At 43.0% G+C, this 63,984-nt stretch overlaps 5 protein-coding genes and 2 pseudogenes across 11 annotated transcripts; 3 read left to right on the top strand and 4 right to left on the bottom strand.

The window, feature by feature from the left end:
• Positions 1–7,552: 7,552 nt before the first annotated feature.
• On the bottom strand, positions 7,553–9,023 carry LOC133926407 (RING-H2 finger protein ATL3-like). The gene has a single exon (XM_062372340.1). It carries the CDS (start codon positions 8,715–8,717, stop codon positions 7,767–7,769), a length of 951 nt encoding a protein of 316 aa, XP_062228324.1. The 5' UTR covers positions 8,718–9,023; the 3' UTR covers positions 7,553–7,766.
• A 6,906-nt stretch (positions 9,024–15,929) lies between these two features.
• Positions 15,930–21,741, bottom strand: LOC133927555 (26S proteasome regulatory subunit 7A-like; annotated as a pseudogene).
• A 354-nt stretch (positions 21,742–22,095) lies between these two features.
• LOC133926406 (pre-mRNA-splicing factor ATP-dependent RNA helicase DEAH10-like) lies at positions 22,096–29,674 on the bottom strand. Of its 3 annotated transcripts, XM_062372337.1 has the most exons (13): positions 29,428–29,674; positions 29,182–29,313; positions 29,040–29,089; positions 28,870–28,950; positions 28,095–28,311; positions 26,911–27,298; positions 26,457–26,660; positions 25,099–25,259; positions 24,556–24,741; positions 24,021–24,252; positions 23,157–23,359; positions 22,668–22,802; positions 22,096–22,467 (listed from the first exon to the last, which is right to left on the bottom strand). In XM_062372337.1, the coding sequence occupies exons 2-13, from the start codon at positions 29,232–29,234 to the stop codon at positions 22,284–22,286; spliced, it is 2,094 nt and encodes a 697-aa protein (XP_062228321.1). In that variant the 5' UTR covers positions 29,235–29,313; positions 29,428–29,674; the 3' UTR covers positions 22,096–22,283. The 3 variants fall into 3 exon arrangements, with proteins under 3 accessions (XP_062228321.1, XP_062228320.1, XP_062228323.1); XM_062372336.1 differs by having other exon boundaries at positions 29,182–29,674; XM_062372339.1 differs by lacking the exons at positions 29,182–29,313; positions 29,428–29,674 and having other exon boundaries at positions 28,095–28,273; positions 29,040–29,090.
• Positions 29,675–35,589: 5,915 nt separating this feature from the next.
• On the top strand, positions 35,590–38,736 carry LOC133926405 (uncharacterized). The gene is made up of 2 exons (XM_062372335.1): positions 35,590–36,366; positions 38,519–38,736. Exons 1-2 carry the CDS (start codon positions 35,640–35,642, stop codon positions 38,731–38,733), a joined length of 942 nt encoding a protein of 313 aa, XP_062228319.1. The 5' UTR covers positions 35,590–35,639; the 3' UTR covers positions 38,734–38,736.
• A 3,234-nt stretch (positions 38,737–41,970) lies between these two features.
• Positions 41,971–50,411, bottom strand: LOC133926403 (uncharacterized). Of its 5 annotated transcripts, none has more exons than XM_062372331.1 (10): positions 50,202–50,411; positions 49,846–50,059; positions 47,490–48,796; positions 47,036–47,396; positions 46,495–46,579; positions 45,803–45,859; positions 45,022–45,081; positions 44,719–44,937; positions 43,290–44,621; positions 41,971–42,957 (listed from the first exon to the last, which is right to left on the bottom strand). In XM_062372331.1, exons 3-10 carry the CDS (start codon positions 48,745–48,747, stop codon positions 42,634–42,636), a joined length of 3,696 nt encoding a protein of 1,231 aa, XP_062228315.1. In that variant the 5' UTR covers positions 48,748–48,796; positions 49,846–50,059; positions 50,202–50,411; the 3' UTR covers positions 41,971–42,633. The 5 variants fall into 5 exon arrangements, with proteins under 5 accessions (XP_062228315.1, XP_062228318.1, XP_062228314.1 ...); XM_062372334.1 differs by lacking the exon at positions 49,846–50,059 and having other exon boundaries at positions 47,490–48,476; positions 48,540–48,796; XM_062372330.1 differs by lacking the exon at positions 49,846–50,059.
• A 4,116-nt stretch (positions 50,412–54,527) lies between these two features.
• On the top strand, positions 54,528–56,390 carry LOC133926401 (large ribosomal subunit protein eL33w). Its single transcript, XM_062372329.1, has 4 exons — positions 54,528–54,691; positions 54,793–55,021; positions 55,149–55,191; positions 56,228–56,390. Exons 1-3 carry the CDS (start codon positions 54,624–54,626, stop codon positions 55,188–55,190), a joined length of 339 nt encoding a protein of 112 aa, XP_062228313.1. The 5' UTR covers positions 54,528–54,623; the 3' UTR covers position 55,191; positions 56,228–56,390.
• A 3,505-nt stretch (positions 56,391–59,895) lies between these two features.
• On the top strand, positions 59,896–62,396 carry LOC133927554 (U-box domain-containing protein 35-like; annotated as a pseudogene).
• Positions 62,397–63,984: the final 1,588 nt, after the last annotated feature.

Raw genomic sequence — 63,984 nt, 5'->3', positions numbered from 1 at the left:
CTCACCCAGCACACCAGGAACCGTGACCCCACACCCCACGGCCCACGAGGCCCGGGAAACGACGTGCCCAGCCCCTTGCGTCCCTCCCCGCAGGTCATCCTCTCCTGCCCGCTGCGGAGCAACAATTCGCGCGGGCGTCGCGTGGTCCGGCCGTCCGGGTTACTCGCGAAGCAAATTGTATAGAACTAAGGTACGTTTGTTTGGGTTTCTGTTTTTAGTTTTTGTTTTTAATTTTTTTAAAGTTATGTTTTTGTTTTTTTTTTAAACTATTTTTAGAAGTAGGTTGTTGACTTTTACAATAAATTTTTGGTTTTTCAACATATAACTTTTCAAAAAAACTATTCTCAGTGAGTTTTTCAACTTCTAGTTCATTTTTCTCAAAAATAGGTTATAATTTTTTAGAAGCCACTTCTCAGTAAACCCGTTTGTTCTAGCTTCTGGCTTCTGAGCTTTTGACAGAAGCAGAAGCCAGAAGCAGCTAGAAACAGACCCTAAATTTTATAAAAGATTTTTTTTCCGGGTTACATGTATCTTCTCTTTTTCTTTTCTTTAATTCAGCCGTTAAATCAGAAAATACACGATTAAATTAGAATCTCACGAAAATCTTTTATAGTACCATGCTATAAAACTTGTTTCCTGTACGAACAGCGTGCCATACAACTCCTCCCCACGCCCAACTCCAGACCGGAACGGCGCACAATCACCGGCGGCGCAGTCGTGCTGCTGCAGTGCACGGCTAGGCGCGCGACCGGGACCGGCCGGACGCCTCCGCCTCCCTCTCGCCTTCACAGCCTGCACAGGCTTCTCGTGTTTGCTAGACCAGTTAGCACGGTCCGCGCGACCATGCACAACAATCGCCCGATGCCCCGAGCCGATCCGTCGCGTTTTGTCAAACTGCCTCCCCTAACCTTTTCCGTCAGCTGCTGTATTTTTTCGGCTGATTTACACTGCACCGGGTCCATACGTTCGCAGCTCTGCTGACGTGACGCCATGACTCCATTTTTCCCTCAGATTCTTGCATCTCCATTCTTCGCCACATAAAAATAATCAGAACCAATGATACCAGAGCAGCTCCAGCGGCCTATCACTGGCATCGCTATCACTGTAGCATCACAAATCACACGCTCGCCTCGCCAAATGTAGCGGCCGCACTCGCCATCTAGGCTGCATGTGCGCTCCACTCCTGTGCATGTCGGAGAGAGGAGAGACCGGAAGACAGCAGGATGCAACATGCTTTAAAAATTCATTCCTTTTTTCCTCTTTTATAAATAAAAAATGAATTTTAAGCTCTAAAATCACACCGATTTTTATGCACATAGAATAAATAATAGAAAATTCATTTAACTGATTCTAACTAAAAATCTCTTACAAATTTTAAATGAAAATTCATCTAAACTAATGTTCTAATTTATAGCCGTTGCAAAGAAAAAATAGCCATTTGAAAAAACTAATTATTACTAATAAAATATAGATAAGTGAGATATGGAGGGTGATATTTAACTAGTCTGTTGAAATGTATAGAAATATAGTGATTTTCTCTCGAATTCTTGCATATCCATTCTTCGCCACATAAAAGTAATCATAACAAATGATACTAGAGAGCCTAATAATGGATCGGGTCTATCTCACTATTAAAAAAAAATTCGAGGCACGATATTTATTTTATCAAGTTACGATATTTTATAGCGATGACTCATAGATTGAGTTTCATTGAAACGTAGAGTTCACATAAAAAAACATAAGAATCATGATTTTATTTGTGTTCTCGATTGCAACTTAAATCTCTTTAGTTTTTTCTTCTATTTGAGTTTTGAAATACATTAAGTGAAAGAAATGAGGAGATCATTCGATTCAAAAGAATTTGATAAGTCATCTATTTACTCTATTTTAATCGTTATTCTCGGTCTAAAAAATGTATAGAAAGATCATAGTACCGCACCCATAAAAAATTAAGATAGTAACGGGAGTCCAGGAGAGACGGCGTCGCCTGCCCTCCACACCGACGAGCTTCTATCTCCGGCGACCCTCGATCCATAGAAATAATGCTCCAGTTAAAATCAAAATTGTTTCAACCATAGCGAAAAACATTTTACACATACATGGGGTTGTTCCAGCTTATTAGGGTTCCCGATCAACATCTCCGGTCATCTTACTTAATGACGGGAGGCACGGTGGCAGCGACCGTGAACTGGAGCGCAGAGCGCGGGGAGCACGAAGCAGCACGGGGGCGTATACCATTCCCATTCATCGGCGGTATCCTTGGGAAGGGAAAAAGGGCAACATGTAAAACAAGAGCTCTGTCGATGGAAAAACTCGCATAAAAAGAGCAAGGCCCAACACTCTCATGTTACGAAATAAGACGACCTTCGTTGTAGAGACTCTTTCGGTGCAGTAAAATTCAGACAGAGAGAGAGAGGAGGCCGGTGCAGTAAATTAATGTAACATGCATGTCTCCATGATCATGCATGGTAAAAAAAAAATGTCTTTTGTTTTTCTTATTGGCAAACGATATTGAGTCTGGTCATGAAATTTCACATGGATCTAAAGTTTACCTCACCTATGGCTGAGATTTTTCTTTTAGGATTTTTTAGAACATGTACAAAGGAACTGGCATCATTTTCAGAAACTATGGTATTTGCACCTGATATGCTCTTGCCAATAAACTAAGTACAGTATATAGCTACTCGATCCACCGGTGGCTGCACCGGTCAACATCTCAATCCCCCACTTCCCATCGGATGCACACATTTTGAAATTACATGGCATAACCGGTCTGGTAAGAAAGAACATTGAGACAGAAGAGAACATTGAGATTTCACATTGGCGTTAGAGTGTCTCTGGTCTCCTTTTGCATGCACATTCTTATCATCTGTGTTATCTTCTTCTTTTTAAAATTGATGGTTTATTTGGAGATAAGGGGGTAAATAAGAGAACTTCTTTTAAATTAGACTCTTTCCACCTTCACTAACAATGTGAGACTAGAAAACCACACAACGTTAGGTCTTTGAGATTTATTAGAAATTATTCAAAAATAATGGATCAAACATATAGATTCTAACACCAGCCAATTCTATAGATTTTTTATTTTACCCTTTTTAAACTTATATTTTAAAAACAGCACATGAGACACTAAATTTCTAAGAAGTGGTCTATTTTGTCACGTCAAAATACATGACTTGACTCACCACATGATCATACCAATACATATGGCGTGATCAAGATGATCACGCTAGCATCCCACCTCAACGCTTTACCATGTGACCATTTTTATCACGCCAAAGTACATGGCGTGATTTACACTTTGTTCATACCACATGTATTGTCACGACCACATGGTAAGTCACGACATGCACTTTGACATGATAAAAATAAGTAGTTACTAAAAATTTAGTGTCACGCGTGCTGTTTTTAAAAAATTAGTTTTGAAAGAGCTAAAATATAAAAAAAATCCCCAGTTCTAACACCGGCCAGCGAAAATCGTCGCGGCCCTCGTGGCCGGCCCAGAACACGCGGAGCTGTAGCGCCACAGCCCCTCCTCCCTCCACGAAGCCCATCGCCCTGTGCCTCCGGATCGTACCGGCCCATAATAGAAGTCCACGGATCCGCGAGGCTCGCGGCGCAGTTGCCAGCTGCTCCTCCAGGGCCCTGGCCGCGGACGATGCCGCGCCCGACCGCACGGTCGCGCACGGGCATCGCCGCAGTCAAGCTCGTGCCAGTGCGCCCCTCCGCCGCTCTCTCGCTGACGACCGCCTCGCAGTACGATGCCCTCTTTTTTTAACTTTCTGCACACCACGCTTCATGTGTTCGCTGACCAGTTACCACGGCCCAGGCAGTCCGGCGCAGTAATCGCCCGGAGCCACGGACTGGTCCACGCCATTCCGTCGCGTTTGTCAACCGCCAACCGAACCTTCTGGCCAGCAAGTGCTGCTTCTACGAGTATTTTAGCAAAGAGAATTCCGGCGCCTGATTCATTTACAACGCAGTAGGTGGCTTACGATCGAAGGCCAGGCTACCGGCTACACAAAACACGTCTCTGTGTCCCAGGTCGCCATGACTCGATCGCATCTGCATGTACGTTTTCGTGCAGGCAACTCGCAGCTGTTCCCTCAGATTCTTGGATCTTCGGCACATAAATAATCCAGCTAATCTATCATGCCAGAGAACCGAATAATGGATTGGGTAAACCCTGCGCCGAAGTGTTGTTAAACAAAGTCACCTCGCTGCTTCAAGCTTTTCCATTAACAAAGCTTAATTCATGCGCTCACAAATCCTCAACAGATTGCTCCAGACACGTTTCGCACCTGCCGCCCCAATAGAACTTCACATGTTGTCTGATAATCTAGCATCTCTTTTCCTAATAGACACCCTAGATATTCGGTGGATGAAGGACGCTAATGCACTAGGGTTCCAAACTAGGCCAGCTTATAAGATGAGCGCCCCCGTCTGAACAGGATGTGCGGCTTCAGGAACATAACTGGAAAAACTTTGCTCCGAAGAAAATCCAAATCTTCTTCTGGGTTATTCGACATGAGAATATTAGGACCAGAGTCTTCCTTTACTTGTTCGGTGCCATTCCGAGCCCCAGCTGCCCTTTCTGTCCCTCCATACCGAAAACTATTGATCGCCTCTTTTGTGGTCTGTAGTGGGACCGCCAGCATCTGGTGTCATATCCTTCTGGGGACTAGATAGCTGGATACAGTGGATACCTTCTGCTTGTTGGTGTTTGCAACCTTTGACCAACTACAGGTGCCCATACGCAACACCTTTATTATCCTACTATTGTGGATTGCCTGGAAGTGACGGAACCATATGATCTTCGACGGCAGGTGTCGGTGTATCAGGAACCGGGGGTCCCCGAATTCCGAGGTCAGGCCAGCCATCCGCCATATGGCGCCATCTCGCGGAGTCTCTCTCGCAAGGTGAGAAAGATCGAGTCCCGGGAAAGGGCGCTCGGTGCCACAGTCGGTGGCCCTCGAGTACCCCAGTTCCCCGATGATCCACGAAATCTAAGTACCGGGAAGAACGTGCTCGGGAAGATGTACGGCGACCCCCGAGCACCCTAGTCCCCCGACGATCAGGAGAGCTAAGTACTGGGAGAAACGTGCCCAGAGCCGCTAGCGGTGGCCCCTGCGCACCCAAGTATCCCGAGGACCCACTGAAGAAAGTTCTAGGAGAGAGTGCTCGGGGTTGCGTGCAGCAGCCCCCGAGCACTTGGTTCCCCGAGGATCCGTACAAGAGTGCCCGAGAGAGAGTGCTCGGGGAGGTGAACAGTACCCCCGAGCACTCGGTCCCTCGAGGACAAGAAGGGCGTTCTCGGGAGAGAGTGCTCGGGGAGGTGAACAGTGCCCCCGAGCACTCGGTACCCCAATGACCCAGAAGGGCCCCCGAGAGGCCCATCGATGAGGTGTCAGCCGGTCAAAGGCCCGAGGCCGCATTTAAAGAGCGTGTGTGGCCTGTCCCCTCCAACTGCTCCCGTCGCGCTCAGCGTCAGTTCCTGCCACGTTCTGGCAGAGAGGCGTGGGGTTATTAATTGCACGGGTCCCGTCCCGTGCATCCGACCCGTCTCAGGATAGCGTCGTAAGGGCCGAGGCGTTCCGTCTACCGCGCTGCTGTGGCAGGGGAACAAGACAGGGCGGGCACGCCGGGCCGCTCCGCGGCTGCCCGGTGGGCCCTCTCCACGGCGCCTGTTGCCAGGACATTTATTGTGACGGGTGACCGGGCGTGCGACACATTTTCCACCCCCGGTCACGTCACCTAGAGGAAATGATGCCATTTCCATTTATGGTGCCTCGGAACTCGTGCCCCTCCCTCCTGTTCGGGGAACATTGCTGCCGGCGGGTATTTAAAGCAGCCGGCGGCACAGAAGCACAGGGGTTGAGAGGCGACAGATAGGAAAAACACCCGGAAAACAGAGATCAGAGAACATCTGAGATATGAGAAGTGAGCAGTACGAGATAGACCGAAGGACTTAGAGCCCCAGGCTCTGAGATAGATCAACATTCTTGTAACCAGCAACATCCTTAAGGGACTTCCTCAGGGTATTTATAGTATCCATACAGGAGTAGGGTGTTACGCCTCCGTGCAGTCCGAACCTGTCTAAATTCTGGTGCATTTACTTTTTCTTTCGCTAGGTCACTTCACCACCACCGGCAATTGCATTCATCTCCATTTATTTCTACGACGAACATATTCAGGATCATCCCTCGGCCGAATCTCAAAAAAGAATCTCTCGGGATCTCTGCGACTAGAATTAATCCTCCGACAACAAGCTTATTAGATACTATACGACTTCTTGCCAACCACCTTCGATTTTAGGTTCCCTTCTCCCTCCTCGGTAATTACTAAACTAGCTATGAATTAGTACACAAACCTTATAGATATAATCAGCTGAGGCTTATTTTTCTTCTCTTGCTCTCTTCTCGTTTATGTACTTTTGGTATCTTAGAGACTGCCGATATATACCCGTGCACGCTTTTTCTGTTTTCGCAATGAGAATATTTCAGGTGGGCAAACCCCACCGTCGTTTCCCTTAAAAAAACAGTAGCGTCCATGCGGGCAAGCGAGACTGACCAACCGATTTGCATCCGAGAAGCTTCCCATTGGTGTTCGCCCGCGCGCGCGGTGGCGTCGCAGCCTGATCGTGCCAGGCCGCCACGGCTTCATCACGCGGGTGCAACGAAATTTACACGGATACGCCCACGAAGTCTTCGATACACCACATGTGGTACACTGTATGGCGACTCCTGCTCATTGCTAGGAACGAGAAGCGGCATGTCGAGCAGTAACGGTTTCAAGTCAAGTGCTGCGTAGTTTATCATGGAGACGATGAGGGTCAACGTACGCATCTGCCCGTCGTTTCGACGACACACGGCGAACGCGGCGCCGTGTTTGATCGGCAACCGAAGCGACGACGGAATGGGACGAGGAGAAGAATGGCTTCACGGAAAGTAACTTCGAGGCTCGTGAGGTTTCAGGTTTCTGAGCCCACTTTGTGAAGGTCGCCGATTAACAGGTGATAGATAGGGTGATGCTTAAAGCAAGTGAAGCTCTGAATCTGTGACGAGGTGTTACTTGGAGCCACTGGAAGTCTTAAACTGGTGATGCAGCTGCAGTGCCGATTCCGGACGACAAGATGGGGGTGTTGTGGCCTACAGGGACAAGTTTTCATCAGCACAAACCAACTCTTTGCCTAAAAAGCGCAGCCCTTGTCTCCCGCACACTTCATACTCTGGTCAGGCCACAGTTGAATTACTACTCCTGCTGTATTTGGTTAGGCACAAATGCATTTGGCCGTAGTACCTTCTTGCTCAAAAATCAAGGCACAAATGCATTTGGTTGTAGTACCTTCTTGCTCAGAAATTACCTTTTCAGTTCCTGCTGCAACTAGATTATTCTAACCCTGAGGATAATGAGTGGGTACAGCAGTGAGTAATCTATTTTACACCTTGTAAAGACGACTTGCTGAAAAGGAAGCGTTCAACTGAAACACATGCACCTCCCAAGAAAAGAAAATATCCTGACATGAAAACCCAAGAACTCAAGAGCAGTCTCGTGAACATATGAACAAATTCGTTTTCATTCATCCCCAACATCATGAACCAATCAACACCAATGTTTTACTATGTGTACACTTTACATCAGAATTTTTTCCTTCCAAAAATTCCATTTTTAAGTCAAAAAGAAAGGGAAAGAAAGAATGAACATATGTGTGCGCTCTGGTGATCGGCGAGGCGAGCCAAATGCGTCCCGGAGCTCGGAATTCTGAATCAGTTTGCCGACGGAGGCGTCTTTGGCGTATTGGATGGGCGGGCGGCCTCAGCTCCGGTGAACCCCTGCTCGATGTCACCGGTGCCACGCGGGCTGTAGGACGTGCCCACGATGGCCTGTTTGCCCCTGCTCAGCAGACGGCGCAGCGACTGCAGCCGGGTCGACATCGGCGACCTCATCTCGTCGTTGCTTCCGGGCATCCTGCTCGCCGTCAGCGGTGTCGTGGTAGAGGACGAAGTTATGGGCGAGTTAACGGCCACGGAACGCGTCGGGATGTCGATCACCAGGTTCTCCTTCCTGCGGACGGAGCCCGAGGAGCTCGTGGAGGCGTCGGCGATGGGTGGCGTCGGCATCGCAAGGCCGGCGTTGGTGACCTCGTCGTGGGTGCCCCAAAAGAGGACGTTGGTGGGGAACACGGGGAACTCCACCGCCACGGGCTCCTCCCGCGGCAGAGCGTCGAGCTCGCCGGCGCCAATGGGCGCGCGGCAGAGGGGGCACGTGTCGTGGGAGTGGAACCACATGTCGATGCACTCGACGTGGAACCCGTGGCCGCACTTGGGCAGCGTCCGCACCTTCTCGCCGTCGGCCACCTCGGACAGGCACACCGCGCACTCGAGCGCCTCCTTGCCGCCGCTGGGAGAACCGCCGCCGTAGACCGTGACGGGCAGCGCCCGCAGGACGGAGGCCGGGAGCCCGCGGTGCGGGATCGGGGACGCGTCGACGAAGAGGAGCCGCGAGGAGGGCGTGGACGGCGCGAGGAGCGGGTTGGAGACGAGGTAGCGCTTCGCGTAGAGGTAGAGCAGGGAGACGAACACCACAACCATGAAGAGGAAGATGACTGCCGCGAGCAGGACCCCGTTGCTGACGACCAGCTGCTGCTGCCCCCCGCCGCCGCCCGACAACACCTGCGCGCCCGCTGGCGGCAACGGCGACGAAGAAGACGACGACATGTCGACCCCCGGTTCCCGGAACACGTTTCTTGGCCGACGACGACGAGAGCTGAGAGGAGCACGAGATGAGACTGGGAGGAGTAGGCAGAGGCGAGCTGGAGGGAAGCGTTCGCGAACGCCCTCCGTATTTGAAGGTGAGCAGAGACACGAGGCGGCTAGGCGTGATGGCGGTAATGGGATCCTCTGCACCGAAGTCGTGCGTCTCGTCACTCGTCAGAGAACGAAGGTCTCGTGGTGGAGAGGCGCAGAGGATCCGGGGGTGGCGTGAGGCGAGGCGGACTTTGTCAACCAGTGGTTGGGTTTCGCAGAACGAGACAACGTCTGGTCGCCCAGCTTGACTCGCCCGCCGGCCGCCGGGCGCTTCTGCTCGGTTTTTTTACGTGCTCTGCTGCTGCGAGCTGCGGCGGCGGGCTCCGAGAAGCATCCAACTGGCGGGGTTGGGGAGTACGCCGCGGCAGCCTGCAGGAAACCGAAAACCTGCCACCAGCGTCTGCAACAAGATTTGGCGTTGAATTTCCATCCAGCGTGCAGAAATCGTGAACCGCGTTTGACTTTGACGTCCGCGGCCATGCGTCGCGCATGAGATCAACGGCGTGGTGATTCACTGTGCGATGTAGGATGTACCATCGGTTCGGTTGATCTGGAATTTGGTCCAGGGGATGGGGTGAAGTGGTGGCAAGAAGCCAGGCACAGGCAGCGTGGTCACCGGCACGTTGCAACCACATGCAAGAAAAAAATTATTGGGATAGAATTTGATATTTCTGTTTTATCGGTTAGGCTCGGTAAATTTTTTTATCGCTTGAATTTTTTATTTGTTTTAAATTCCCGCTTAGCGGCGCTTAGTACATCACTACTGTTTAGAAAAAACAACTCAATCTCTCTTAAAAAAATAACATTAATTGTCCCTAAACTATTTAACATAAAAGACTACATATAATAATATAAAAGGGAGTATTACATATTTGTCTACCGTCGATAGAATTCTGATAAATCCAAAAATCTTATTTATCGATGACCCCTAATAAATTTTTGCTACTGATAAATAAAATCCTGACCCATATCAATAGAGTGGCACACTCGTTTGATAAGTGAATCAAAGTTGGTCCCTAGCACTTCGTTGTAATGGCTTCGTGGACCTTGAGGACACCACACCAGGAGGACATATTTTGGACCGTGTGATCGTTGGGAATTTGGGATCACTTGTCTCTGGAATTGAAAGGGAAAGTATGTAATTTCAAACTAACCGTTCAAATTATGCTGGAGTGCTGGATAGTGAGAACTCTCTACGCACCTGGGACGGATCACGGAATGTAAATCTTAGGCACATTCTAGAATACAAAAAATTCCAACATTTTTTAAAGGAATTTTACGGGAACAATTCAATTACATTTGAATCAAGAAAAATCCCCCCACCATCAAACGGACATGGGCGAAATTTTATGGTCCATAATCATAGTCGCCCATTATAGCAAGTTACAGCCTATACATTCGACTACGGGTTAGTACAACCGTTTAACCTTAGACTGTAGTCTTTATTTAACAGTTGACCACTTTACAGCATCACAACAGTTACCATCATCCACTGTAAAACACACTGTTGGCGGATTGATGATTTGATCCCCGCTTCCGCACGGAAGTTTAGGACCCTTTTGTTGCCGTAGTCGCTGGTTTTTTCGTTAAGACAGACCGCGGCGTCAACCGTGACCAACGGAATGGGGAAACGGTCCCATGGTTTGCTTTCAAATGTTCGGTAGGAAGGAAACGCGTGCCGCGCCGTGCCGAGACCACTGAAAAGTTGAGACCGGAGCAGGGAAGTCTTCTGCACGGGATCAGCCGGTCGTCACCCCCGTCCCACCCCGCACGACCCACGGCCAATCACGGCTTGCACGCGTCGTGGTGGCGCTCGTACCGGGAAATTGCAGTGTCTCTCCACTGCCGATCGGGTTCGCTGTGTGCCAGAAGTCAGCTACTAAAGCCTGAAAATTAGTGCGGAGTTCGGCTGCTCGTGCGTGGATCAACTGGAACACGAAAATTCCACAGACACTTGCATATACATATCTTATTAGAATGATTTATTTACGTTAAAAACGTGTTGCAGGAATAGATTAAAAAAATCAAAAAGTAATGATAGAATCGATAAATTGATGAGAGAAAAGAGATATATAATATGTATGTAAAGACCTACATTAGTTACAGTTTCTAGATCAACTACCGTCATGTTCATTGTGGGAGAGAGGACATGAGTATGGGTACACGGGAATAAAAAAGTTGGAGCTCTAGATCGTCTCCGGTGAGCATGACAACTTGGCAAAAAAAAAAAAAATCCGTACGGCCAAGTTTTCTGCGTATTTGTGGACTGCATTTGCTGTGGATCTTGTCTGTACTATGGAGTACGTACTTTGCTTGCTTCATCCTGGGCCGTCAAACACAAAGATACGAGAAGCCTAAGAGTCAGAACGGCACGTAAGTTCACGTCCACACTGGCAATTTTACGCACCACATCTCGTCGAAACATATGTCCACGGAAAGCCATACGCACTGACACCGCAATAGTCGCAAGTCACGACATGCCTAGAAGTTTGAGAGACATGCCTAGAAGTTTGAGAGAGAGCTAACAGTAGCGGTACACCGTCCCATACTCCACAGTTACAAGATGAATCCACAAGAAACCGTGCGGAGAGCTGCAACTTTTGCAAAGCCATGCCCCTGATGGTCCTCCGAACGACCGGGCTGCCAGTATTCGCGGTTCCATCGTGCGCAGGAAAGACTTGAGTGAGTTCCATTCGCTTTATCGCGGTAAAGAAACGGAGATGGACAGGTTCTTGGGATCAGGATCTGTAGGGAGAGCGACGGACAGACGGACATAAAAGGCAGGGAATGCACCGAGACATGGGGTGATCCGGTGATGGGAGTGCGCGGGCAGACGGGCCGCAGGAGACGCGGAGCCGGGGGCAGTCACGGCACGGCCACTGCGAAATAATGCCGGGGCTTTTGCGCGGCATCTCGGGCAGGGCACTACACCACCGCTCTAGTGGTAGTCGGGGTGGCAGACCTCGTCAGCGAACGTCCGGTCCGCCGGATCCACCGGGGCGACGTGACGAGGGCGATCACAATTCACAAACGCTCCCGCGTGCATGCGGGAGCGCACCGGAGCCACGCGACGCGAACTGGTGGCGCGAGGTTTGCCGCGCTTCCGAGCGGACGGGTCCGTCACTCGCACTGTTCCCTGCCGGGTCGTCAGCCGGGGGACGGGGACGCTCGGCGGCTTTGGTCAAGACGGTGATGGGTTCGGGTAGCGATTCCGTGCGCACGTTCCGCCATTGTTGCTCGCGTCGGGGCGTTACCAGTGGGAACCCCAACACGGGTTTCCCAACACGGCCTCTGACAGAGTTACAAATATCGTCTAATAACTCTTTATTATGGTTACCGGATGATTCGGTTTACATCATTTTTATGAACCAAGTGATTACCGATCAAACTTAAATTTAAAATTTAAAAAAAACAAAAAATTAACAAAATTCGATCAGTTTCTATCAAATTCTACCAAATTAATATGCGGTAACCGTAATTACCGCCGTCGAGCGGTTTTCAAACACATTTGTAAACCTTACGTCTGACCTGTTTGAATTGGAAAACCGACACCTGTGATGGATGCGGAGCTCGTGGGGCAGGGCTGTGCTTGTCTGGCTCGATCGGTTGCTGATCAGCTCTATCGCTCAATCGAATTGTTTGAGGTTCGTGCAAACCTTGGAGAATTTACCTAGTGCCTAGTGGTGCGCTGCTTGATCTGAACGAAGATGCTGATCTCGAATATTGCTGGTTTCTAATTGAACATTGCTGAATAATCTTTGTTTTAGAAGACAGACCGGGTCGCCGAGGCACTTTTGCTTCGCCTACTTTTTTTTTTCGATTGACCACGTAGTCGTCTTAACTCTTAAGGCTCATATCAAATATAAGTCTATATAGTTTTTTTAAATGCATCAAATATAAACCCGTTACAACTTCAATGTATCTTTTACTTTATTTTATGTAGGTCCCTATTTAAATGCACCTTGACCAATGCAGTAAATTTATCACTCGCCTTTAACTCTAGCAATAATTAATAGACAATAGTACATTGTGGATATGTTTAGATGGAGCACACGATTGGATGACATGTCAATTCATGTTTTGATGATAGGACGATCTAATTTCTTTTTCGGTTGTATAGATAGAGCGATCTAATTTTTTATTTGATTGAACGGATATAATTTGAATATGTTAGCCAAAATTTTGTGGAACTTGATTGTCATATATTTAGCTATTTATCAAAATATAATTATGTGAGATCTTGTTTTATTGATTTAATTGCAATAAATATAATTGTACAATTAGATCGTAAATAAGATAACGGTTTGGGAGATATTATCATTAAAAGCATGCTAAAAAAAATATATTTACTCTAACTAATCAGAATATACCACATTAGCAAGGATAAAGCTCATACAAAACATAAATGGCTCCGTCCAACACTTTTGGCGGATGAGTTTATCCATAATTAAAAAAATATTATCTCTAGATGGTCATCCTACCCAGCATACCCTCCAACCAAACGTCTTAAAAACCTGAATAATCATTTTGCATCTAGACACAACCCTGTATCTCCCACTTAATTTTGTGCAGTCCAAATGGACTTATATTTATAATCATAGGGAGTAGTAGTGTAGTACTGAGCTCAATGCGCCAACCAACCTATATATAAAAAAAAGCTAAAGGTGTTCACCCAAAAAAACTAAGCTCCATTAGTTTTAATTCTGAAAAGCATTCATTTTGTTGTGTAACCCACTTTGGCGTGCCATCTCGAATCCTCCAGATCCCCTTCTTCTTGTATTCCCTGTAGAAATGTTGCCGTGCGTTACATGATTGTCGGATCGGACACAAGATCTTGCGCACAGAATTACAGAACAGTATCGAGATGGGCCAACCGCGGACGAAGCCTACGAAGACCGCACACCGCACTGCCGTTCGGGAGAAGGGCCCGAGCCTAGCCGCCAAAATCGGGCGGCAACGCAGTGTGGGGGCGGGCTAATGCGGATCGCGGGCGGCAGGCTTGCAGCCTGCAGTCGAGCTGCGTGAGGCCGGGACGGGAGTGGAGCGGTGGGTTTCCTGCGGTACGCAGAGATAGCAGCGTGATCCCGGTGCGTGCTTAGCAGGTAGCACAGGAACTTCACTTCCGACAAAGTTAAAATAGCTTTGGCTTATATGTGATAAGCCATTAATAATGTTATTAATTTATGTGTGATAAATGATTAATAATGTTATCAATTTGGTTTATTGAGTTTAGATTGTTTGAGTTTTATTTGAGCATTTTGATTATATACTAATTGGAGTTGTAGTTGAAGAAATATATTTGCTTGTTTTACATTGTGTATGTGACGGGTACAACTTGGTGATCGACAGCGGGTGATCTAGACTAAGTGGGTGCTTGATGCAGGATGATAAAGAAGGCCGGACAGAGTCAAAAGTGATCCTAGTTGTATACGTGGAGGTGAAGTAAAACATGAAACGGAGGATAAAGACGGTATGTTGATAAAGTCAAGCAAAATGAATACTAGTGCAAGTGACAAGTTGATCCGAGAGATCAAGAGTGGAAGAGACTTACTGGCGATCAGGATCACAAGACAGAGTACACGTGTCAACATCAGAGCGCTTGTTTAAGATGTAAATAAGTGACGAGTCACGTTTTGAGAATCGTACAGAGGATTTTATGGTTAAACTAAAAAACATAGGAGGATTAGAGAAGTATGTGACATCTTTATGAAGCTTGCATCGAGGCGAAGCTAAGTCGTGAAGGTGTTGCAGCCGTTCGATGGATGCAGAAGAAATGGAATAAATACCCTCGATGGTAGATATGAGTGTACTACAATAGAGAAGTATTTTAGTAACAAGCTATGAAACTTAGAGGTCAAGTTTCCTAGATATATAAATAAAGGAGTAAGACTATGAGAAAGTTGAAAACAGCCACTTGAGCCTTTTATACCATCCATTTAAGAGCCTAGTGCTAGAGTTTTAAAGGAGAGGAATGATGTGTTTGTGTGAGTTTTGAGAGAATTTTTTTATAATATGTCTAAAATAGAGCTGATAACTTTGAGTAATTAAGTTTGTGTTTTTGTATTTGCTCGAATTCTCCTCCTTCTAGTTTTCCTCTATTGGTTTCTTTGTTTTTTTAAGTTTTAGATCTCAGTTGTGATTTTTGTTTTCGTACTTGAGTTAAAAAATTTCACTTTGTTGAAGTTAATCTTCTAGTTGCTAGAGGTATAAAATTCACGTACGAAAGTACATAATTGGGTATTAAATTTCTTTGTCTCTAATTCATCAATTTGAAGGTTTTCTTCACTTGTTAATCATCTCTTTGAGTTTTTGGTGTTCTCCTAAAGATTCTATTTTTGTGTGGGGTTAGTCATAAATTGATTTGTTGTGGAACTTAGGGTTCAATTCTAATCATGAGACTCACATTTTGTTGAATTTTCAATTTTGGTTTTTGAATGAAACTTCCGAGTTGAGCAAGAATTTCTATTGTATTGCTCTTTGTGGTAATTTCTTTTTAAGTGTGTTAGATGAATAACGAGTAAGTCATCTATTTCGTAAGAAATTTATAAAATATCTATTCACATTCTCAAATCACCACTCTCGATCCTACAGCTTCGATAGTAACAGACCGCGTGTTAACGACCAACTAATTTGATAAAACAAATGGAAGTACAATAGGAGGAACAAGGGGGTCTAGATTGTTCTGGAAGGTTCTAGTTACAAGGAGGTAGTGGATATGGGGAGGAAGAAGAAAGGGTAGAGGGTAGATCGAGCCCGTCAAGACTCACCTCCAGCAAAGCTCGCCGCCGCTTGTTTCCGGTTCACCCCCGTTCTCGCTGTGAGACAGGTCCAGTACTCCAGCCCATTGCTTGGCCCAATCTGCAGCGTACCGAGCAGAGATCTTGACACCGCGGCCGGACGGTGCCACGCCGCGCAGCCGCACACTAGCTCCGTTGCTCAGTGACCTCGGGCGCCGCTCGACGCTGCCGTTGGGTTGGCCTGGTAAGCTCATCTGAGCGTGTATTCGACTGGCTAAGCAGATGCTACAGAGAGGCCATCGAGATGGCACGTTATACTGAACATTTTCTGACTGCCTACCTTTGGAAGGATACATCACAGTAACACTGTAACACGTCGCACATGTGAAAAGACAACATCATCCTATTTCCATTTTCCAACGTTCTGAAGACGATACAATTCAGAATAACATAAGATGCAGCAACCGTTCCAGGGAAGTACAAACAGCATCATGGACAAGCCCCAAGAGGAAAAGGAAAAAAGGAGAACAGAAGTCCAGACTATCTAGTTGTACACGGTACACCAGTACTCCGGCCCGCGTTGAACTTCTGGTACCCCTTGTTAACCGCGTCCAAGAAATCCTTATCTCGTCATCTGTTTGCAGATACATGATCAGTACAGATCAGTAAAAGCGGTTGTTCACAATTAACAGGCATGATGCATACAACAGCAACATCATGCGAACTCTCCAAAGCAAGAATGCGCTTACCAGTGGAGTTGGGCAGAGGCGAGCCAGCAGCTCGAACTGAATGTCCCGCTCGCAGATCATGGTGCACGTGTGGATTTTGAAGATCTGGCTGCAGCCCTCTAGATTTGGCAAGTCGAACTCGACTTTTCCTACCCAGTCTCCCGGACATAGCAGTGCAGAGTCCAACGTACCAGGCCTGCTGGTGGCTCTGAGGACCTTGATGTTTCCTCTAGCGTCAAACCCATCAAGCTGCATAGTGTGCTGAACTTCATTGTCGCCACCAACACCATCATCAAAGCGAGCACCACCGATAGCATCAACCTCATCAAAGAAGACGATGCATGCCTTCTTTGACCGGGCCATCTGGATAAGTTCACGGACCATGCAGGCACCTTCACCAACATACTTCTGAACTAGCTCACTTCATATCACACGGATGAAACAAGCATCTGTGCGATTGGCAACTGCTCTAGCAAGGAGTGTTTTCCCGATGCCTGGAGGACCGTAGCAAAGAACTCCCTTAGGAGATTGATCTGAGCTTCATAAACTTTTCCGGGTGAAGCATCGGAAGCTCGACAACCTCACGCATCTTCTCAATCTGATCCTTGCATCCGCCAACATCATTGTATGTCACATCTGGTTTTTCTTCAACCGTCATCATAGTGATGCTTGGATCAATTTTGGGTGGCAAAGGAATTTGAATCTGGTACTTGTTTCAATTAACTCTGTAATAATAATACACAGGATCAGAATCAGCACAGTTTAATTAATTGTATAACACTTCAATTGATTCAGGAACAACATTATACTACTGTGCAGTGATAATGTGTAAAGCACAAGAAGATGTTTTATGCAGCCAACTGCCAAGATCATGTGTACATAAATAATTTGAATTCTTGACTCAAATTTGCTAGATTCAAGAATGTCTGAGTACGTTGTGCAGCTGACCTGATCCTTGAAAACATAAATGCTCTAGCATCTGATATCTTCCTAAGAACTACTTCCTCCTCCTCAGTCAACAAAACCTCAAGAACTTAAACTAGCCTTATGAATGGAATATTGCAAGATTTTATACAGATTATTCCTATTTTACTATGATGCACATATATCCATATGCTTTCCAAGCTGTAGAACATAAACCATTTCATGGCCCTTGCTATGAGGGCTAGGAATAACTGGGGAAAAGGGAATAAATTGATGATTTGTCACTATGTCAATGAAACATGGGACCATCAGAGTCAACGATTGTGGGCCAGAGTGGCAAATAAGCAAAGCCACTTCTTGGCAAAAAAGGTCAATTGGCTCGGGAAAGGGTTCCAACTTTACATCATGCCAGATCCTAATCACTAAAGTTCGATTTTAAAAAAAATATCCAAAACAATTATCAATATTAACATGTATATGTTCATTGTATATATCACTGCTACTCACCTAACAGTTGGACCAATGCCATCATCAAAAAGCATAACCAAATGCAATAAAAATCTGGAATGCAACCAAAGAAGACACTAGAATACTAAAGAAAGAGCAAGGGACCTACCCGACTCGCATGCCTTCCTCAATATCAGTTGGAGAAATTTTGTCTCCCAATCCGACCACAAACTGCATACCAAAAGAAAACATCATAAACAATCAGAATTCAATCTCCACAAGATATGAAACTTAATACAGTAAGAGCATGTCATACCTTTGCGATTTGTTTTACATTTATGACATATTTGGCGTCATCAGCATTAGGACTTATGATTTTTGTGCATCTTGCAACCTTCATATCAAAACAAACTTATTATTAGAACAGCACCGAGAAAGCATAAGAGCAGTGCACAATGTAACTACTAATCGCCTTGCATTCCAGTGCCAAACAATAGAATGATTAGGTGAACATCAAGCAATTTACCTGCAATGGTTGCTCTTCCTGCATCATCTGCTTGTCTGATACAAGATCCCATTGGCTTGGTGGAACCAATCAAGTATCAGATTCCTTGATGCCTGGAATCAAGAAAACGTACATCTCAGATCAGTTTGATGCACCGAAGTGTAATTACAATAGCTCTTACAATTGACAATTGATAAAAATTGCTCCGATGATTTGCACGTTTAGAGAGTGAACTGAAATACAAGTAGCACACCTATCCCTACATCTATAACAAAAATATCTCAATGTCGACATACCACAAAGGTCATTGATCTTCTTTGCCATCTCCTTTATCTCCTTCTCGACCTTCTTGATGCTGGTCGAGTATGGCCCGAGCCACTGTTAAACAAGAAGACATCACAAAAATTAAACTCAGCAAGGTCCAGCCAAATCGAGGCATCGGAATTCAACAAGCAGCGCATCTCACATAGCAAACCAAACTTCTCGCAGCAAAAATAAGCAAAACAAAAGAAGTCGCCTGAGAGCTTAATCTCCCGCATCAATAACCCAAATTTCCCAGCGCGGAATCATAAAAGGCAAAAATCGGAAACCCTAGATCTACGCCCAGCACAAATCAAATCCGAACCCTAACCGTGAACCAGCTCAGATCGATAAGAACAATGCCAGAGAAAAGAGATCGATCCGGTCAGGGGGGCACTCACGTAGGTCTTGAGGAGGGCGATGTCGTCCTCGTCCAGCGGCCGCGGGTTTTTCTCGTCCATGATGTCGTCTTCGGGCTCCGGCGCCACGGTCGCCTTCTGTCCTTTCTCCGGCGACGGCGAGTGGTTGCGGCAGCGTCTGTGGCTGAGTACACGAGAGCTCGAACAAAATACAAAATTAGACAATATATATGACGTTTCTATCGAAATAGACAACATGTTATTATATTTATAATTTTAGCATTCGTATTTGGTATATTATTTATCGGAAATAGAATTTTGGTACACCAGTACCTCGAAAAATCGAGGATCTGATCATATTCGGCACACCGTGTACCGAATATGGTACTGTAGCTCATATTCGGCATATGGTGTGGTTACTAATATGGCACACGGTCATATTTGGTACACCGTATGGCGAATACGGGTTTTTCGACGTATGGTGTATTGAAAATTTATTTTTGATAAATGATGCGCCGAATGCGGATGCTAAATTTGTAAATATGATAATATATTATCTATTTTGATAAATACGCTTATGTATGTTGTATAATTTTGGATTTTTGCCCGAGAGCTTCGGTGGTTGAGTTGCCCCGTTAGGTCAGAGTTACGAGTAGGGATGGCAATTAGGTCACACCGGCCCACACGGATATAATTTTTATCGAGAGGATAATGGGGATCTGACTATTACCTACACATGCTTTAGCGGGAAGCTACAGTGCTGCACAATAACAAAATTATAGCAGGAATACAGGTAGGATGCAGGCTGAATACATAGTAATAGCTAAACACAGGAAGTCCATCAAGCATCATCAATTTAAGTGCACATGTTATTGTCGAAGAAGCAACCAACGGATTTCTTTCCCGACGTCCTTGTCCTTAGGATCTTGCTATGGCCGATCAATGGCAGCAGCATTCCTTTAGAAATGTATGGGTCCGTTGTATGTGAGGTCAGTAGATGGCTAGCCGTAAGTTAATAAGTACAACTATAGTATTGTACGATGAAAAATAAATGACATAATGAATGATCATCACCGCCTGTCATCATCGTTGGTGCCCGAGAGCACTAACATGGAGGGGATCAAGTGGAAGAGGCAATGGCTGGGATCTGGCAGCAGCGTCCAGGATTTGGCGATGGCGACCGGTTGGAAGGGGGTACAGGGTGACTAGAGCATAGGCTGATGGGCAATGGGCTGAGGCGGTGAGGGCGATTAGGGCACGGGAGTGAGGCGGCGAGGGCGACTAAGGCATGGGCGCGAGACGGCGTGGCACACGACAACGAGAGGGACTAGGGCACAGGTGTGACGCGGCGAGGGCGACTAGGGCACAGACGCCGAACACGACAATGATGACGACTACGCGTGAGGCGTCGAGGCCGGGACTCAGGAGCGACGTGTCGAGTGCGGCCTACGGAGAGCGGCGGCTGGTTACCTGGGTCCTCGGTCCTATACTCCTGTGGTGGCTGAGCGAGGTGGGAGAGGGATTGTGGTATGTGGGAGTGACCAGATGGGGATGGATTCTAGGGTTAGCTGTGAAGTCAAGTGGTAGTGGGTCAGATGCTTAGGTAATTGGACCGCTAGAGGACCCGTGGGTAAACAGGTATGGTATTAGGAGAACGGACTCGAACCCTCTCCACCCGATGGATGATGGTATTACCCGCGAACAAACCCACGGATAAGAAAATTGCCTCACACCTGGCCACTAATGGAGTAATTACCCGCCAGGTAGCGGGTAATGGGGCACATTGCCATCTCTAGTTCCGAGTTGGTATGATGCGAATTTTACTAACAAAAATCCTTATTTGCCATCAAAAGATAAGATAATTATTTATTTGTCATATCGCAAAATAAACTTTCTTATTTATTATTACTTTTAATTTTCATTTTTTTCTTGTCACTACCATATGTTCGATCCATAGAAAAGATATATTTGCCCTTGAGGAGGAAGACAACAGCCTTAGCATGGCCGTCAGCAGATAATATAAGTTTAGAGCTCTTTAGAGGTCGAATCTTACAATATGATGTACTAGAAAATTATAGATAATTTCTTTATGCTTTCATAGGTTTTTAATGCTGAATTTGGATGAATAGATTAGATATGAATTTATGAATTCGTGTTGTTTGCAAACCATCCGAGGAGCTGCATGATTACATTGTGACTATGATTAGGCATAGCAAAATCCAGAATTAATTTTTGTGATGAATATCAAAGTTGTAGAAATTTGTGTGTGATAATTTTAGTATGATTATTTGTTGTGTTTCCTATTGTAGAAAATAGATATGAAAATAAGATAACTAGACTGCAGTGGATATATAAGTGCGGTGACTGTTTTTTAAATACGATTTAGTTTAATACTCACAATACTTTCTAACCAGAAAATGTGGTGTATTAAGTATGGTTTCCATATATAAGTTATCGCCTATTAATATATTTCTTGGTTGCAAGTTTTATATTTTTATATCATGTGGACAGCAAGTTGTTTAACGTGCATGGCAGAGAAACAATACATTTAACACGTGGTCGAGGCCATCATACTCCTCCCCAAGGGCAAGTATATCTTTTATATGTGTTAAATGGATGGTAGTTATGAAAAAGAAATAAAAATTAAAAGCAACAATAAATAAGAAAGTTCATTTTGTAGGATGATAACAGAAAATTGCGTTATCTTTTTATAGCAAATAAGGAATTTTTCAATTTTACAAGCTTCGGCGGTTGGAGTTGTCTTGTTGCCGTCTCGGCAAGATGCTCCGAATCCGATTCGGTTTCTATAAAAAAAAGTTATTTGTGAATTTTATTAGTTCTATTTACATTCCGTCTCATCTAAAAAAAAAAAAGAATTCTACTCCATCTAGCTGTGATTTCTCAACGATTCACGTCCTTAGTTTCAATTAGCATTACGGGTATCTGCAAGCAAAAGGGAAAAGGGCATTTGTGAATTAGCTAGTGATTTTTTTCCTTTCCAAATATAATCGACTTGAAAAGTCAGGAATTATAAAAATTAAAAGGATCATATTATAGTAGGTAAATAAACTCCTAAATTCCTTAACGAAGTCTTGGATCAGAGACAAAACACTCCCACCCACTTGGGTAGGAATCGAAACCATAAGCTCGTTTGGATAGGCATGGATTAAAGCCAATCTCTTTGGGCAATCAGTTCATTTTCCCCTCCAGTCCGGAGGAATTGGGTCCAATCCCCACTGATCTAAACAACAATCCCTAGTGAGTTTCAGAACCTATTTGGAGACTGAATGAGCAAATAGTAACCAATGTTTGCTGGTTCCGAGTGCATTTGTTACAGTGGCATATCCACGCTAGGATGCCACCTTTCAGCAGTGGCACCATGCTTTAACGTAACCAATGAAATGCATGCACATAAATACTCTAGTGCAGTAGTGCTACAAGATTACAAGGAACTATGTCTATAGATCAAATCAAAACTAGTCCTCGGTAGCGTAATACTGCGGGGCGAGCTCAGCCAGCCACAAGGGGTCGATCCGGGTCAGATTCTTGATGTAAGTCTGAGTCGTCCGGACCAACTCGTTGAAGATGACGCAGTCCGGCTTGGTCCGGAAAAGCACGGACGAAGGGTGGATCTGCACGCTCTGGCTGGTTGCAATAGCCCTGCCAAGTGCCAAACAACAGGTGACACTGTAAGTACAGCAGTCTTGTCGCAATTCGCACATGTATATGTAATATATGGAGTAGAAAACATGCCGCGTTCTTCAAGTTTTGTTGGTATGATCAAGTCCAGATTAGCTTATGGCAGTAGTCTTTGAATCATGATGTCTGAAAAATAATTAGGATGAGTTAAGGAATACTACCTGTATGACCCATCTGGCTGTCGCATTGCTGCATTCAAGAAGAAGGCAGACGTAAGGCATCTCTGAAACTGAGCCATGTCATCTCCACATGATGACAGGTTGAGCCCCATTTGTTGGACATGGCCCTGAATTTGACTGCAAGAAACAGCAGTGCTTAAGTCAATTCGTCGCATGGTCTGGAAATCCTGAAATAGACATGCTTACTTTTTCTTTTTCAGATAATTCAGTGCATCGAGTTTGATTCTAACAGATATCATCATTTTCAAATATGATTTCATAGCTCAAGCCATCACATCAATAATAATATTGTACTTCCCCTCCCCCCTTTCGCAATGTTTTGTTCACTTCATTGGGAAGCGTCATTTCACAATGCTTGTAAATTGAGGAAATTAAGGGTGTAGTTAACTACTTATTACGATGAGACAACTCCCTGCACCTACTTCAGTGTTTCTGTACAAATACTGTGAAACAGATGGAGAAGAAACTAACCTGTGAACATCACGAGCATGTCTTAGAGAGCGGTAATTGATAAAGTTTTCCCTGCACCATCTGTTCAAAGCCTTTTCCATAGTTTTCTCTTTGGCATTTGCATTTTTGCTCTTCTCCAAGCATTCTGCAGCTGCTCTATAGACAGTCACCAAGGTGATATGGTCTCCTTCCGAGCTTTCAAAACTCTTCCTAGCAGCTCTTGCCTAAACAAACAAATTAATTAAAAGGATCCATTATTGCACTCATAGCAGCAAGCATCATACTGATTCATCCTCCAAAAAAATACACCGGATTACTTTATCTTGTGCCCAACAGGGAAGAGTGGCACCAAAAAAAGAACAAAAAGAGCAAAAAAGCATGAAGCTAATGTTTCCTCATCATTATGCAAATGGCAAATCATGAAATGCTTAGCTCTAAAGGTACTTTTTAAGGTAGCCTAACAACCTTGACCATTAATTTCCAAAGTAATATGTTAGGAAAAGGTATCAAAAGTAGTATATTTTCCATTTATATCTCGTAACAAATTTAACGGTACTATTTTTCATGCAACCAATCTAAATAGCTGTTTACATATTAGCGGTCAGAGTTAAGATTGACCACTAAAATACATTTCCGAACGCAGAGTACATTTTTTATATAGTTTGCCTCATTGACTCTATACGTATCTCTACATTATCACTAGATAAGCTACTAACAGGAGCATTTAGTGGAAAGTGTTGCCCCAAAACTACAAAATGACACCTGTTTGCAAAGCAAATGCAACTCCCTAAAGTAAGTCGACTGGAGGGAGTAACTCAATAATATCCGATAAGAAACCCATTTTGGACTTGCATTTAACCAGCTGTCAGTAATTCAAATAGATACCTCTTCTAACTTTTCACGCGGCAAGAAGAAAATTGATTCCACCGAAAGCATAGATACAACAATCAGCATTTCTTCCAAGCACTTGAATTCGCTTGACACTATTAATGCCTTAGAGTACATTGGGTCCAAAGGCAGCCTAGCCATCTGACGACCAACTGGATCTGACAGCTTATAATCATCAGTCAGAGCCCCTAGTAAGATTAACTGCTCCAATGATTTCAAAATAGCAGTCCTGTAGTAGGTTGGGCACAAATAAGCAAAAACTCAGTCTTGATATAAAGCAACAAGCTATTTAACTCATAATGGATATTACTAACAATATTTTAGAAAAACTTCAGTTTGGGTTTTTTTTTTTTATTAAGGTGTTTCCACTGCAGAAGTGCAAATCATAAGGTTCATAAATAAGTCCAGATCAAGGGTTTTTCTTTACCTATAAAACTAAAGCTGGCATAAAACTAAAGCACAATAGCACATATTGAATACATAAATGATTCAGAGCAATTCTTTACATAGAAGCAGGACTAAAAAAAATGACCTTGATGGTTTCTCCATAAAATCAAAACCTATGATGTCATCAATGCCAAGAGCCTTGAGTTGCAGTACAACATTTGAGAGGTTACACCGCTTGATCTCAGGCACAGTAGAATCCACCAGTTTATCAAACTCACTTTCTTGGAACAATCGGAAGCACTTCCCTGACCCCTCCCGTCCAGCACGACCACTAAGTGTAGAATGATGATGTTAGAAAAGGTACATGATTAAAAAGGAGCAACTATCGATTTGGTTGAATGGTCGACAAAATGCCATAAGTCATAAATGGAACCATGTGCAACAGATATAAGAAATAAGATGCAAAAGAGTTCATCATCACATGGAGATTCATTCTACCGCTTTCTGTAACATAGGATTAATTAAACATTAAATCATGCTGGCATGCTGACAAACCACTTCTTTAAGTACATGGACGACAAAGAACTACAGCCAGAAAAAGAAAAGAGAAACAAGAAATAGACCACATGATCTCTTTGTTATGACATACATGAGGCATGAAAAATTGAACAAGCATGATAGAATTCACCTCCTTTGAAGAGCCTGCGCTTTAGAGACTGGGATGATGATTAGTGATTCCATTCCAGTCACAGGATTGTAAGCACGAGCCTTGACCATCCCAGGATCAATAACATATTTGATACCAGGTATTGTTACAGAAGTCTCAGCAATATTTGTTGCTAGAACTACCTAGCAGAAGAAAATCAACAAATAGTCAAACTTTATTTAACAGGCTGTGGTGCGGGACTTTCAAGGGTAAATGAACCACTGAAAATGACTAAACAGGAAAGCAAATTACTGAATGAATGAACCTTGGAGAAGGTTGAATCTGAATGTGCAGAACAACAGAACAAGCAACCAGAAGGTTTGTCTTTATTAAAAGTAATTCTTGTCAGAAACACTAAATAGCCTAGAACAGTTACCAAAGAATATGGTACAAAATTTCATCTGCAAAACTATAAAAGGATGATATGACCCTTGATTCATAGGAACCTTAAAGTATGTTCTTTTCTCTTTTAGGGGCAGGCAAAGTGATCAAATGACAGTTAATAAACACTTCCCATGTTTTTAGTTGATTTTGATTACAACAATGTTTAGTCAGAGGACTAACAATAGCAAGATCAAATTTGTATTTCACTTTATAGTGGTATAATTTAACAAAAGGACACATAACTAGTATATTAGTATCACGTTAGCATTAGAGGAAGCCTGCATACATTTTTGGACATATTTGAAACATGTGCAAAGATTTGTTTAAGGCAGAGAATTTTGAGACAAACTGTCAATATATAGGGCCTGTTTGGCACAGCTCCAGATTTGAGATCCATGCTGGATCTGGAGTTTGTATAATAAAATAAAGTGGTTTAAACATTTATTTTTTCTTGGATTTCTTAACCAAATGACTTAACCAAATACCCTCAATCCATCCACAGTTCCAGATCCTGGATTTCTTGGAGTTGGATATGACCAGCTCCAAAAAATCCAAGATCTGGATCCCTGCCAAACACCCCCATAGTTCATAAATTGAGTTGTAATTTCAGGAATGATGTATATATGGGCACTATTAATTCATTTGCCTCCTTATAAATGGGCATAATTTTTCACATATCTAGATGATAACTAATTAATTGTAGAAAGGTGACAAAATTCACCTATGCAGTTTTCCTACAGGTCCATGTAACAAGAAAGGCTTCATCAATTAGGAAAACAAACCATATTAAATGCAAGAAAACAAATAAATTATGCTACCTTATTCCTTCATAAAAACTTGATTGAGTAATCCACGATGTGCAAAAAGGGGAAATGAAAGTGTGTGACAAATGTTTTGAGACAGATCCAATTGAAATATGACAGACTTCAGTACCATCAGTATCCATTGATGTTTACCTTACGGGTTCCAGCTGATGCTGGCTTAAAAGCATTCATTTGTTGTTCTGATGGGAGAGATGAATAGATAGGTGTAGTCCATATCTTACTACTTTCTGGTGGAAGTAAACGAGCACGCTCATGAATAAGTCTCTCTAGTGATTCAATCTCCTCTTGGCCAGTTAGAAATGCAAGGATGTCTCCAGGCCCTTCCTCCAAATGGATCTAACAAATCAAACATCTAAGAATGAAGTTCATACAGAAAGAGCAGACTGCATTGAGTCACAGTTGAACTAACAGGTTTTGCAAATTAGGGAGTACAGAAATTAGTGATAAACAAGATTCTATATTCACTTATCATGTTTTCTGAAGAAAATTTTTCTTTGAGAAGTCCCACTTATGTAGATTCCAATTTTCTTTCCTTGTCCCTAATCCAACTACCACTTGCATGCAAACAAATAAGGGTGATGCTCACCTGAAAGATAGTAACTAGTGTAGCATCAAGATAATCCGACTCGGGCTGATAAGTATATAGTATGTCGACAGGATATTGACGCCCTTGAATATGTACAGCTTTAGCACCACCAAAATAATCAGAAAAACACTTGGCATCCAAACTAGCAGACATAATTATCAGCTTTAGAGGAGCACATCTTATTCCCTGACATGCATTCATAGTAAAGTTTTGAGAATGGCCCTGCATGTCAGGCAAAGTCTTTCCACTCTTATTGGCATAAATAGCTCGAGAATGTTGCACTTTTTTCAACAAACCCATTAAAACATCAGTATGAACAGTTCTTTCATGAGCCTCATCAACAACTATAACACTATATTTAGACAAGAGCGGATCTAAAAGTGCTTCCCTGAAAATTCAAAGTAATTTTTCGATTAGAAAACAAAATTTCACATATAAACAGAAAAGCAACAAATATAGATTGATCCATGTCAGACAATCGCCACTCATAGATAGAAGAGAAATTTGCCTAGCATATATGTCCATATATAAAATGATAAGACACTACAATGGAAATTTAACTTTAGAAGATTCAAACAAAAAGATATCACATAATCAAAAGATTCCACATTAACAAACATTATACAGGTGTAGAAGCCAAACGAACTGATTACAAAAATGCAATATACAATAGCAAAATAAAAGGCTAAGCAATAGATGAACCTTTATCATATGCTAAACAGCTAAAGTCTATGCAGGTGTAGGGACCGTAACTGACACAAAATGTAAAACAGAAGAGATGCTTTGATACATAATAAAAGAGGACCTGCAATATATCAACACTATGAGAAAGAAAATGGAAGTGTCTGTCTATGTCTTTTGTTCTTCAGTTCATATAAGAATTATCTATAGGATGGTGCATAATAAAAGGAGATATGCAGTACATCAGTTCATATCATTTGAACAGCTTCAAAAAACATAACCATCATGCTGGAGACAGAACTAAAATGATGCATCCCTCAAGGGGAAGAAAAGAAGAATCACTTATCTATAGGAATATGCACAATTAACACAAAAGACCTTTTTTATTCTCAAATTGCAAATAGCAACAAGCGTATCAGAGAGGATCAAAAGACTTAACACATATCACAACAATAAACCACATAGTTATCAAACAATTAATAATGTGGTAAATACAGCGTTACCTCAGAAGCAAACCATCAGTCATGTACTTAATCCTTGTTGCATTGGATGTGGAATCATCAAATCTGATAGAGTACCCAACCTTTTTGCCCAGCTGATCGTTGCATTCCTCTGCAACACGCTTCGCTACTGTAACAGCTGCAACTCTTCGAGGCTGCATGATGCCAATGACTTTTCCATCCTGACAAAACCCAGCATCATACAAAAATTGTGGCAGCTCTGCATGACAAAATTTAAGGAAAAAAAGAATGTTTCTTCAAACAATCAAACTAGAATAAAAGAGTGAATAGAAGGGGAAAAAACGATAGTAGTGTAGTATGTTCCTGCAATAACAGATAAAAAGATATATATGTGTAAAGAAACCAAATAAAAAAAAACGTGCTAGGTTTTGTCAAACAATCCGTACGAAGCTAAAATTTTCCTAAGAAAGCAAACCCACTTTGGCACAACATTACTATGAGATTACAGGAGAAAGACCACATTTCACTTCGACAATGGTCCTCTCGTTAGCTCTGCTGCCTGCAAGCACTTCTCACAATCTCACTCTCACTTGTATACATTGTCATGTGACTGAATCCAAATGTTCCCAAATCCACAAGCACTAGCAACCCACAGCACCGCTTCCAATAATTTATGACCGCAACAATTACACTGGCATCAGGATTGCCAGTCTGTTCACAGTAACAGTCAAAAGCACTGGAAAGCCACGGGCTTCTAACAACTACTTGACCGAAACAACAATTGCAACGACAGAAAAAATTGCAGCAACAAACTTACGAGTAGTTTTGCCACTCCCGGTCTCGCCGACGATGATCAGTGTGCCGTTCTTCCTCACCTCTTCAACCAGCCTCTTCTCCACTGAACCAATAACAGCAACAAATTTGAGCTCCCCAAGATAAACCCAAACAAGTTACAGTAAACAGGTATCTAAAGCTCGGTAGGCAAACCTAACGCGATGGGGAGCGACTTCCGCTGCTGCCGAATCAGCTGCCTCCACCTGCTCGAGCCAACCAAAGCAAAGGCTCAATCCCCAGGCCAATGAACCAGACAATAGAAACGAAATAGCGTCGACGGGATAAGAGTTGGCACCGCGCGTTGTGCTGCTGCTTCTGCAGGGAGGCGCCGGCAGAGAAGGACGGCATCTCGGACGCCGCTGCTGCCGACTCCCGCGCCCTGAAGCCTGCCACGGCAACGGCCGGGGGATATACGGTTCGCCGGAACCTGAGCACCGGCGACGGAGAGAGGGAAGGGTTTAGAGTTCGGGGTAGGGCTTTTGGTGTTGCAGGGCTGCGGGAGTCGGGTTCCACTGCCGCACCAACGACGTGAGATATTCACCTCGGTGAGCAGGGCTGCGGACTAGCAGCGAAGGAAACGGACGAGAGCTCGCGGCGACGGACGAGGAAGCGGAGTCGTGGTCCACTCCACTCCCACGACGGTCCCAACCACTGCTGCGGAAAAGCCTCCACGCCCGCCTCTAGTTTGGGGTTTGAGCAGCTCGCCGCCGCCGCCGCCGCTATATCCTCGTGCGCCGCCGCCGCGGTGGGGAAGAACGGTCGGCTTGGTGCGGTCTAACGAGGGCGACCTGGTCGAGCGCGCCTAATGCCCGGGGCGAACGGGTCTGACTCGACCAGTTCGGCTTGGGAAGAAAGAAAGCATTTTTCACATCTGATTCTAGGGGAAAAAACATGAAAATTTAAATATGTCAAAAATGACAAATTACGAATAGAATTATGTTTGGAGCAAAAAAAAATGATCCACATTAAATCTCGCAATTTTGGGAGTGGTAGGCCATAGAATTTCACTTCCAAATGAGATATACGAACTAATTGTTCTAGCGTTGCAACGAAAATACGAATATGAAACATAATATCATCAAGCACAAGCTTAATATATGGATATATAGATTCGTAATAGGAGCACTTCCGAATAAATACATCGAGGGCGATGTTATAGTTTGATTTTTAGATGGGATTAAAAAAAAGAGGAGATTACCTATTAATATTTCTCCTAATTTCTTAATTTATTTTTATTAATAAAATATATCACATATCCGTAATCGGTAATAAGATGGAAAGACTAAAGCACCAGAGTGGATATCAAAATTAGATAAGGGGTTTTTATTAATTAGAAGGAGAGTATAGGAAAGAGAGATATGAGAATAACTCGTAGTTTATACCAAGTCTGTTTAGTAGAGTTCTAACTTTAAAATTATTAGAGCTAGTTATAACTAGCTTAGAAATTAATATAAATAAATTAGTTTATATTTATTTTAATTAAAAATATAGACTTAAATTATTTTATCTATAATTAAATATAAAATCTGACGTAGAACTAGCCGCTAGAGTTCTACGTAATAGTAGAGATTCTGCTAACCTTTTAAGCATTCATCCAGCGATCGCCGCAATTGCCCCAACCCCAGGTGTGGCTAAACATCACCGGGCCAAACAAATGCAAGGGCGTCAGCGAGAGCCGAGCCCAAAATTGCATAACATTTTTTTAATAAAGGAATAAAACTTATTTTAGCTTCTACACAAAATTGCATTACATAAATAAGTGGTTATTTAGCTAATCATATTTCCCGTAAAATTAGCTCAAGAATTCGTGCACTCCAAATGGTACCTATAAGAAGGTTGACCAATGCTGTCTCTAACCACGGTGATTCAACATCGTCTCAAACAATTCAATTAGCCTAGCATTTATCTCATCCACCCCACAAAAAATATGATTTTTATGAGAAACTAAGTTCCAAATAAAGTTCTCTACTAAGCACCTTAGCTCTATTATAAACGATTAGTAAAACCAATTATATAAATATTTATTTAAAGAAGTGATACTAGTTCACCATTTATATATATCGATGATGATGGCACGAGATTTTATATAAGGATTGGTTTTATTTAAAATAATAGCCCTAAACTATATGATGTCTTGCTTAATCTCTAGAGAATATATTATAATATAGGTGTGTCTAAATCTATTCCTATGCATCTTTATTAGTTTTCTCATGTTCTATCCCAAAGTTTATTGTCAGATGAATTTAATCATAACTTGAATCTGCTATATATCTCAATAAGTTGTTTCTGCTTCTATCTGACTCTGTCTTGCTCCGTATTGCTTATATCTCTCTTAGCTTTGACCACCCATCTCCTCCTTATATAGTAGAGTATGGGAGGTGTACCATATTTAAAGTCTCTTGGTGTAATCTTCCTAGATTATATTATTTATGATTATCTAGAGATAATTCTAAAAGGACAACAGTGTCACATAGAGAGGGTAAATAGGTGGTTTAACAAAACTTTAATTATTTTTACTATTTGGTCTAAATTTGCAGTAAAAATAAAACTAATGAATTTTTCACAATTAAAAAACCTAAATATGATATGTTCAACTAGGGCACAATTACCTTAAATAAATATGAAGGTTACAATCCTAATATGACAAAGATATCTAACAAGATATGCAACAAAACTCTAATAAGAAGTTTTAAAATTACTATTTATTGGAAGTTCTGGTATTGCTCATCGAAAATTCTATTTTTATTGTTCATTAAATGTTTCGATTTCCCAAATTGAAAGTTCCGATCAGTTAAAAACAACAGATTTCATAATCACAAAAATAACTCAATGCACATACAAATAAGCATACAAGCATGAATATCAATGTAATATAGAAGAGTAAGAAAATACGGAGATAAATGATTTGTTACCGAAGTTCGGATATCTACCGATATACTATGTCTCCGTTGAGAAAGCTCGATCACACTTAAGTCTGATCTTTTTCAACTCTTTTTCTCATGAGATTGCACACATGTACTCATTGCTTTCACTATGGTCAGCTCTTCCTCCACTCTGGAGATGGCAAGTTCTGCAATCATTTTCGGATCGCCTCATAATCTTCACTTGAGGAAATTACCGGTAATCCATCACCGAGCCGTCTAGGAGACGATTGTCTTTAAGAGTAACAAACTCCCGAACTCGCGCACGATCAATGCCAAGTGCTCGAACACACGCAATTAATATGACACGTATGAGCAACCCAAGCTCCACATACCTCACTCTATCTTCATTAAGCCACAAAGACTTGAATCTCATAAATTTTTGATAGAAAGGGGAGGAGAGCATTCAAATGTGGAACACCAAGTTCAAACACTTCACACAAGAAGCACAAAGCTAGCCAAGCAACCAGCCCCACTCATGGAGACCAAGGGATATAAATACTCCACTCTAAAAAAAACTAATCATTGGATTCATACTACACATATCGAAACTTCTGATCCCATAAATCACAACGGTCGAAAACTAGCCATTACAACCTATTTCCAGCATAAATCGGGACTTCTGATTAAAACCTAACTCCAAACCCGAGAGCACCAGATTTCTAAAACATCGGAATTTTTGACTGACATCGGAACTTCCGATTTTCGGAATCAGAACTTCCGATATCAGCACAACTGACTCTCTAAAACGGTGATAACTTTTTATCTTGAAGTCCGATTTTGATGATATTGGATTATAAGGGAAGCTTATTTAGAGGGCTACACATCCCTACTGAGTTCATGATCTCAATCATATTGGATCAAACCTAGGAACACTCTGAAGAAAATTCAGACGCTTCCACTCATTTTTCAAAGCTTAATCACCCAAGATTAAACTAGGAACCACATGGGATATGCCAAACATCACTAAGACTTGGCTATAACCACTTTTCGCCACTAAGGCCGACAACACAAAGGGTTAGATCTAAAACACATTTTAGATGCACTGGACTCCTAAAATGAACTCTCAGTACAAACACATCTCGCACTAAGCACATGGTTTGAGCACTTGATACAACGATCGAACAACGCTTTCGACAGTCCCTCTTTGATAGTGCGGCTATTGATCCTATAATTTTGTCTTCCATCAAACTCCTTGAGACCAATAAAAACTAGAAAACATATTCTAGTTATACATTTGCCTTAAGGAATTCTATCGAACTTGACAAATACATCATCCAAGCTTTGACACTTCTCATAGCTCTTCAAGGCTCATCATCAACTCCTCTTCTCTTAATGACGATGATCATCTTTGCTTCCATCTTGATCTCCACTTGATCTTCTGAAAGCCTGATGAAGTTTACTTGATTGCTTCATATGCACCAAGCATGTAAGACTTCTCTCTTTTCATCATCTTCACCCGGTTCACCACTTAGGCATGAACTATAAGCATCAAACACACAAATTTTCCACTAAGTTTGTCTTGATCTGCTCTTTCAACTTGGCATATTGAATATCTCAATTCAACTCATGCATTCTTATGAAACCTAACCCTAACTCACCCTCAAGAACAAAGCACATGGGTTAGTCTATAAAACTTAATACACAACTTTATACCTTAAGTCACTTTATCTTCACAAATAATTTAGCCTTCACTCTTATTATCAATCTTCATATGAAACCTAACCACACTTACTCTCAAGCACATAGCACATGGGTTAGTCCATAAAATTTAATTGATAATATCATACCTTTACTTACTTAAACTCTACAAGTAACTTAGTCTTCATGGTTATTACCAATCTTCTCTTTCAACTCATGAGCACCACCTAGAGCTTATTGATTTCAATGCATCTTTCTTGATCTTCGTGGCATTCATGAATCCATTCTTTATCAATCATACATCACCTATGGAGCATACTACAAACAATTCTCAACACAAATGTTAGTCTATAGGTATTGTTATTAATTACTAAAATCACACTTAAGGGCTAGATGTACTTTCAAATTCATTCATATCCCGGGGATAGTTTTCGTGTGGAACACGATGAACTTCCTAGAATATCCGTGCATGCCTTATTTACCTCATGGTGGTTATTAAACTTATTATATCAAGTAATGGATATATGTACGATGATACTCTATCTTCAAGATATACCGTATTTCTAATAAATTATAAATTATCAAACCATCATCATCCTATCATAATTTTATGTAGCATGTGCTAAGATTAATTTCCTATCACTTTGAATGTATCAAGAGGTTCATTCGTGAGTTTTTTCTATAAAAAACATCCATTCAAACCCCTATAAATAAATTATGTGAATACACCATCTTATTAGCCAAGAGTATTTGATTTTTCATATAGGAATGATCTCAAGTTGATACAGATTTATTGGTTGACTGAAGAACCATGAGTGACGTCCCACATACCTGATCAAGTTGAGAAGTGATTTTTTTTCCTAACGCAGTCGTAGCGCATTGGTCGTTTTGTCGATGTGCGAACGACCGGTTGAGAGATCCCGGCCTCGCACCGAGGCTTGTCCCGTAAATAGAATTCTTTTGGACTGTCTCAAACACATGTAGACCATAATGAGAACGCGATGTGCCTGTAGCTTGCGAAGCCGGAGCCTCCGTAAATCTCTTCAGTATGCATGTGTGTATATATAGTAGGTTATGGTGCATGAGTGTGCTTGTGTAGGGTATAATGTGTGTTCAGATAATATAGCTTGTACCTCTGGCTAAAAAACAAGTGACTTTTTATTTAGTTTGTTCTGTTAATTTTAGCTTAATTAATAGAGCAACCACTTAAAAGTGGCCCATTGTTTCTGTAATCTCGAGAACCCTTGCACGCGTGTGCATTTTCGGACGGTCAAAAGCGTTTGAGATTCGCGTGTCAGCTGAGTTGTAAACGTCTCCGTGTTGACACAAGCAGATGATTAGAGAGAAGAAATAGCAATGAAGGAACCGTGACAGCATATTTATTTCTTCAAATTTTAGTGAGGTCGTTTGTCACTGTCCCAGTTTAAGCCATGTGTGCCTCGCTAGAATATCGATCTTCACTTGTTCCAAGTAAACGACCAGTTCCACATCAGTTGGCTATTTCACGAGAAACAGGTGTCATTTCGAGATGTGTGCGTTTAAAAAAAAAATAAATCCTACATATGAGAAACAATATGCGTATATTTATCTCGAAAATCACTTCAATAGTTTTATAATTTTACTACGTTTTATAACATGTTAAGACAATTTATAATCGCAGCCACGTTTTGAAGACCGTTTTGATGACCAAATTATTGTTTATTCAGTTGTTTGTGACCTTCGAGAGTGAAGTCCACATTAGTGGCAAACCTTGGTTCCGAAACTCCAGCTCACGCAGAAAAATCTGAGCATCAAAGGTTTTAAGCTCTCTCAAGTAAGGTGGTGGCTCCCCTTCCTATCAAATTTCTTAAGACGACATTAATTTCCACCACTTTTGTATATTGAAAAATATAAATAAAATAAGTCACGTTCTTTTGGCTTATTTTGCAATCAAAAGTTGAGAAGCCTCTCTCTTCCAACATTTTTTTTAAGACTATGCAATCATAGAATGCTGACCTAGATCACCTTGCTACATATGATATACTGTGAATATTTCTTAGTTCAACATTCCCCAGTGGCAGATCACAAGTCACCAACACACGCATGCACACAAACCAGAAGATCGAAGAAGAAGAAGTTCCATTGATTATATATAGGCACACCGAAACATGCACACACAAGAAGAAAAAGAAGAACCTCGACAGCGGCAACAATGTTGTATATCCAGAGGCCATCCAACTACATCGTCTCCCTCATCATCCTCCTCCCTCTCACCCTCCTATGCATCACCTTCCTCCTTCCGTTGTCCGCCTACCTCAGCAACCCGCTCGTCGCCGGCAGCAGCTGCGTTGGCGGCACTGCCGGCAACGTCCGTGCTGCACCAGCGGCGGACGACGACGCTGGCCATCGCCCTGAGATCAGCGTCCTCGTCGGTGTGCACACGACGGCGAGGAAGCACTCCCGGCGCCACCTCATCCGCATGGAGTACGCACTGCAGCAGACGCCGGCGCTCCGCGGCGCCGCGCGCGTCGACGTCCGGTTCGCGCTGTGCGCGCGGCCGATGCCGCCCGAGCACCGCGCGTTCGTGGCGCTCGAGGCCCGCGCCCACGGCGACGTGCTGCTGTTCGACTGCGCCGAGAGCGCGGACCAAGGCAAGACGTACACCTACTTCGCCGGCCTGCCCTCCATGCTCGGCGCCGGGGCCGGCGGCAGCCGACCGTACGATTACGTGATGAAGGTGGACGACGACACGTTCCTCCGGCTGGACGCTCTGGTGGAGACGTTGCGCGCCGCGCCGAGGGAGGACATGTACTGCGGTGTGGGGCTGCCGTTCCACGACCGGGCGTTCCCGCCGTTCATGCTCGGCATGGGCTACCTGCTGTCATGGGACCTCGTCGAGTGGATCGCCAGCTCCGACATGGTGAGAAGGGAAGCAACAGGTATGCAATGCATGTTTCCATGCATCCATTCTTGCACCTTGAGTTCTTGCATTTGACATGTATGATAGTTCGTTTGCGGACGAGTCTCTGGTTCAGTGGCAAAACTCTAAGATGGGAGGGAGCCGGCGGGGGTTTAAGCTCTCCGTCCCGTATATTTTTCCCGTAGAAACCTTAAAAAAAGGCTAGATATTAGGAGACCTGATCTTAAAAAAAAAGTATGATCGTTCGTTCAAAGAAATACAAGGACCATTTAGATAAAGGAATTCTAAAGTGTTTTACAAGAACCGGCTACCAGAGGCTAGTGGAAGAAAGTTCTAGAGTGTAAAAAATACATGAAAAACATAGCGACTTGAGACTGCTCAAAGCTTGTTTCCGCTTCTTACATTTGCCTCCCTCCCTGGGTCGCCAAATTGTGCATGTCGATCTCCTCCTCTGTGCGCCATGCCACATGAAGCTAGTCCGGCATTTCGCCGTGGAAAATCCTTCGGTTCCGCTCCTTCCACACATTCCACCAGGATTGCTCCAGCTTGTCTTCTCCGTTGCTCTTTCACCGTTGGCAACATGATAAGCTTCAAAAATTCACCTGTACAACAAAAACTTTAGAACTTACTCTAATATACACAAAAAGTGGTAGCATATTACCTCACAAAAATCATATTAGTATAATTGTCATGAATAAACTTCGAATCATTATATTTATTATTATCATGTATCAAGAAAAATCTATGGTTAATGGTGTGTATGATAGAAAATACGCCGATATCAAAACGACAGAGAAAAGAGCGAACACTATTGCAAAAACACATATAGTGCCGGTTCAAAAATACTATCAGTGTCAGTTTTTGAATCGGCACTGATTACTCGACACTGATAGACTATCAATGTCGGTTCCAGACCCGACACTAAAAATTATTTTCACTACCGACTGGTAGTTCCAACCGGTAGTGAAAAGGTTCTGAGAGCAAAAAAATAAACGAGCCGACTCTCTCGAGCCGGCTCGATTGCCGCTTCTGTCGCCGCGGTGCCCTCATCGCCGCCGTGGTGCTCAAATCAAACCCTTGGGGAGCCGTAACGTGAACAGTAGCCTCGAGGATGCTGTGGTTTGCAATGGAAGAACAAAATAATGTGCATTACCTTTCCTTCACTAGCAATATGTACAACAGAACCAATCACTTGTATCAATTAGCAAAATTAGGAGAGAAAAAAGAATATGGACTATTGTTCCATTTTACACTGAACTAATGTACTCTAAATCATAACAATGACAAATTCATTTGACACCATTTATTCCTGTTCTCCCAAGAATGAAATTGATTCCCTCTTTTTTCAGCATTGCCGACCAACACCAACAGAAGTAATTGGGATCCATGGCTATACCTCTATGGTGCTCTCGTCAGTGACGTCGAGCAGTAGCACCATAAGGCACCCCACGTGCTCATCCCTGAGGTTGTGGAACTCCATGGTGGAGTTCGACGCACGGCACGTAGCGACAACGCGGCCCTGCCTACTCCTACTCAGTAGCTGCCTTGCCTATCCCCAGGTTCACGGCGCGTGGACATCAAGACACCATAGAAGCGAACCGTAGCTACGGGTGAACAGAGGAGGTGATGCCCGGAAGGTGGAATGGGGATGGGGATATGAGGAGATGGGCGACTCACGAACTCAAGGCTGATCCTCCAGGACACGCCGTCGGCGCCTGTGACCGAGGCAGAGAACACCATCGCTAGCCTCGCCATCGCCCTTTCGAGCCACGGACTGAGTACGCAAACAGTAGCCGAAGAGATAAGCCATGGACGGACGCAGACAAAGCCATAACACGATTGAAGAGATATTTCGGGTCCAGACACATCTGTGCCGGTTGTAGCTCGAATCGGCACTAAAAATGGACTATCAGCGCCGGTTCTTAGCACCTCAGTCATTATTCGCGCGCGGGAGTTTAATAACCAGCACTAATACATTTTCAGTCGCGGTTTTTGCACAACCGGCATTGATAGAGCTTTACTAATAGTCTATTCTGTAGTAGTGGAAGTGACTAATTTCCTTTTTCTTTTCAACAGCGTGTGATCACTAGTTTTATTAGAATGCAGTATTTTTACTTCCGAAGATTACACTGGTACATGGTAGAGAACATATAACCGAGAATTGCATTCAGGTGCAGAAGATGTGACCACAGGAAAATGGCTGAACATGGGCAACAAGGCCAAGAACAGGGTGAACGTTTTCCCCAGGATGTATGACTACAAGAGTGCCAAAGCCGAGGACTTCTTGGAGAACACCATTGGGGTGCACCAGCTGAAGCAGGACATAAGGTGGGCACACACGTTGGAGCACTTCAATCTCACCACGTTGGAGCTCTTCAACTTCTAGAGAGGGGACTATACAAATTACCTTCTCCAAAAAAAAGTGATTCGCAAATTCTTTCGTGAAAAAGCATGTAAATTTGTAGCATTTTTTATATGTGGTGTAAGAAATTAAATCTTAAGGGTCTGTTGATATGTTGCTGCAAGGTATAATTCATAGCTTCCACCTAAGTTATTTATGTCACCGACGATATTTTTCATAATAGCACGGTTTTACAAGAAAATGGAATCGACGATGTTTGGACTTCAGAATCTTGGGGGAATTATTTTTGTGAGAACGTGAAGCATATTACTTCGTTTCAGTGGACGCATATTTCTTTGGCCTACTCATCATTCTAATCTACAGTTTGTACTGTTAAAATGTTAAATTAGTTTAACCAAAAAGTGGCCCATGTAATTGATGGAAATGGTTTTTATATGAAAAGGTCTATGTGTGATAGTTGCTAGACTAATTAAAAGAGTAAGAGTCATGGGGTTGAAATACCGTCTCTTGCTTGTTAACGCCTTGCCAGTTTCTTCCTTGCATGTTAGGTTCAAATCGGTGTGCTCGAAATCGCAACCAACTGATCCCCTTGCAGTCTGGACTGATGATGCAGCGCTGTTGCTTGTCGCAACGCCGAATGAGCTCTTGCAGTAACCAGATTTCTTTATTTTGAACGGAAGTAACCAGATTTCTTGATCTGCCATTTTTTTGCAAACTTCGTTTCAGACTCCAGGACAGACGTACAATTACGAGAGCTCTTTTACGGTGGTCCATACTACCTAGAGGTAGGAGGTAGTATAAATCTAATCCGATGATCTACGTAATTAGATATTTTGGCAATTGTGATAATTTTGTTAAAATTACCTATCACGCTTTTGCTAATAACCCTAACCGATGGGTAGAAAATGAACTCTCATACTGAATGCAGATTAAAATGTTAAAACGGCAATAAAATATTACTCTATTTAGAGACATATAACTGTAGTTAATTATTTTCATGTCACGTATTTTTCTCCTCAAAATAATCATAATACTACCATACTACTTACATATACTACCAGTGAGAAATAAATAGTATTTTGACTAATCTAAACTATTGAACTTTAAAAATAGATGACTCATATTAATTTTGGACCACTGTAAAAATTTTTGGACTGGAGATCAGTAGTGAAGCAGAAGGCAATGGCAATAGCAATAGCTCTTCAGTTTGCCATGTCACTGACTGATTAGCGTGAGAGTTTCTTGATCAAGTTGACTTGTCAGTCCATTAGTACCCCTGAAGTGATCTGCGCAGCGCAGGCAATAGCAATAGCTGACGAATGAACGCTAGATAAGATAGCTGCTTCATGGGAGACCTGCTGCTTGACATGGGGCCATCAGCTGCTTCAGCCAACAAGATGAAATCTTTAATTTTCTTTCGAGTTGATGTGCTTTTGGTATTCTGGAATGTTTGTTGACTGGAAATTGTTGAATTGGTATTTCTTGAATTGTATTTGTCCATGGAAGGCATATTGAGCACACGCAAAGGCTGCTTTGTTTTATTCGGTGGAATACTAATATGGTCTTATATTACTGGCTTCCGCGATTTTTGCTTACATACAGCTAGCGAAAACAACTGATAAATATAAAATCGCAATGATTGTTAGCCATATGATACGTATAAGAAAAAATATTTCCATGACAAGTGTTATCACAGCGTATCATAAAACTAGTTTGCAACTAACATGCCATTCTGCCGAGCTTACAACTAAGCTTCACTGTTAAGTTTTTTTTAGGGAAAGCTTCACTGTTAAGTTCATACCAACTATCAACTTATTCGCATTAAAATGTAGTGTGATTTGCGCCTTGCACCAGTTGGACCTGATTTGCAGTGTTACGGCGACTAAATAGTGAAGAAAGTAATGTACTGGCATTAAGAACAATTGTGATGTTGTTGATGGTCTGATCATGCGTTCTTTACCAAGATATCTAAATCTTGGTCTCAACAGGTAAAACAAAGACGATATCAAAGGAACAAATTTAGTTGGAGAAGAAAGGAAATTATCAAAAAATATCTCACCAACAAGACTTCACAACTCGAGAACAGGCACCCCCACAAATGAATGTAAGTAGTGCATTAGAGAACGATAAATGATCATAAATACTCCAAGAAATGATCATAAATACTCCAAAAAATGACAAATTGACGCAAAGCAATCTGTAATGCCACAAAAAAAAAACAAAGTAAAATTGATGTACACATTGAGAAACACAGATGACAAATTCTGCTGAAAGGAACTTCGGAAACACAAAGAAAAAGGGAAAAGGATAAATGTACAGCTATTCATCGAAATTTCCTCTTTTTTCTTTTGCTTATCCTGACCTGACATGCATCGTATTTTCAGTTAAAATTTCTCATGAAGATTGACAATATCATGCCCCAACCAACCAAATATTTTTAAGAATTTCTCATGATCATTTACATCATTTTCCAAAGTGATGCATGGTAAATTGGTAATGCCCTAAGGGGTGATAGTATTGAACTTTTGTCCAGGACAACGAACCAACTGGCTCCAACGTTGATTACACCATCGCTATTAGTAGGTAGCCCACATCCTAGTCCTGCTCACCATCGTATAATCTTCCAAACGCCTTGTCAGTTTCTTCCTTGCTTGTTAGGTTCAAATCGGTGTGCTCGACATCGCAACCAACTTGTTTGGTAGTCTGGACTGATGATGCAGCGCTGTTGCTTGTTGCAACGCCGAATGGGCACTTGCAGTAACCTGATTTCTTGATCTGTCATTTTTCTGCAAACTTGGTTTCAGACTCCAGGACGGTCGTACGATTAGGAAAGGGACTGGAGGTCAGTAATGGGAGAACTGCTGCTTGACAGGGAGCCGTCAGCTGCTTCAGCCAACAAGATGAAATCTTTAATTTTCTTTCGAGTTGTTCTGCTTTTGGTATTCTGGAATGTAGCACAACTGGATGCAGATCATATGAGTAGATCCTAAATGCAAATTATAAGTTCGTCCGATGTTTGTTGACCGGAAATTGTTGAATATATGGTTCCTGAATGTTGAACGAATATTTCTTGAATTGTATTTGTCCATGGAAGGCATATTGAGCAGCGAACAGTGTCATCCTGTCAGTGGAGCATTAAGAATTTTGCGACACCACTTCCTCTCAAGAGGATGACCTCATCTCAACCTGGATCATTTACATAGCTACTCATTTGAAAGGCCTGAAATACATTCATTTATCACATGCATTGAACATCCCGACTTGAAATAACGAATACTCACAATGCACAAGAAGATACAATCAATCATCTTACACGTTAGAGGCCCATATGCAGCTCAATGCCTTTCAGCAATGCCGAGTCGTTACAGTGCATTGGACTCTGTTTGTCAATGGGCGACACCATAAATAGCGGCAGGCCAGCTACATTTCTCTATTCACACAGTTACACAGAATGAACGCGCATACAACCACCAACCTGTATGGTTGATATTACAAAGCATATTATTGGCTAATGTTGACCTTTGTGGAGTCGAGGTACAAAACTCCCAAGTCAATCTGAGCAATTTAGCTCATCATTCCATTATGTCCACCATGGTTGCTCAAAATGGGAGTGCTTTCTCACGCCATCAACAGTTGATGCGCAAACACAGGTTGAGCGCCAAATTGTAGGCCAAGATCACCACTTCAGTCTTGCTATCCAACTGCAGAATTCCTCAGGTCTGGTCTCTTCCACTCTCTGCTCTGTTCACACAACAATCCAAACTAAGTGACCATAGAGGTTCGATAGGTCTCTTTCTCCAGCATGTGCTGCATAGTCGTCAGTTCTAATCCACTCAACAATGTGAGTAAAAACAGATTGTATTGAGCCATTCCGCCATTGTAATTTGGCCAATGCAGCACAGGAATAAAAGGCTAGATAGACCTTCAACTTGGGGCTGGGATTTTTCTAGTTCGCCTTGAATCACTGGACTTGCGTACAGCACTTGTCTGTCCCTGCTTCATATTAGAGCTTCTGGTTTTGGTCCGGCTAGGTTCACCTGTACAAGAAGTGGACAAACGTTGGTTTACCCTTGATACTGTGCGCTTTGCAGCTTCTGGCTTCAACTTTGCCCTTGCGGACCGAGAAGAACCTTGTATATTCCGCATTGAACTTGCATCCTGTTTACCCACTTGAACTAATCCTTGCTGGATCTGACTCTGATCATTGCTCCCATGGAACTCCCCGTAAACAACTGATGCTGAGGTACCCTGCACAAGGAAATATCTAAACACGTCAGAAAACCAAAATGAAAACAGGAAAAATGAAATAAAAGAGTAACATGCAGAGAAGAAATATTCAGACAAATTTAGTACATCCAGGAAAAAAAGTGATTTCATCACCAATTATCTGTCATACTAACATTGTAAAGAATATGTCTTGTCAAGTTAGATCAGTCCAAGGATGCAAAGCCATACAAGCATAACTTCCTGACGTGAAAAAGCAGCCCAAAAAACTCAGATGCACGCATATTTAATAATACCATGGTAAAATTAAAAAAATCATAATAGTGCCATACTAGAATCATGAATCCAAACATTACCTCATTTTGAATCAGAGAGGATTCCACACCCTGAACTTGCTCCTCTTCAGAATCATCCATTTCCTCACATTCAAACTCAACATGCTGGCTGTCTTCCTCAGAATCACTTAATTCTTCTTGTTCCATTACAATACCTTGCATTAATTCTTCATTAGGCTCTTGAATGCAATGATGAGAACAAACATTTACAACCTCTAGCTCTGAAACGCTAGCTTTGTCCTTCCTAGAACCTTCATCTTGAACATTTGATTTGCTAAAAGTACATCTGAAGTCATTTGCATCTTTTAACTCCATTGGAGAACATAAATTAATGTTTAAGTCAATATTGTTCTCCCTCTCGCATGGGCTTGCGGATGCTTGCCCAGATGTTGATGAGTCATCTGCTTGAGCTTCCCTCATGTTACACTCAGACTGATTAACAGAGTGATGGTAGTAGTCATCTTCTGGTATTTCATCATGTATCTCAACTTCAGTTCTTCGCAGGAGAGGATGAAAATCGATAGTGTTAGCATTTACAGTAATTCCGTTTTCGGTGGAACCTGTAGTCTGGTTCTTACTTCTCTCAACTTGAACTTTCTCAAAGGGATAAAGATCATATTTTCTTGAATGGTTAATAAGATTTTGAACCGGATGACTACATGATGAAAGCACATCTCGAGGATATTGAAAGAGCAAAGGATGCATCTGAAAATCTTGCTCAGCACCATCTTCTGTATTATTTTCATTAGAAATCCCATTCTGCTGCAATCTAGAACTAGTTCTATGATCAGGGAACAGATTTAGCTGTCTATAAGCACTTTCTGTAAAGGTTAGAGGTGGCACAGGATACATATCCTTTGCTGCACTATCTGAGGTGCCATTAAAGTGTGTTGCATTCTGATGAAATGCCACCTGAGATATCACACGGACAGAAGGAGGAAGGTTCACAGGAGGTAAATCTGGGGCCAACTTGACCACACAACTACCTTTCTCTTTACACAATCGGGAAGCTTGCAGTTGGTCCAGAGAACCACATGATACCTTCGGAGCTGTAGTGCAAGGTGCTCTCACAGATGAAGGGCCATCAGAAGTGCAAGAGATAAAAGGTATATATGATGTGGTTACATCAAGTTTTGTATCACTCCCCTTCCGTGGTTCAATGTTACCACCTGTAGCACCACATTCTTCATCGATGCTTGTGCCTGACTGCATTATCATGCTTTTTCCAGCATTTCTTGATAATGACAGCTGAGAAGGTGTCATGTTCATGCTCCTATCTCTGTCTTCCAAAAATGCTTCATTGACATATGAATCATCATCATTTTCAACACCCTCAGAAGCATTGTTATCAGCCTGTAATTGACACAATAAAAATTATGCTCAACGACATCATTGTAAATGGAAATTAAAATATTATTTGAATACCCTACAGGTTAGAAAACATACTAACCCCTTGCTCACAGACTACTCTTGAATCGGGCATTGATGCTCTCAGCTTTCTCCTCTTTGCTTCATATGATCGCCTTTTTTCTTTTGCGGTTTCACTTTTACTGTAAGATTTCTGGACTCCACTGGCAACTCTCCATTGACGTTGGAGCAGTGAAGGATCTCTATGTGGCACTACTAACCTCCAAACTGATGTCCAATCATTTTTGAACATCCTCAGCCCCTGACATCAACAGTAGGTACTAAAAGATAAGCAATAGAAATCATACACGGAAACAAAAGATAGCCTGCAGTGACAAAGTATCACCTCCCGGATACACTCTATTTCCTCAATTGTCAACGGAGATGTCTTCATACGGCGCACCTCCTGCATTAATTCAGATAAGAATATACTTAGTTTGGAAGGCTATGTTGACTTTTGCTGATGACTTCTATTCCAAAGATAGTAGTCAAAGAGCTCAACATCTCACTTCCTGATGGATTTGACCATAACAACCACTACATGACCAACTATCATGTCAACCCAGACCAGAACAGTATTTGAGCAAGGGAGCATGCTGACAAACTCTTTTACATCATACAGACATACTCTATGAAAAATTCAGTAGCCAGAGGTTGAATCGTAGAGCACCAAGCATAGTAACATATGTTGCTAAGAGAACTTGATAAAAAAAAAAATCATCTTCCCAGTTTGCTTCTGAGTATGATATTAAATAAATGTGATATGGTCCATAATATCAAAGTTTGCTCTTTCTAATCTTGTCAAGAAATTTAATTAACATCCTACTAGTTTGTTGGCATGTAAGAAAAATGGTATAGATATGCAGATTGAGGATATACTAAAATTATCGACAATTCCAATTAGTGTAAGTGCTGCTGCAGAAACTTCACTACCTACACACTGCAGGATTCTATAAAGGTCTATATTTATTGTTTACAGACCAGTTCAAAACCAGAAGATGGCATGAACTGTTACACCATACTATGCAAATCGACAGACACCTTGAGCACATTGTTGAACACTAAAGACTCATAAAAATTAATTGAACATCTATCTTCCAGTAAATGGAAAAAGTCAAAATACTTACCTTAACTGGATTATTGGGAGCTTTGGAGGAGCTACGGTTCTTTTGTCTCACAAATATCTGCACCAAAGAAGTTATGTCACTGAACAGACATAAAACACACCACAAGTCCACAGCAAGGAAATCTCAAAGATTATGAGTAACTAATAACTTAGTTAAGATACTAAACTAAGCAATAGACATGAATAGAACAAATGGTCTTGGGCTGCGATTGTATGCAGAGATTAGAGGATGAGGGATCTGATCAAGCTTACTTGCTTGTGTAATCAAAAGAAAAGCACTGTAAATTGGCAACCAGAGCTTTGTGAATTTTTTTTTGAACATCTACATGTTCAGATTCTTTATTGAAGAAAAATCAACCTGATGTGTCTATATTGAGAACAGATATAAAATTTTAGCCCACTAATCGTGCCAGCAGGTTAACAAATGTCATTGTCATGCTAATGCAATCAAAATAACACTTTTATAATACTGATTCCTTAAAGGCATTCCATGTTTTTCAGTACTCCCATAAAGTTTTTCGTTAGACTGAGTAATGCAGGCACCATCTCCACCAAACAAATAATGAAAATACCAACTATTCTGACTATGCCTGACAAAATATTTAAAAAGTAAGATCACTCAAAGAAATTAAAAAACAACTTTTGAGGCTTGAAGTAAAATTCTGCAACACGCAAACTGAGCAATAAAAATACCTGATGCTTTGATTTACAAGGAAGAAAGCGTTTTTGTATTGCTCCCCAGTCATTATTATATTCCTGAAGCCCTAGAGCTAATAATCTGCAACAGATAAACTAAGATTGAAATAACCGTGAAACAAAATGATAGGTATCATATCAAGTACGCACTTGACAAAGGGCAACACATGATGTCCCGTTAGGCAGGTGGTAACAACAATGCAGCGAACGAACTTGATACCATTAACCACACAAAAGGAGGTGACTTCAAGGAAAGTTTAATATAAGATTAAAGGAATGGTCATGATACAGAAGTTGAGGAAATTAACACACAACTTGCATAAATCAAAGCCACTAATACAGAAATAAAACAGTACACACTACACACTTTGACAAAGGGTGCAAAACCTCTGCGCTCAGTGTTCCTTGATTTCTTATGTTTTGAAGTCAAGATGGCAAGAAAGTGTTGAAATCCATGGATGCGATAAAATTAAGAAAAAAGGGAATCTATTATGTACGAGTTTTATTTCAAAAGAAATGTTGAAGAAGTAAAGCACACCTGTCCTCTGCATCAGTGAAAAGCACTCTATTGGCCATAGCTGCAGGAGGTGGCTTATGAGGAAACAGTGAAAAATTGAAAAGTGGAAAAAATCTCAGTGCTAATCTTGCAATGTCAGATGGAACAAGGGCAACCATCTCCTTTTTAGTACTCTCAATAAGGGTAGCAGCTAATGATTTCTTCTGCTGTAACTGCCCAGATGAAAGAGATGATGCTGTGGGCACACTATTCGATCTGTCTTGAGAAACATTGTTCGCATCTTTGCGACTGTTAATTGCTGGTAAAGGAAACAGAGGCTCTTTTCTGCGGTTTCTGTCAGCAGTGCCATCCACATGGCTTCTTTTATACTTCACGACAGCTGCTAATTCAGTATGAAAGCAAAGTCAATGTGGTGACAAACAAAATAAGGAACAGTATGAAAAATTAGCCCATGTAGCGATCTTGAAGAACTTACCGGTCGCGACATCACTTAAATAACTGAGGGCCAACTGAAGTGGTGAGACATCAAGGATGGATATAACAGGACACTTAATTAATGGCATCCATTGGCATTCCGAGCTCTCAGAAGAAACAAAACTAGATGATGAGCAGAGATGCTGTGATTCAAAAAAGAATTGCCGATGAGGAGCGCTCGTAGCCAATGCTTGATCACGACAGCCAACCAACTCAACTATCATCTTTTTAGCATCATTAGCCACATCTTGTTTAGATGGGTCGAGAACGCATAGGGAGAAGGTTTGGATCAGGAGCTGAACATGCTCATATATCAACACATGCAGTTCGCCAAGTTGCCGATCAGAAAATCCGCTTACTAAAGGTGCACAGGTTACTGATATTAAGGATGAAGGGAAAAGAGCATTCTGGGAAGGATATTGCCATCCAAAAGCATGTGCAGGAGTCAGTAATGCAGGTGGAATATATGGCAGAATCGGTCTTAAATGAGTTTTAGTTGATTCATGACGATTGCTACCTGGCCCAGACAACTCAGTGAATGGTCGCCTCTGCCTAGTCTGAGGCCTACGGCCATCTTTCTCTTTTCTACCATTTGTATCTTCATAGTTCTCAGCATTTTCATCACCATCACTTTCTAGGGCCTCCTCAATCTCGAGCTCAAAGTCTGCATCATTTTCATCTTCATCCTGGGTTTCATCCCCGTGGCAAGCCTGTGTGTCATCACCTCCACCAGACAGGACAGCTGCAAGAAACTTGCGGTATTCCTCTTCCTCGTCAACATTCTGCAGATCACCATCATCATCTGATTCCTGGAGAAAGGTCTCCAATTCCTCAAGTGAATAATTTTCTAGAGAGTATCTTGCCCTCGTCCGCCTGCAAATTGCATCTTCCTCACTAGCTTCAAGCGACAGGTAATGAGAATTTTGCACTGTTGAAGAGCAAGCAGCTTTGCTTGGCAACACCTCCTTTTCCAATCCATTCAAGCAACCTTCATCATGCTCACAATTAACCTGGGTTGAGGTTTTTTCTGGACAAAAATCTTCGAAAACACCCTTGGATGACAATCCATTTTGAGGAAGTACACTGTCACTTGTTTGATTGTTCTGCGGATATATCTTGCTACTTAGTTGATTGTCAGAATTATGTTCCTCACATTGTGCCTCCAAGGTAAGGCTTGACGAGGTCTCAGATGGAGATCCTTCCCTAAGGAAAGGGTTAAAATCCATGTCATCCTCATCCACGTCATCATCGACTTCCATATTCAATGATACAACAGTGGTTTAACCAAACAGTAGAATTGCCTACAACCTGCCATCCATAAGGTGAAAACAATTGCGTTAGTGATCTTAAAACACAATGTGTTTGCACTTCGCAAGAACATACAACGATAAAGCACCCATGTAAGATGTATAGCACAATCCTTGCAAAAAAAAAAAGATAGTATAGCACAAAACTAGGGTTACACTTAGCGCACACATAGCCAATGTTTTATTGGCACATAGCAAAAGCATAGTTGTGAGCTGTTTAAAATGTTTTTATAGCTTATGGCAGGCATAACACACTCGTATATAATTGGAAAAATATTAAGTAGTAAATAAAGTCAAATTTAAGTCAAACATCCAATATATAAATAGTTAAACGATTACATCATAGATATAATATCAAAACATAAAAAAGCAATATTACCAAAACCATTCCATTATTCAAGGATGAAGATGATGATCAAAACCTTCATCATTCATCCCTTTTTGTCCAACTGAAGAATGATATTTGTGCAAGTATTTGAAGAATAAATTCAAAAGGGAAGATTGTTGGATTATGCAGAAAGGTGCCTAATGCCTCAAATGGAAATCTGAAACTTGTTTGGACAAGTGCCCCTACATGTTACATGCTATGGCTGCTGTAGTGGGCTCGTTGGTTGCACAAATGTACAGAACACTTGGGGAGCTGCTGCCTAGCGGCAATAACCACAGAGTCCATTATCAATTCCCTTAAATTTACATCTCACCAATCCAGGTAATTCCGTTTTTGAAACAAAGAGAAAAATAGTGGAAGACAAGCAGTCCAGTGTATCCTACAGGGTTTTGAAATGTGGGAGTAACTAAAAAGAGCAGCTTTAGTAAACACAACAAAAAAAAATGATCTTGAAAACCAGATAATAGTTCTGTTCTTCAATGATCAACTTAATGTGCTAACCTAATGTGACGACCTAACATCGTGATTCAAGAATGAACTCACATAAGTCGCCTTAGTGCCCCACTAAACGTGGCACCTCTTGAATGCAGTCAAAATCTGTAGTAGCACAATAACATTGTAATAACCTAAATTTTCTCAAGATAATGGCAACTGATACCAACCAAATATAAGGGCAGAGAGGGCGTGAGCCAGGCGCAGAGCCGAGGGGAGTGAATGCACCACCAACGAGAGAACCACGGCATGCGACCAGGGGCGGAATCAGCTTAAAACCCCAAAATTTTGGAAAACAAACTGTACCGACACCTCGATTGGACACCAACAAGTGTGGCACCAACTGAGATCGATCAAGCTTGCGCGCTGAAGAGGCAGAGCAACCTAATCGAGACATGAATGGATGGATTGGACTCCTAGGGCACCACGCAGCACACAATTCCGCAACCAACCGAATGGAGATCGAATGGTTCGAACTTGATTGGGAACAAGGGAATCCGCCCCCAAGCGAGCTAGGGTTACTTACCGACGGAAGAAGACGATCCACGCCCGGATTGTGGGTGCCCGCTCCACTTCGCGTCTCCGCTAGACCGCGCGCGGAGCCGGAGCGGCGCCTGCGGGAGGCCGCGCCGGAGGGAGGCTGGCTGGGTGCGCGCGTGCAGGAGTCCGTGGACGGTTTCAGGCTGCAGCCAACAGCCACGCTTCTTGTGCACCAGTCGGAGAGGGAAAATGTGGGGCTGTTTGGATCTCGTCTCAACAGGTCTGTTTGATTTGTAATTGTGCTCAACATGGCAAAACTAAAATTTGAGTTTTGATTAAATTTGATCATCATTTGGTTGAGTGCAAAAATTTGGCTTGGCACCCATCTCATTTGGCCACTAGTTCATTTTGAAGGTCAATGTTGGCCAAAACCTAACCACCAAATTGATGGCTCTGATTTTTTGCATGACAAAGTTTGGCTTGCACCCCCCATGATAAATTTGTGTCTAAACCAAACAACCCCAACAAGGCAAGTTAAATTTTGTTCATGTTTGCAAAATTTGGCTTCCGTTTGGCTAAGGCCAAAATTTGACTGCGATTGAAACTTTTGGCTAGCTAAATTTTTTCTATAGCAAAATTAGACAAGATTTTGACATCTAAAATGGCCACTCCTATTTTTAGCAAGCCAAATTTTTGGCTTGAGCTCAAACCAAGTACTACTTGGCATGACTAAACTTTCGTATAACTCCAGTTTTAGCATAACCAAAATTTGATTTGGCTTGTTAGGAAAAAACCAAATAACCCCTTGATCTTCCCTATTTGATACCCTAATCTTTGGCTTCAACAATTTACTACTAAAAATATTGGTCACTATATATGTCGAGGTATAGTCCTGAAAATATTTTCGGGGTATGCTAGACAGCGGGTGCGTAAATAGCGTTTCATGAATCAATGCGTGCGTGTACGATGAACTTAGAGACACAGGGAGTTATACAGGTTCAGGCCTCCTAGAGAATAATAGTTCTACATCATATATGTTGTATTAAGGAGGATCTTAATTAGTTCTATGTCATGTGTGTTGTGATACTCACATGGTCTGTAGGTTCTGCGTCGACGTCATGATCTCGTAGTCGAGACGCTAGGCGCGGAGCGATGATAAGTTGTGAGAGGGGAGCCCCCGACGCTTGGGTGGAGCGATGGCCTAGGCGATGACGTCATTGTATACTGCGGCCTGTGCAGGGACTCCTCGGAACGATGCTGGGGATGAGAGGGTTGTCTTGAAGCACCTGCATGTCCAGCGTCAAACTGATTTCCCTATGGGCGTATAGCTAGGGGTTCGCCACCGGCACTTTGGACGTGAGGGCCTCTAGCACCCCCCGTTGCATGGTCCATCATACAGACCTCGCATTGGGTCTCGGAGCTCCCGAACTCCGTCTCGGTGTCCCATACCTGAAGCAAACCAGGTTCATCCAAGTCGTACCCCATGACGAATACTTCACAACGGTCGATGTCCTCGGAATGGAACTCAGCTGTTGCCGTGGATCCAGTCATGAGTAACTTGCTCAAACTTTTCAAACTTGATGAAACGACAAAAACACGCCCCGCTACATGGCGCGTCAAATATCGATGGTTAGTCCTTGGTAATGATTTCAGAGTATGCTGGACATCGGGTGCATGAACGGCGTTTCAGGAATTGATGTGTGCGCGTACGATGGATTCAGGGACATAGGGAGTTATACAGATTCAGGTCTTCTTGAGGATAATAGCTATAAGTTATGTGTGTTGTGTTATGGAGGATCTTAATTGATTACATATGTAGTTCTAGCTGGTTGCTAAACTTGATTTGTCCTCTTCTACAAACGGGGTTCTCATCTCTTAATGTAGTAGGGAGGATAAGAATTTACATATAGGTCCAAACAGAAGATCATGTTCATCATAATATATAACTCAAGCCATCATTACGGAGAACCGTTCCTAACCATTTGCTTGATTGGCCTGCTGACAATGTCCCGTCCATCGTGCAACGCCGCATCGACTTGCAAAATTTCCACTCTGTAGCATTTAATGCTACGAGACGAGACAATACTCCTCTGCATTGTCCATGACTTTGTTCATTGAAGAAGAAAAACACTTGAGTGGATGCCAATAAATATGATTGGACAGATTGTGTCAAATTTGACTCTGCAACTAGTGAGGTTTATGTGATGACACATGGAGACTAGTCGCATATAACTTGTACTGGTTGTGAGAATCATATCCTGTTCGTATGACCGGCTAATTTTAGAAAATATATGCCTCTGACTGTTATATTCCTCACGGAACCCGTTTGTCAGTGTGTCCTTTTACTCAATATATCGATAATATGTGTATGTAAAATATTAGTCTTTGGAGTCCGTTTGTCACGATACTCGTTTACTAATACATCGATAATATGTGTATGGAAAATATTAGTCTTTGAACTATATATGTACGGTGTTGTTTATTTTCTGTGAGATCTGATCCTTTATGTTGTGTCATGCTTAATTTTGCACAAATATTTCTTTAAAAAAATGCATCTGCTGTTTTGCAGTCCGACTGATGCACGAGAGAAGAACGAGGGGAGGAATGAACTGGTCCGGTTAGATGAGGTCAGGTGTAGGGTTCATAAATACGAGGTCAGCTAGAAATGCCAGGGCGGTTGAATTACCATATATCCTGAATATCAGGTAATGTGACCTAAAAATTGAAAATTTTGAACGAATTCGTGTGGTCAAACCAGATTGACCGAGGCAAAATATGCTTGAATCAGGTTCCCGAAATGCAATCAGTTTTGTCAATATTCGAATGAATTCTACCAATATACAATCACATTCTTCGCATTTCGATCAATGTCAAAAAACCCGCTCGAAATCTTCAAAAACCAAACACATTTCTTCGAAAACTGAAACACATTTCTTAAATTTCAGTGAAGTTCAAAAAAAAAAACAGCTTACCCTTGTAAAATCAATAACTATTTCATCTGAGTTTCAAATCAAGTGAAACAAATTTTGTTGGTTCTTTTGTAACATGATCTACATGATAATAATATTTATACTCATGAAAAAGTTGAATACTTTCTATGAGAAAATATATTTTATAAATATAATTAAATGTATAGTTAATTCTTTGCTAATCCAAAAATTATGAAACCAATTTTGTTAGTCTTCTTACATGATCCTATTCATTTTAAAAATACATGAACTCATGAAATAGTTATCGCAACATGCAGGATTGTGTAAACATGTTACAACTAGATTAATTCGTAACTAACCTATCACACCTCTAAAATTAGTGAAACTACTTTTATTAGTTTACATATACTATGCTTTATGTAGGAAAAATAATGGTAGACATATAAAAGCTAATTATAGTGTTGTTTCTTAACATGCTCATTTTATGTGTGTGAACTTTGTAAAAATCATGGAGAAATTAATAAAACTCTAAATAAAGTGAAACAAATTTTAAAGATCCTTTTAAGATATACTCTACATATGTGTTTGCATGTTAAACTTTTTCTTAATGTGATGAGCCAAATCATCCTGTTCATACGGCCTATTTTAGTATTTTTCTTCTTTTTCAAACTTACTTCAAATAAAATATGGTGCAAATGATATTATTTTTGAAAGAAAATTTCACAGAAGATCTTAGAATTGTCTCTAGTATTTTTAAAGTTTTTTGTGATTTTTATATTTTTTTGAATTTTTTGAATTCAAATTTTAAAATTCGGCCGGTTTATGAACGCGATGCGGCTCACATAGGTCGGATTTCGTGAATTTCGATCCCATATCATCGCATTTTCGAACCCTGGTCAGGTGTTTCCTTTTGATCAGAGGGGTAGAACAGCCATTTGACATGGTCCTGATGGGTAAAGGAAAATAATAACCATTCAAATTGGCCAAAATAGCATGGAATCAAAGTGGTCGATGTTTTTAGTGACAAATAGTTAAAGGTAAAAAATTAAGGTGGCAAATTGTCAATTTCCTCAAGGATGGAAGAAGCTACGCTTTCCTGTGTGTGAGCGAGACCACGAGATTAGACGTTCTAATTGCAATCGGGCTGTTATGTTGAGCTTTTTTATTTTTATATTTTAAATCAAAAAATTACAAATATATTTTTCAAAATGTACGCATATATTTTCAATTTTTATTTTAAAAACATAAAAAATTCCGTTATGTTGCCGAACCGGCCCAGTATAGCCCACCTACAACAGTCAAGCCTATTCACCAGCCGGGCCCATTCAAACTCGCGACCTTAAACCCTAGCTTCCTCAGACCCACCCTTCGGAACATCTGGACCGTTCCTTCAGACTCACCAGCCGATCTCAGCAGTCCGTCTCCCCGCCCTTCGCTACATATAAGCCACCTCCAGCGCCTGCCGCCCCATCGTCATCCCCGACTCCACGAGCTCTCGTCTCCGGCGGCGGAACGCAGGAAGGAAGCAGGCGGCGGCCATGGTGAAGGGACGCACGGGGCAACGAGTCAGGCTCTACGTCCGGGGCACTATCCTTGGATACAAGAGGTGAGCGTCTCGCCGCGACTTCTTCGTCTGCAGTACCAGGATCTGGTCATTTCTTGGTGCGATGGCGCTAATGCGTGGCGGTGGCGGTGGTGGTGATGCAGATCGAAGTCGAACCAGTACGAGAACACTTCGCTGGTGCAGATCGAGGGGGTTAACACGAAGGAGGACGTCGCGTGGTACAGCGGGAAGCGCATGGCGTACATCTACAAGGCCAAGACCAAGAGCAGCGGCACCCACTACCGGTGCATCTGGGGCAAGGTCACCCGCCCTCACGGCAACTCCGGCGTCGTCCGCGCCAAGTTCAAGTCCAACCTCCCGCCGGCCTCCATGGTCAGTGGCTCACTCACTCCTGCTTCTTCGTCTTCTACGTCTAATATTAGTGGTCTATTACCATTGTTGATGTGGTGCTTCTTGGTTCATGATTTGTGCTAATGTTAGTGTTCTGTGATGGGTACAGGGTCACAAAGTCAGAGTGTTCATGTACCCGAGCAGCATCTAAGGTTAGCATCGGTCGATGGCTTCTCCTATTTATTTATTGATTGACGAAGAATTAGCTCCTGGATCCTAGGACCGTCGGACAAACATCTTGTTTGTCTTGTGCGTCGTTTCACTTGTAGTGTGGCAGAATAAGATCATGTGAATTTATTGTGTGTAGCAGCAAACAGTATGGATATTTACTTGTGTAATATGGCCATTTCACTTTTGTGGTTTAATATGCTCATGTTGATAATGGCACATATTATTTGGATTCTTTGAGCTTATAATTTCTTCGCTGAGAAAGCAGCTCATTAAGAATTATGATTGTTAGGACGTGTGCTGTTATTATGGAAATTTAGCCTGCTAAGTTTGTGCCTGAGCACCTTTTGCTAGGAAAACATTGCATTAAAACTCTCCATTTTGCCGATTTGGAATGGTTCACTGTTTTTTGGTCGTCTAAGGCTCCTGAGTAGTTTATTTGAAATATACATTTTTTAATCTCAAATAGTTATTACTGGCAGCCCCAACTTGTTTTTTCCCAGTTGTATTTTTTTTATCAAATTGTTTGGTCTTATGTCGTTTATATAGCCAATTTTATCATGGCATTTTTGGTACATTGGAGCTCTACAATGATATTTGCCACCAGTTCTTATCGTGTTGACACCCTGTGCATAGGATATTATGGTTCCTATTTTTAACTCTTTAGACTTGTTACTTGGCTTTGTTCATTTAAAATCAGCAGATTTTCTTAAACATATTTCGATAAGTACTGATGTTTAGAGAATGTTGCTGTTTACCTTTTTATGCAGTAGACTAGTTGTAACTACAGTGGCATCTGTAAGGATTAATCAACGTGTAACTACCATTGCGGCTGATATGATTATCTTTAATAAATTTGCCCTATTATGCTCTAAATTTGTAAGCCATCTGCTACTAGGCATGATTTTTAACAGAATGCGTTTTTTAACTTGTGGCCGTTACCACTACTTTATGAGTTATGACACTTCCTGTTTCATCTTCGCTAATTTTTTTGTTTTGTTTTTGTGTTGTCAAATGCAGGTTTTGTTGAGATAGGGATGTTCATGCATTTCTTGTCTTGAGCTCAAAATGCCATATTTTGGTGAACCTATGCTGTGTTGGCAACTAAACATGTGGAAGTTTGCCTAAATTTGTTGTCAAATGGATGAACCATTGTCGTAATATTATGCCAACATTAAAGCTATTTTGTCTTGTTTGTTTGTTTATCATCATTAACGGCGAATGTTACTCTGCGTACCGGGCAATATGGTTATGCTGTTTATTTTCGTGCCTCTGCATGGTTGTGATTTTTGTCGACCGCTCAAGAATGAATGATGCATTTCAATTGCCAGTTGACCCGAGAAATCTTTTTGGTTGTGTCACCTTTTTTTTTGATGGGTAAGGCTAAATATCACGCTTGGGTGGCTGGAAAATTAGGGTTCTGGGTGGATGTCACCGGAAGAGAGCTTAGGGTGCGTTTGTTCTCCAGATCTCTTCCATCCCAGGATGGATTTACTGTTCTAGTCTGGTTGATTTACTATTATTATAGTATTATCTAACATTATAATAACAGCCTCTATTTTTTTCATCCTTATTAGCTATTTTATTTTCTAACTTTTATTACTTTCCTCATTTCTTCCGTCCACCATCACCCTATGTAAACAGTGATATGGGTTGCTTTTTTAGTTCGTAAATTTGCTGCCGTTCGACTGTCGAAGCTCGACTGCCGTATCACTGTTGTGCACGATTCTAATTCCGTCGGAGTGTTCGTGAGCTGGTCGATTGTTAAAAAGTACAATACAGTAATGTGGGCGTGAGTTTGCTGATCCAGCTTAAGATGGTCTAAGGTGCATACAGTTTTTATGTTTGTTTATGTACGTAGGTTCGTTTGTTAGTGTTATAAAATTATTTTTGTGTAAGTCAATAGTTATAATGCTCCGCATAAGTGCTTCGCACGCTTTGTGGGTTCATAAGCCGCACCAGCGCCTTCGTTTTGCCTTGTGTCCTGCAGGTCGAAGACCTCTAGATTTTGCCGATGGGCGGCAGTGGACACACGACAGCAACGAGTTCACTTTCTCACCTTGTGCCTCACATCGGAGCACCTACTCCTAGATGTGTACGAGAACGGGTGGGCCATTGTGTGGTGGGCAATGGACCAAGAGTGGCCATGAGTGCTTGTTGACGAGCTCCCTCACCTAGTGGCGCGAGTGCATACCCCCTGCATGCAGAACCCACAAGCTCCCTCGCCTGGCTACAGCTGGCCAGGTACGTTGGATTCCGATCTCGAGTATGGCGACATGCACATATAATACCACTAATGGTGGCAATGTGTACATTCCTTGCCGGCAACTGAAATAATGTGCATGCGTTTACTTTTCGCGGCATTGTGTGTACTCCATGAGTTCATCGTTCCTATTTCTGAAGTTCATTGAATGAACCTGGCTGCGTCATTTTTGTTGATGCATTCAAGGATGATTCCTTCTCTCTCTTTGTGAATTTCATGTGTACATCAGGTGAGTCATCAGTAGAGTATCAGAATCACAAGAGTTTTCTCTCTCTCAATCTTGTTCATTTGTTTATTTTGCAAATCGGTTCATGCCAAGATAGAGATGTCTGTAGTGTTTTGCTAGACAGAAAGACAATGAAATTTGTTGACACGCAAACATAAAATCTTTTCGTGAGACCTTGAATGTACAAATAATGGGTAAAAAATCATGTACGTGGAAAATTACACTAATCCGTGACCCACTTTTCCCAACTGTGATCTATCAGGAAAGATGATGTATCCTTATCAAATTATCAGTCGAAAAATGTGTGATATTCACCATCAATTCATATGTGGGCAATTGACACAGGAGACAACAAATTAACTGTCGGCGTTGCTTCTTCCAACAGAAAATCTATTGGTATAGGTTCGACAGCTCACAATATGTCGGCATCGGCGTTCAACAACTTTGTATCAATTGGCAATGTACCACAGTTCTCGAACCAACCAAACATTCCTGTGAGAGCGAAAACATTAGACGCCGCATAGAAAAAAAATTGGCGCTAGACCAAAGTATTGGGCGGGCGCAACACAAACCTCCTTCCGGCCAAATCCACTTCACGCCCCACACCAAGCCACATCCCTAATTCCCAAATTCCATCTCCACACGTGCCACTTAGTCCCACCACTGCCCCTAGGCACCACCTGTGTTGCCCAGCCCACCTGTCGCCCATCCTCACCCGCCACCCATCCTCACTCACCGCGACACCCAGCCTCACCTGCTGTGGGGAACTGTCCAAATTATATTCTAATTAATCATTAAGGCGATTATTTACACAATCACGATCATGATGATAAACAATAATCCAATTTTGTTAGTCCCAGTATGTGTTTTATATCCAAGATCGGAACACATATCTTTATAACATGATTCACCATATCAAGACATAATAAAGAGCGAGTAATAAGATTAGATTACAAGTCTTTAAGTGATTATAATTTCACAATAATGTACATAACGAACACTAGAAGGAGAAAATATAGTTTCGTCTCCTAGTGAGTTAGAGTCACTATACAGTAGAAAAACACATGAGCGACAAAAGATGGGTAGTGCTATGTACCCATAAGCACCACCCCAAAAGACATCTCCTAAGTAGGTAGCACTACTAAAGATGCGAGCGTGTTGATGATGGGTTAAGGGTCGTGGTCCGTTATGGAAGTTGGAGTTGTTGTGTCATTTGCAACGAGCTGGGCAACGATGACTGGCGCCAGACCTCGTCATTGTAGAGCTGTGCTGAGTGGTGTGTGAACTGTTTTGTGGTTGTTCAATTGTGGTTGATCCGGTGTCATCCTATCATCATGTAGTTGATCAGTTATATGGTTTTCGGGTCTGATTTCCCTCATAAACTGGATCAATCCTCTTCTTCTAATATAAAATCAGCAATGCTCGTGCCATCCTTTAGAGAAAAAAAAAATCAGAATCCAACAGGATGGTACCGAGTGCAGCATGCTAGCATGAACCCTGGTCCCCAACGTCTTCCCAGAGTGCAGAGGTGCGCCACGAGGATGTGGATGGATCGTCCTTTCACTGTGCCAAGTAGGACAGGGGAGGACGTCAAGTCTTGCCACCGAACCACCAAGCAAATCAGGGGGCGGCCATGATGCGTGAATGTTTGATGGTGGTGGCTCACAGCGTCTGCATTGAGGAGGGATCAAGAACAAGATGAAAAACACGAGCAATTCCGAAATGAGAGGATGGCGAGACATTTAGTGACCGAAAGGGATAGCCCTTTGGATGCATGGGCTATTAGGACCGTTCATTTATATTGAGATTCGTGTTAGAGAGATAGGTGAAAAAATTATAGATTAAGTAAGAGAATCAACAAATAGATGGATATCAGGTGAGAATAACGGATGGACTAGAAAACGCATGTATCCACACCCTCATGCAGAGTTATTTTTCCCTTCAGTGACCAGCCATTGAACGGGGTACATCCTATTTTGGGTTGGCATGGCCCCAAATAGTCACAACATCCCTAAAATGGAATACTTAATAATATAGGTGAATCCAGAGCAGAATAGAAGAAGATGAAGTCCCCCCCCTCTCGGCCCCTCTGGCGCCCCCTCCTCCACTCTCCTCGATCGATCAGGCCATGGCACAACGCAGATAGCTACGGAGAACCATACCTCCTCGTTGTGACTGTGAGCTGAATCAATCTCGCCGATGGGGAGGTACCAGGATGGGAGGGAGTCGCCGGACACGTCGAGCTACCCGCTGGTGGTCGTGTGCATCGACAAGGACAAGAACAGCCAGAATGCGCTCAAGTGGACCATCAACTCGCTCGTGCACAAGGGCCAGACCATTGTCCTCGTCCACGTCAACACCAAGGGCACCTCGGGCGGGGTGGAGGACGACGCCGGGTTCAAGCAGCCGACAGACCCGCACATGAAAGACCTCTTCCGACCGTTCCGCTGCTTCTACACCAAAAAGGATGTACGTGTCATGATCATCAGTGCACGCATGCCATCGATGGCTGTGCAGGGGAATTGTGGTGTGTGATGTATGGTGCGCACATGTTTTGTACGTGCAGATCCAGTGCAAGGACGTGTTGCTGGACGAGCACGACGTGGCCAAGGCGATCATCGAGTTCTCAGCGAACGCGGCCATCGAGAAGCTGGTCATCGGCGCCACGACGAGGGGCGGCTTCAGGTTCAAGGCGGACATCCCGACGACCATCTCCAAGGGCGCGTCAGACTTCTGCAGGGTGTACATCATCAACAAGGGCAAGGTCTCGTTGACGCGCAACGCCATCCGCGCCATGCTGCGGGTGTCGCCGCTTCGATCGAAGATCCAGTGCGAGAGCCTCGCCGCCACGACACCGAAGCTCGAGCCGCCATCGCAGCGGTGGTCCTCGTCGTCGAGGGGACACGACCACGCCGAGATGCCGCGGGTGGACAACTACATCCGGTCACCGTTCGCGCGCGGGGGCACGGGGAACACTAAGAAATCGTACGTCAACCTCAGCCACCTGTCCATGCCGGATTCGGCGAACATCTCGTTCGTCAGCACCGGCCGCCGGAGCGTCGACCACCACCCGACGATGGTCCCACCGCGGATGTCAATCGGCTCCACGGACAGCTACGATCACAGCTTCGAGATGTCGCGCACGCCCAGCAAGTGGGGCGGCGACTCCTTCGGTGCCATCGACCACACCTCCTTCTCGCAGAGCAGCGCCTCCTCCTTTTGCTCACTCGTCATGGTCACCTCCTAGCTCACCTCAGCACCACCTTGAGAGAATCAAATGACGTGGATGAAGTTGACTGTTCATGCGTGCATGCAGGATGACGTGGAGACGGAGATGAACCGGCTGCGGCTCGAGCTCAAGAAGACTATGGACATGTATAGCACGGACTGCAAGGAGGCGCTCACTGCAAAGCAGAAGGCGATGGAGCTGCAGCGGTGGAAGACGGAGGAGGAACAGAAGACGCAGGACACGCGGCTGACAGAGGAGTTTGCACTGGCGATGATTGAGCGGTAAAAGGCAAAGGTGAAGGCGGCTATGGAGACGGCCGAGGCGTCATAGCGGATCGCGGAGATGGAGGTACAGAAGCGGATCAGCGCGGAGAAGAAGCTACTCAAGGAGGCGGAGGAGCGCAAGAACCGCGGCGGCGGCATGTCACACGAGGTCCGGTACCGCCGGTACAGCATCGAGGAGATAGAGCGCGCCACCGAGCGCTTCAACGATGCCCTTAAGGTCGGTGAGGGTGGGTACGGTCCTGTGTACAAGGGTTTCCTCGACCATACGCCAGCCGCCATCAAGGTGCTCTGCCCCGACGCCGCGCAGGGCAGGTCCCAGTTCCAGCAGGAGGTCGAGGTGCTCAGCTGCATCCGCCACCCCAACATGGTGCTCCTCCTCGGCACCTGCCCAGAGTACGGCTATCTCATGTACGAGTACATGGCCAATGGCAGCCTCGACGATTGCCTCTTTCGGCGCGGCGGTGGCCCCGTCATCCCGTGGTAGCACCGGTTCCACATCGCCGTGGAGATAACCACCGGGCTGCTGTTCCTGCACCAGACCAAGCCGGAGCCTCTTGTGCACCACGACCTCAAGCCCGGGAACATCCTAAATGGTCCGCAATTACGTGAGCAAGGTCAGCGACGTCGGGCTGGCGTGGCTCGTGCCGCCATCCGTCGCCGACACCGTGACACAGTACCGCATGACGTCCACCGCCGGCACGTTCTGCTACATCGACCCGGAGTACCAGCAGACGGGCATGCTCGGCGTCAAGTCCAACGTCTACTCCCTCGGTGTCATGCTGCTGCAGATCATCACGGCGAAGCCACCAATGGGGCTAACGCACCACGTCGGCCGCGCCTTGGAGCGCAGCGCGCTCCAGGACATGCTCGACCCCGCCGTGCATGACTGGCCCGTCGAGGAGGCTCAATGCCTTGCCGAGATGGCCATCCGATGCTACGAGCTGCGCCGCAAGGACCGGCCGGACCTCGGCACCGTTGTGCTCCCGGAGCTCAACCGGCTGCGCGCGCTCGGCGAGAACAACATGCAGTACTGCGGCTCTATCAGGGGCGGTGGCGGCGGCAGCAGCATGCACAGCTCCCTGTTCCACAACAACGCCTCACGGTCACACGCCGTAAGCTTTCCTGATCATCCTCAACCACCAACGGTGTTCACACAACTTGCCAACATATTTGACACCAACATTTGATGCAAAATTCGCAGGAGATGATGAGTGATTCACAGTACCCGAGATCGGTGTTCAGCTCGAGAGCGAGCGATTCGCCCGTGCCACCAAGAGAATCGAACGGTTGATGTGCATGCTGTCTGAGATGGCATAGCATCGGCACTTGCAGGCTGTGGGGTGGCGGACGCAATATCATCTTCTCCTTCCTCCTCCTCCATTCCCTCTTTTCCTTCCTCTTCCTCCTCCAACAGGTGTTGTTTCTAGAACAAGATTAGTGCAGAATCTCTTTGCACAAGTTATGTTACATACAGAACCGTATGGCTCTGCCATTGCCGTGTACCTGTGGTTGTAATTTGTTATGATGATTTTTTGCAGTTTTTATAAAAAGAGTTGTTAAATTGGGGGTATTGAGGAACATGTTGTGCTAGCCAAGGTGCGTCTTACATTTTCCGTCGCAAAAAATGGGGTGTCATATTCAGAAGTATTTTAGCCCCTAATTTGCGCGAAAGGTGACAAAATGAGACGACAAGGTTTAGCATTTGTCACACTTCGGGCATATTGTGGTCATCAACCATTGCAAATAGAGCATGAACATCTGCATTTATCAAGTTTGGTAGGAAACGCATATTTTTCCAGAGAGAGACATGCATGTCAACGGTGTGAACGGTACATATTTTCCCCCTAATCAAATAAAGCTCTATCATGATGCTGAATTGCCAATGTTCCCAGAGAAGACTTATCATGATGCTGAATTGCCAATGATCGTAGAGAAGACCAATCGTGATGTTGAATTGCCAATGATCGCAGAGAAGACCTATCATGATGCTAGATTGATCGCGGCACCACAGCATGCGCCCATCTGGCAAGCGGAAGCATAGCTAAAATTTAGATTAATTTTTTGCATGTGTTCTCATGCAAAAATAAAAATTACGACCGATAATTTGATGAAAAGAGAATGACCTCATGACCTAGTGTGCAAGGTATGCGAACAGGAAAATGAAAATCCTATACACATGTGCAAAGAATGTGTCTACATGATAGAAGTTGTGAAATAAATATCGGATTGGCTAGGACTAAATGACTTACCGGATTTCGCACAACACCCGTCTCTTATACAATGGTGGTGGAAAGCCATGAAGAAATCACTAAGCCCTTAAGGAAACAATTCAATAGCTTGGTTTTATATTTTTGGTGGAATATATGAAAAGAAAGAAATCGAGGTACGTTTAATGGGAGTGCCTTCCAGCTCTTCAGGTGGCTTTCAAGGGGACGTCGATCAATATCGGAGAGCATTTCTAATCCAATAGTTTAGCTTCGGTGCTTTGATTGTCTTCTTGTTGTAGCTAGATGGTGGCCTATATTTTAGGTGGCTCTCGCCTCTGTTGTAAGTCGTGCAGTATCCTCTTAGGCACATGAGCTATCTTGTATTCTGGATAACTCATTTTTCTCTTTCTATAATAAAATCGGCATAACTCTTGCCATCATTTTGAAAGAAAAAATGATGTCGAATTGCCCCTGATCGGTGTGAACAGGACATCTTTTCGTTGTGCGTTCAATCGAGTCTCATAATGCTGACGGTGATGCCCGGATATGTGATTGGTGGCAACGGAAG

This window comes from Phragmites australis, chromosome 8 (genome assembly GCF_958298935.1).
Source record: "Phragmites australis chromosome 8, lpPhrAust1.1, whole genome shotgun sequence".
NCBI classification, from domain to species: Eukaryota; Viridiplantae; Streptophyta; class Magnoliopsida; order Poales; family Poaceae; genus Phragmites; species Phragmites australis.
Note: the sequence above shows the minus strand (reverse complement) of the source record. Positions and strands in the feature narration are given on the sequence as shown.

Coding starts and splice junctions, on each gene's coding strand:
- LOC133926405 (XM_062372335.1), top strand. CDS start 35,640: ATGTTGTATATCCAGAGGCCATCCAACTACATCGTCTCCCTCATCATC. Junction 36,367..38,518: donor GGTGAGAAGGGAAGCAACAG/GTATGCAATGCA, acceptor AATTGCATTCAG/GTGCAGAAGATGTGACCACA.
- LOC133926403 (XM_062372331.1), bottom strand. CDS start 48,747: ATGGAAGTCGATGATGACGTGGATGAGGATGACATGGATTTTAACCCT. Junction 47,397..47,489: donor TTTAAGTGATGTCGCGACCG/GTAAGTTCTTCA, acceptor ATACTGAATTAG/CAGCTGTCGTGAAGTATAAA. Junction 45,860..46,494: donor CTTGTAAATCAAAGCATCAG/GTATTTTTATTG, acceptor TCTTTGGTGCAG/ATATTTGTGAGACAAAAGAA.
- LOC133926401 (XM_062372329.1), top strand. CDS start 54,624: ATGGTGAAGGGACGCACGGGGCAACGAGTCAGGCTCTACGTCCGGGGC. Junction 54,692..54,792: donor ACTATCCTTGGATACAAGAG/GTGAGCGTCTCG, acceptor GTGGTGATGCAG/ATCGAAGTCGAACCAGTACG. Junction 55,022..55,148: donor ACCTCCCGCCGGCCTCCATG/GTCAGTGGCTCA, acceptor TGATGGGTACAG/GGTCACAAAGTCAGAGTGTT.
- LOC133926407 (XM_062372340.1), bottom strand. CDS start 8,717: ATGTCGTCGTCTTCTTCGTCGCCGTTGCCGCCAGCGGGCGCGCAGGTG.
- LOC133926406 (XM_062372336.1), bottom strand. CDS start 29,234: ATGCCGTCCTTCTCTGCCGGCGCCTCCCTGCAGAAGCAGCAGCACAAC. Junction 28,951..29,039: donor GTCGCTCCCCATCGCGTTAG/GTTTGCCTACCG, acceptor TTATTGGTTCAG/TGGAGAAGAGGCTGGTTGAA. Junction 27,299..28,094: donor ACTGATGGTTTGCTTCTGAG/GTAACGCTGTAT, acceptor TTGAATTTTCAG/GGAAGCACTTTTAGATCCGC.